At 38.5% G+C, this 72,089-nt stretch overlaps 3 protein-coding genes and 1 pseudogene across 4 annotated transcripts; 3 read left to right on the forward strand and 1 right to left on the reverse strand.

The window, feature by feature from the left end:
- Positions 1–16,317: 16,317 nt before the first annotated feature.
- On the forward strand, positions 16,318–17,642 carry LOC116192220 (annotated as a pseudogene).
- A 2,926-nt stretch (positions 17,643–20,568) lies between these two features.
- On the forward strand, positions 20,569–22,105 carry LOC116196809 (cytosolic sulfotransferase 12-like). Its single transcript, XM_031526716.1, has one exon. The coding sequence runs from the start codon at positions 20,711–20,713 to the stop codon at positions 21,776–21,778; it is 1,068 nt and encodes a 355-aa protein (XP_031382576.1). The 5' UTR covers positions 20,569–20,710; the 3' UTR covers positions 21,779–22,105.
- Positions 22,106–22,968: 863 nt separating this feature from the next.
- Positions 22,969–26,065, forward strand: LOC116195807 (flavonoid 3'-monooxygenase CYP75B137-like). Of its 2 annotated transcripts, XR_004154702.1 has the most exons (3): positions 22,969–24,207; positions 24,308–25,052; positions 25,870–26,065. XR_004154702.1 is itself a non-coding variant. In XM_031525171.1 (2 exons), the coding sequence occupies exons 1-2, from the start codon at positions 23,194–23,196 to the stop codon at positions 24,926–24,928; spliced, it is 1,635 nt and encodes a 544-aa protein (XP_031381031.1). In that variant the 5' UTR covers positions 22,969–23,193; the 3' UTR covers positions 24,929–25,122. The 2 variants fall into 2 exon arrangements, 1 of the variants encoding a protein (XP_031381031.1); XM_031525171.1 differs by lacking the exon at positions 25,870–26,065 and having other exon boundaries at positions 24,308–25,122.
- A 32,379-nt stretch (positions 26,066–58,444) lies between these two features.
- On the reverse strand, positions 58,445–61,389 carry LOC116206895 (cytochrome P450 CYP749A22-like). Its single transcript, XM_031539732.1, has 3 exons — positions 61,172–61,389; positions 60,491–60,809; positions 58,445–58,885 (listed from the first exon to the last, which is right to left on the reverse strand). The coding sequence occupies exons 1-3, from the start codon at positions 61,387–61,389 to the stop codon at positions 58,445–58,447; spliced, it is 978 nt and encodes a 325-aa protein (XP_031395592.1).
- Between the last annotated feature and the right edge of the window lie 10,700 nt (positions 61,390–72,089).

The raw sequence follows: 72,089 nt of genomic DNA on the forward strand, positions 1-72,089 counted from the left end.
TTCCATAGCGAGTTTTTCTAATATTATATTGCATACGTATCTTTCTTCCTTCCCCACCCCCCGAATTGCAGTACATATATGTCGTTATTTCTTAATTAATCTTTGTACATTTATATGAACTGTCCTTAGATCAGTTACTCCATCGTGATGAAATTGTAGTCGGTCGTAGTTAAAGTACATACTAAGTTACACAGACGCCCAACACATTTAACATTTCCTGTATACATAACAAATGGATAATTTCGAGCATATATCTAATGAACTGGGGAAAAAAAAAAGGAGCGTCGTTACATAACATTCATGTATCACATACTATTATATTTTTATTTACGTCTATATATAAGATGAGTTCCACTTACAGAACCCACTTGTATTTATTAAGGGAAAAGATAATAGCATGCATTTTAATGAAGAAAATAATGCTAATAAAAAAAAGTGTAGTGCAGTTGTACATGTTCTCGTCTGGAAATCAAGAGATTCATGGTTTCATACCCGATAAAACTCTTCGTGCCCATTTATTAATTATTATAATTTATATTTCATTGTATTTAACTCGTGAGCTTCTCTTATAATTGAAAAAAAAATATTAGTATCACTCTTCTTTTATTTTCCATGTTGAGTTGGGTCCCGGTAATAAAAAAATCTGGGCTGGCTTGGATAATTATCAGTAGAATACACATGATTGTGTCTGTCCATTAATAATTTTCTGTTACTCACCGAAAAAAAAGAGAGCTCTCTATTCTATTCATTTGAAAAGGAACGACGACAGCTGGCCATTTCAAAATATGGGAAGACATCGAAATTCTAACCACTGCTCCGGGGAAAGATATATGTATATACATTTTCTATACATATATTATATATATATACATTTTCTAATCCCGCACGTTTATTTGAGCGGGCATTGCTATTTCCTGCGAAAAATCCTCCGAAAGCAACATCCAAACAGACACAATGGCAGGTTGTGTAATTCGGGATAGTATGAAACCATGTTCTGATGGTATGAACTTATTCTTGAGATGGCTTTCTCGAGAACTTGTTTATGGCTATACCTCATAGTTACTAGGGTGTGCGAGTCCAAGTATCTTGTTTTTTAACGATACCCGAATCCTATTATGTACGAGACAGTTTCCAAGATTTTGAAATCGGATCTCACTCTGTTCAGTCCTGCAACAGGAATATACCCGGAACCTGTATTATACCACAGGTTTTTGGTATCCTGTAAATTTTTTTGTCTCACTAAATAAAATCGAAAATATCTCATCCATAATCAGTAATCACACAAAACAGAATGTCGACATGAATTTAGATTTTTTTAAAAAATTAGTGATTATTTTTTAAATATAGGAGTTTATGAATATAACTATGTATATATATAATTGGGAAAATTATTATCTGGGTCTGAATATCGGTTCCGATTCTAGTTCTAAGTACCCTATATGTAAGAACCAAAATCGTAATTGATTTTCACCGGTTTTGTATTTCAATACCAGGACCCTACCTTATTTTCAATACGAGCTACTTGGATCCTACCCTAACAGATAGATTCCGACCGATTCCGAGTACACCCGGTATCCGTGCACACGCGGTATCCATGCACACCCCTACTTAAAGCAATATAACTAATTCTACTAGTGAAACTTGAATTATTCTTTTTGTCCCTCTTAATTTACAAGTGCAACTGTGCAAAATTCCTTTATCTGAAGAAAAGTGTAATAAGAGTGCACATTTGGCAAAACTCAAAAAATCCTTTCCGCTTTTTATTTTGTATTTCTTACTAGATTTATGATATTACATCGTATTTAAATAAGAATTTAGGGCAGAAGAAAGACAATGAAGAGGCTGGCATCCATACCTGATGCGGTAAAAGATGTGACAAATCGGTATCTCGAGAAAAACAGGTTTTGACGACCTTGTCTTGAGGGAAACGGCCTACAGAGCGAAACGGCCTCCAGAGCAAAACTCATAGCCTTTGGCTGTGAAAAGACGAGATTTTGATTGAATTCCATCGTTTAGGGTCTCAAATATGCATTTTTATGTTATTTGGACATTTTTGTAATTTTAGGAAAACGTTTATGTCTTTCGTCCAATTTGTGATTTTTTTAATTCCTATTTAAACTTTGTAAAACCCTAGGTTAAAGACAGTTGTCTTTTGATCAATTAATAAAAATTGGAGCTTTCGTGCTCTTTGCCCAATCTTGGATTTGATTCGAGTTGGATGCCTATTTCCAGGTATTCGTAAAATTAACAGGTGATAAAAGATTGTTTTTTGTCATTCGTGCGCGAATTAACAGATTGCAATTGTTCCTTAGTTCCGTTGTGTCAGTTGGTATCAAAGCCGCATTCGCTCTTGGATCAGCGATGCCGCCACGAAGAACGGTTAATCAACGTCGTGTTGTGGAGGAGGACGAACTGGATCAGAGGATCGAGCAGATCATTGATACTCGGTTGTTGGTGGCGCTGGAGCGTAGGCTGGACGTGGTTGTGGATCGCCTAGCCGAGAGGATGGGAGCGCTGATGGAGGCCCGGCAAGAGGTCGACTCGAGGGGCGACCGAGTCCCTAATCCAGCTGCGTACTTGGAGGATGTCGAGTATGATTCTTATTCGGAAGGGGATGCGACTATGTTTTCCGAAGAGGATCCGTCCTATGACGCATTTGTTTTAGCGGGAGGCGATGGAGAGCTCGAGTTCGATGAGCAGGAGGAGGATGGTGAGGGAGATGACAAGGGTTATGACGAGAACCGAAAATTCGATGAATTTAAGGGGAATAATGTGGATCTCTTTGCTTTTGCTGAGTATGATGAGGTATGACTTGAAGACGATTGGGTCCCTTTAAATGAACAATTAGGACCAGCTGAACTTGAGGAGGTTATCCGTACCAAGGAAGCACACTCCACTGCAGTTGTTCTCGGGAGTATCGGGGACATTCCCGATGCTGAGATAAAGCCTCCGGATAATGTGCTGTTTGTTTGTAAACTGAATCCTGTTACTGAAGATGAGGATTTGCACACCGTATTTTCCAGATTTGGGACAGTATTGTCGGCTGAAATCATTCGTGACTGCAAGACTAGAGGTAGTTTATGCTATGCATTCATCGAATTTGAGACCAAAGAGTCCTGTGAGCAGGCATATTTTAAGATGGACAATGCCTTGATTGATGATCGGAGGATCCATGTGGACTTCAGTCGGAGCGTTGCAAAACTTTGGTCCCAATTTCGACGAAAAGATAATAAGAATAGTAAAGGAAGAGGTTGCTTCAAGTGTGGCGCTCTTGATCACATGGCGAGGGATTGCATTAGAGTTCCCGGGAACCACCAACAACCAGTGAAGTACGTTATTTATCAAAAAAACCAGTGAAGTACGTTCTAAAAGACGATAACATTCAGCATGGTGGAGATGATTTCAGGTATGATATGGTCTTTGATGAGGACGCACCGGAAAGTCCGAGTCAAAGAAAGAGGCACAAAGGGCATGATGGTAGAGAAGACAGACGAAAGACATATAGGAGAAGTCCAGATACTGTTAAAAGACCGAAATGCAGAGAAAGATTCGCGCAGTAAGTACCAACACAGCCAAAGGAGCAGACACAAAGGGGATGAAGATAGAGGCACAACGATAGTAGACAGAGAGATGATGAATTAAATAGAAAGAAGGGTAGGGATTATCGAGACTATGAGCCAGATAGAGAAAGACGGAGGCAGGGGCGAAGCCAGTGTGTTAGCGGGGGGGCAATTGCCCCCCCTGAACTTTTATTTTTTTTCAATTTTACCTCAAAAGTATGAATTTTTCTATATAAAATTTGTATTTTGCCCCCCTAAACTTTAAATTTTTGAAATTTTACCCCAAAAGTATAAGTTTGCCCCCCCTGAATAAAAATTATGGCTTCGCCCCTGGACGGAGGGACAGTAGGAGAGACATGGATGATGGTCGAAGAGTTGATGAGGACTACAGAAGAAGCCGTGCTGATGATGGTGATGATAATTGGCATGCAGGTAGAAAGCATCGCTCTAGAGATAGGAGTGAGCGGGATGAAGAAGGTAATGGTCAGCACAAGAAGTATAGTAGTGGCAACGACATCAGAGATAACTCGGACGATGACGATTCGAGGGCAAATCCTCTCTCCATCCAGGGAAGAATGATGCGGCAGAAGACGTAACAAATTGGTAATTTGAGAAAAATAGGTTTTGACGACTTTGTTTCGAGGGAAATGACCTCTAGAACAAAACTCACAGCCTTTGGCTGTGAAAAGACAAGATTTTGGCTGAATTCCATCGTTTAGGGTCTCAAACAGGCATTTTTATGTTATTTGGACATTTTTACAATTTTAGGAAAAAGTTTATGTCTTTCGTGCGATTTAGGTTTTTTTTTAATTCCTATTTAAACTTTGTAAAACCCTAGGGTTAAAAACAGTTGTCTTTTGATCAATTAATAAAATTTGGAGCTTTTGTGTTCTTTGCCCATTCTTGGATTTGATTCGAGTTGGATGCCAATTTCCTAGGAATTCGAAGAATCAATAGGAATTGAAGGTCGTAGTTCCGGTATTCTGCGGAATCAACGGGTCTGTGACATGTTCTTTGCGTGTACGCTGCGTCAATACCCCTTACGCCCTTGTAGTGCATTTGATTGATCGGGTTTGTAGGATGATTGGATTATTCGAGAAAACTAATCCTATGTATGCTAGCGGAGATAGGGATGTCCACGGGTACAGTTTAGGTCGGCTAGATCCTTCCCAAATCCAAATCCTTCAAGAAAAAGTTCATCTCCAAACCCTTTCCAGACCCGTTAAGAATCTAAATTTTTTTTATCAAATCCTTCTTATTAAGTTATCGAGTTTCCACTGAGAACCTCTCTTTTACCCATTAATGCATTCTTAGTCATTATAAAGAAATTTCAACAGCAGCAACAATAAAACAAACATTTAATTACACTAATTTTAGAAATAAAAACATCGATTAAAATAGCATCATTCTCGAAAGAATTTCATCATATCGAGTTTCTCCAAACACAATCCATAATAAGTTAGAACAATTTAACTTAATCAAAAGAACTAAACTGATTCAAACACACAAAACCCCTTAATTCTCCACAAATTCTGTATCTTCATCGACATCTTCTTCTGACGCATCGAAGACACCATATATTTCACTACAAATGAAAGGATTACTTTAGTAATTTCCACCTTAATTAAAGGTTAATTTATAAAATTAACCTATAAATGGGGGTGTTATAGTAATTTCAACCTTAACGGGTTTGGGACGGGTTTTGATGCAAAATACCGAACCCTTTCCCAACCCTAACAAGGTTTTAATGAAAAATTCCTAAATCTTTCCCGCGACCCATGGGTAAACGGTTGGAATGAAATAACGTATTTTTGGTTGGTGTTCACGGATGACTATAGTGATTTTAAATTACGATGATATACTTAGTGACTTAAGGATGGGAGGGAATTACGATGATGTTAATATTAAAATCAATTATTTTAAATACAGCTACATTGGGGCCTTGGTGACAGAACAATTAAGGGGGAATACCCTTAAAAAATGTAAATAAAAACAACCTTTACATACAAAATGACGCAGCGTACAACGCGAGTAACCGTTACAGACCCATTGATTCGCGCACGAATACCGGAACTATGACCTTCTATACCTGTTGATTCTACGAATACTAGGAAATAGGCATCAAACTCGAATCGATCCGAGATTAGACAAAGCACGAAAGTTCTGAATTTTATTGATAATCTGAAAAGACGACTCTCTCTGCCCTAGGGCTTACAGAAAGCTTAAATAGGGTATTAAAAAACCTAAATTGCATAAAAAGAACTAAACTTTCCAAAAATTACAAAAACACCCTAATTAACATAAATTGCCTGTTTGAGGCCTTAAACGATGGAATTTGCCTTAAATATTAAAAAATCACGAAAGCCGTGAGTTTTGCTCCGGATGCCATTTCCTTCAAAATAGGGCCGTCATAACCTATTTCTTTTTTCAAGTACCGACTTATCAGGTCTTCTGCCGCATCACAAAAGCTATTAATCATTCCCAATAATATTCTAATGTATTTTAGCATTTTGCTTTTATCAAATAAATTTCTCCTGGTGATGTCAATTTTATGCTCAATATTGTCCCCCTTAACTTTCTCACGATCTAATTTTCTCACTTAAGTTTATCCCGATTGGGCAGGTTACTACTATTTGAATATTCATGTCTAAGTTCCATCAGACATCAAAGAATAAGAAAATCAGTCTAACCCAGATCCTAATTAATAAAATGGAATCTTCTTGTTCATCGAGTCTAAGTTAATGACAGATGATTTGATTCTCTCCAAATTAATAAGATCATGCATTCAATATTTTTCATATATATATATATATATTAACTAGAAACCGATATCTACTTGGAATAACGATGCAAATCCGTCTGTCCAGTCGCAAGCAAGACTTGTTTAACTTATAACCAATTGCTCATAACATGCAATGATATCAGCTGAATGGAAATATAATTAAGTTGAATTGATCCTAGACATAACATAATTGATCACATTGTATTATATTACTTTATTGATCTTGATCATCAATCTGTAATATATACTTTAGTTAAACATAGTGATCAATACTAATTCGGTATCACAGCGGTTAGGAACTTGGCCTCAACGGTTCGAGCCAACACTTGTTCGTGGCAGCAAGATCTTCATCCTCAACGACTCAAGCAATTGACCCCGTGGTGGTAAGTTCGTCTTCAACAACTCGGGCTATCATACACCGGTGGCAGCCAAGCTCATCTTCAACGACATCAGTCCATCTGAGTTCAAATCATCCAGATCGTAAGTCCCTCGCATACCAAGTGACTATAGTGATCAAATAAACTTGTTAATATGCAGCTGAATCCATTAACGAATTCGGATTCTGCATATTTCATTAAAAAAAAAACTCAGTAGTTAACATTTTTTATTTTAAATTTTAAATTTTAAAAACAAATACGCATATATTTGTGGAACTAATCGTTATTTTCTTGATTTTTTTAATTTTTTAGAAAACTGAATTTTAGATTTATTTTTAAAACATATAGATATAGATATTTGGGACCGGTTGTTATTTTCTCGCATGCACGTAGTTTAATTTTAAGTACATCCACAGTTAGATTTTTGGATGTGAGTTCTTCAACTTTTATTTTTTTCTCGCGCTTAAACTTTTTTTAGAATTTTTCAATTTTTCAATTTTGTGTTTGTAGATTAGGCGTTGAATTTTGACAATGCAGATATGATGAATTTTTATCTTCATCATTTTGATTATATCTGCATTATCAAAATTTAATAACAATTGGTCCCATAAATCTATATCTACATGAACCATGCCAAAATAAGTAGAACCATGTTAAAGTAATTGGCCCCATTGTCCAACAAGTTTAACCATACTAAATAAGAATGCTAAGATTTTATAGATGTTGGTGTGCACAAATTCTATTTGAATGGTTATTTTGGCATGTTTATTGTCTTTGTAGTATAACATGTTTAAGTTCCTATATTATTTAATACGATAACAAATGTGAATATTCTTTTGATTTGCCAATGATAAACTTTTAACTGTTCTACACTTCTTTTCTTTTAAAAATTCTTTTAAAATTCAAATCAAAATACATATATACAAGTCTCTAAGTCAAACGTATAATCATTTAAAGAAGTCATATTTTGGTAGATGTGATTATTGAAAGAAACCATATTTTGGTAGATGAGAGAATGTAAGCAAACTATGTGGTTTTTTTGAAGTTATTGATATTTTGGTAAATGAGGGAAAAGTTATTGATATTTTGGTAGATGAGGGGAAAAAAAAGTAAACTACGTGAATTTTTAGGGTCAATTTTTTTCCTGAGGTAACTTAACGTTACTATTTTGATTTCAAATCTATCCCCCGGGGGATAAATGGTGACATCAAACTAGTAACGTTACGATGCCTCAAAAAAAAATTTCAAGTTAGGATAAAACTAAGAAAATGAGAGAACATTAGGATACATAGGAGTATTTTCCCAAGTCTCTCTCTCTGTTTTTTTTGCCTCATAAAATAATTAAACAGATGAAAAAGCAAATGTAGTCAACTGAAAGAAATAAAGATGTAAAAGAGTAGAATTTGATGTCAGATTAAAGAAGAAAAGTAAGTTCAAGAATAAGTGCAGTATGGATACATAGTCATAAAATTACTAACCAAGAATAGCATACAGCGACTTAAAAAGGAAGAGACATTGTGAACTCCTTCCTAATCGTATAGATCATATATGACAAAAAATTGAATTTGTATAAGGCTTTCATAAACATAAGATTATGGGTTGCATAATGGGAGGTGTCAACCCTTGCAGAATAGACATTCTAAGACTCGGGGTTCTAAAGTCAATAAGAAGACATATCAGACAACCAAAGCTCAATGTCATCTCCAGGAAATATGAGTCAGGGCCTCCATTTAACAGAAACATGATATCAACAACAAAACGACATAATGTCCTTGTGGCAAAGGAGGATAGTTAAGATATAGACAAGTCGAGACTAAAACTCGATGTGTAAGACATCGAGCTCATGCGAAATCACATAGGGAAAGATATGAAGCTATAAGTGTAATATGTGTAGAACGTCTCAAGGCAATATCATTAGATAATTGGTATAGTTGAAACAAATGATGCATTCAATAAATTAATCAAGTCAAGCTTACAAATGGCACACTCAAAAACAGTTCAATGTGGTGGATTTTGATGCGAAATTATGAGGAAGCACCTGGAAGGTGGCCCGCACTTTGGAAGTGCATCTTTAAGAAGATGTTCGAACAGGTCTTATAGTAAGAGCAACAAATACGGAAATGGATTGGTTACTGTGCAGACAATAGCAAAAGCATAACAGTCACTACCATTCCAATTCTAGGAGAGAGCAAGGCAAAAGCACAGCAGAGATTAAAAAAAAAAAAGATCGATTGGGAATTAAGAATACTTGTTATACAAACTGACCAATGACAGAGATAAAAAGAGAGTATATATCAATATATATATATATATATATGTAATAAAGTACTATTGAGCAAGTACAATGTAAACGCAAATATAAAATATAAAGAAAAAGCATAACAGAATGTACCATCTCTAGTTTTTAGGGCAGAATGATGAACTTATAAGGAGCTGGAAATCATGGAATGCGCTGGTGGCAACGACTACTCTGATGTATTTATTGTAGTCTACAATACATTGGTCATTCACTTATGTGTTTATCAATCATGCAAGTAACTTGTTTGTATTATAAAAAGTAAATTATCTAACCTCAAGTAATTTACTTATTTTTTTAGATAATTTACTTTGGTTGCAAGTAAATTACTTTATAAATTACTTTGTTAAAAGACAATTTCCCAAAGTTATTTGCATTTTGAAGTGCCTTTGGCAATTGAATTTTTTCATCTACTAGATATCACATGTCTTAATCACAAGGATTGGTGCAATCACATGAAGACGACACCTTGGTGAAGTATCCCTGCATATTAATTTTTTTAAAGAAAGTAGACCGGTGCTTTATCTGTAATAAAAAAAGATTTAGGTTTAATTCTCATCAATAATATGTCTCATTTCTTTTTGCATTTAACTAGGTATGTTATCAACAGAAAAAAAAAAAATGAAGCCACAATGCTATCTCAAAACATTTCCAGCTATATTTTGCATTATATGATCTGATCGTTATTAAGGATGAAAAGGATGTATCACTATTTAAGATCTTCTCATTTCCAAGGATACATTAAGAGAAAGCATAATCGTAGACCGCGGCCGATCCAGGACCTAAGAGTCAATGGGTGCAAACGTACAATCTTTTATTTGACTTTTATAATGCATTATTACATAATATTTAATTTCATACTAGCATATAAAATAACAAAAATCAAGACAATGAATTAATATTTTGAAGTATTATTGAAATTAAAAACTAAGCTAATCAAAGCATCTTCAAATCTTTAATATTAAGATTTCGAGATCTTTACGTACACTCTATCATCAATATTGTTAATATACTTTTTTGAGTAATTACCTAATTAATCATCATTTTCTCATTTGAATCCGTAATTATTTTAGTAGAAGAAGGAAGGCTCAAAGCCTTGAATAGAGTGAATAAAAGAAAATTAAGAACGAATATGTAATATATATATATATATATATATATTAAAACAAAACACGAATCGAATTCTCACACTGTCACATCATCATAAATAAAAAAACGTAACTCTCTTGTTTTGCCACGTTGTCACTTATGAATTAAGGAAACTTTTATATTATTTTATCATAAATTATGCAATAAAATATATAGATTATATGAATATAACTCAATAGAATTACATGTATATATTTGCATTGCAAGATTATATATATAATCTTTATATGTGACGTTTTCATATATATATATATATATATATACCGTTTATAGACTTTATATGCCATCTTTACATGTGATGTTTGCACATATATATATAGTATATAAGTTATATATGCCGTTGGCATATATATAATTATTATATATATGTAGTTTGCATATATATGCATACATAGATGCTATTTAAATTGTATGAAAATATATGTAGATTATATATGTTATCAATATATATATATAAGCAAACGATTCGTTCGTATTTCGTGTAACCACCTCCTAAATTTGAAACGTGAGAAGCCGCGTCATCAAATTACAGTCTCTTGCGAAGGCACGTTGATCAATCTCGCTAAGTCACATCGTTGTTTTAATTACGTAAATATTATATATAGTGAAATATTTGATATTCAATGAAATATATAGTGGAATCCATGTATTGATAGCTTATGATAACATACAAAATTACATTGTAGAAATAATATATACTTTTGATATAATGGAACAACAAAACTCAACCAAATTATTTTATTAACATTCTTTTGATAGTATATATAACTGGCCAAATTACCACCTTTCTTATTAAAAGAAAAGAATATTTCATTATTAGCCTTATCAGAAAGGCAATGAAAGTAATTTTTTAAATTTATAGAAATGGAACAACAAAACAACAACCACAAACATATTAATAACATCCTTTTGATGGTATACATAACTGGCCAGCCGCCTTTCTTATATATATTTGATATATATGAAATATATAATAGAATCTAAAGATAATACACAATCTTACATTATAGGAATACATATATATTTTGATATGATGAAATGTGTATTGTAGTTTTCATTTTGGCAGCTATATATAATATTTATAGTTGTTTGATATATTATAGGAACGTATACATATATAGTTGAAGATATATATTGTACAAAGTTACATTATATATTGGAGCTATCTATATATATATATAGACGCCTTACTAGAAATTTTTATCATTATATTTTCGTTTGCAAAGACGTATTGGTGTCCTTACAGACTTTATATGTATATTGTGTTGCATGCTCATCTACTACCAATACCGACCAGTCTATGTCGATTTGATTGTTTCAAAAAGGATTCATCAGGTTTTCGCTTCGCTTACTTTATTAAGATTTTTTTTTGTTGGAGAAATTATTATTTTCTATGGTTGACATATTTGTCAGCATCTCATTTTGGTTCACCGGCTCCAGAGGAGGGCAAAATTGTCATTTCTGTTATCCATCAGAGGGAAGTATTTTTGACTAATTGCTTGGGCATTCACAGCCTTTGAAATCGGGGCATTTCCTTAAGTTAATTTCAAAATTTACATTTTTTAGAAAATACTCTGCGGGACGTTCTCAGGTTTTACATGCATCAATTTTCGTCTTTTAGAATTCAGAATTATATCGGGGACTAAAAAACATTTCTCTGCATAAAATTGATCCCTGAATTTTTCTGAATGCAATGGTAGTCCTGGATCATTTTTTGGACGTCTGATTGAAAAGATGAGAATTTTAGGCTTTACGCGCGTTAACTTCGACTTTCAAATTTGGAATGACATTCAGGACCGAAAAATATTTCTCTGTATAATGTCGATTCTCGAATTTTTCTGAACGCAACGGCACTCTTGAAATATTTTTCTGATATCCGATTGAAATGATTGAATTTCGACAATAACCATGCAAATTAAAATCGAAGCGCATTAGAGGGTTGATATCGATTTTCATCGATATTCGATCTCCGTCGTTGCGAATTGGAATTCTCATGGAGCTGATTATTTTTGAATTTCTCAATTGCAAAGTTCTCATTTCGAAATTGTAGACGGATTTTGAGAAATTGAATTTCGCACGAAGGACGCCAGTATGAAAATTTGAATTTTAAATTAAAGAATAAATAAATAAATAAATAAATAAAAGTACAAATGGCGGAGGGGTCGGCCACCCCATTGCCCTGTTAGTTGACCAAGTCTTCATTTCATGTTTTCTTTTTTTTCTTTTTCTTTTTCATTTGCTTTCCTTTCTTCTTCTTCTTCCTTGACGACAGAAGGCAGCTGACAACATCCATCCTCTGCTTCCCTGTTGCAAGCCCATGTCCTGCGACCAGCCCCACTGCAATCCCGATCTTGACGTTTCAATCACCATCAACCTTTTTTTCCTTCATTTTCCCCCGGACTCCTTCTGTTCTTCCTCTCCCTTTTCCTTTCTTTTTCTTTTTTTTCCTTCCCGCTTCTCCAGCTTCCCTGCAATCTGCAGGTTCCTGAGCACGAAAAAAACCCATTCCCTGCAACCTGCTGCTTCACCATCATCGACCAGTCCATCATTCCAGCTGGCTCCCCTTATCTTTTTTGTTCTTCTCGGCAGCTCCCCAAGTTTGCTCAGCCCATTCCCTGCAACTGCTGAGTTCTACAATTTCCCTGCAACCGTGAAGATGAGGACCAGTTTCTCTTCACGCCAAAAAATAATAATAATAATAATTTCCCCTCAGCTCACGTTTTTCCCACTCAGCTCATGTTTGCCCCCCAGCTCACGGACACACTCAGCTACAGTCCAACCACTGAACTTTTCAGGCGATTCAAATCAGTCCAGAAAACTTTTCTAACTGTTTCAGTTCAGTCCCTGCAGCTGTTTTCATTTTTTTCTATCAGCCCTAAACTTTTAAATTTGTTTCAATCAAGTCCTGGGCCATTTTCAGCATTTCCAGTTCGACTACTGAACTTTTCTAACTGTTTCAGTTCAGTCCCTGCCGCTGTTTTCATTTTTTTATCAGCCCTAAACTTTCAAATTTGTTTCAACCAAGTCTTGGGCCATTTTCAGCATTTCCAGTTCAACCACTAAACTTTTCAGGCGATTCAAATCAGTCTAGAGAACTTTTCTATCTATTTCAGTTCAGTCCCTGCGACTCTTTTCACCTTTTGGGATCAGTCCAGAGAGCTTTTCACCATTTTCAGTTCAGTCTTTGATGTTCTTAACAAATCCAGAATGGTCCCCGATCGAATTTGACATTTTCAAAGCAATCCCTGACTTTTTGAGATGTTCCAAATCAATACCCAAAGTTTAGCCGAATTTTCAAATCGGTTTCAGTTCTTTTAAAATTATTCAATTCAGTCCTTGGACAATTTTGTTTAGAAAAAAAATCAAATAATAAGGACTTCCAACCCGTCCTATTTGGGTTCTCGATTGACAATACGCATGTTCTCGTTTAATAAGTTCTTGTCTCGTTTATTACACGTACATAAAGTGGAAATACGTGTTTGTATGTTTCTCCACTTCCATGAGTCGGCGTCGTTTTATCGATTCCGTCAATATTATGTCTGTGTATGCTTGAATGCATGTCTCATGATCATGGCGGCACCGACTATGTAAAATATGTATGTTTATCGTGTTTGATGTGATCGTATGCTCTTGATCCGTGTATGGACGCGTTCTTTGTCGTTTTAATTGAAATCTCACACGAATCGGTTTGGTTATGTAAACTCGGCCTAAAAATCAATTTTTTTTAAAAAATTTCAAGACGGTTGGGAATTAGGGCTCGTATCGAACGGTCCATCAATGGTCAGCTCGACGGCATAAAACCCGCAGATCTAAAGCATTTGGCAAATTTTAATTAATGTAATTCCACCAATGGGTAATTGGGACGTTCATGCGATTAGTTAACTCATTTGGCCCTAATAACTTTGCACGAATTGGTAATTAACCGGTAACATATGTCGATAGGTTACAAACATGCGTTGGTGCATTTCTTAAAACTCACAAATTTTACAAAAAACCGAGACACGCGGTCGATGTGGAATGGACGTCTAGGAAGGACTTGCGCGTCCTGACTCGAGGTCTCACATGATTTCAAGTAACTCAAGTCGAGGTGTGGAAGTTCTTCTTAGATCACTTTCGGATAGATTGATTGCTTCTTTGGCTCTTTCAGGGTTTTTGCATAACCCTGGAAGACCCAGGGAATTGGTTGGCGCCAGTTATAGGCCGAGGTGGCCTGCATCGCTTAGTCTCTCTTTTCTGAAAACAATTTTCACTACAAGGACAAAAACGTCTATTTGCAGATTAGCGACACTCCAAGGGTTAGAATAAGAGAAACATTACGGTACTAGGGTAAGAACGGGCTACTTGTCCAGGTGCAAGTTTATCTGCATAGCCCTCCCTATTCGACCAATGAGTTTCTATTATCCTAGCATAGTCTTGAGTAGTTAGATTGGATATTCTGGCTCAAAATACAAACACCGGATTAATTGTGCACTTGGCTTAAGACAAGAATGGACAATAGTGGGTTAGACATTAGGTTCTTGGATCTTCGGGCAAAATTCATGTTCTGTAATAACCTGCAAGAGCTGTATTGTCATATTACAAAACAAGTTAAAAATAACCCACATATTTGAAACTTGACTATAGACATCATGTCTGTCGAGTCCGCTAAAACACTGCCGAGTGCTACATACCATCTCCATCATCCCGCTTGTCTCTTTAGGGTAGGCATTTGCTTGCCAAACAACTCCGGTACATAACTTGATAAATCAAGTAAACACGGCATTTAAAACATAATTTGTCTGTATTCATATGTTTTTGTCTGTTTTTCTCTATTTCCTTGCTGGTTGAGCCCGATCCTTTAGGATACGATTCATACGAGATCCAACGCCCCCTAACCATTGATCATGGGGTCCAATGCCCCCATACACCGAGCATGCATCTTAATTTAATTTTCAGTCTTTTCCAAACTACATGGTGAGCACGAGTGAAATAATGACCAAGCGCGAACCGATCGGGATTCAGTCATTGTAATTTGTATTTTTATTTATTTGAGAGAATAGTGTAAGGATTTATTATGTACATTTATTCGTGTAAGAATCCCGATCGGAAAGTGAATAGTTCGAGTACTAAATCGATCGAGTCAATTTACCTACCTAGGGATGAGTAAACCCAATACTTTGCGGTTTCAGTTCGCGAGGGACGTCGACCATCACGGTCCAATGAACCATTGCGTGAGGATAGTGAATTGGTTCCTCGATGTACGGGCCTACTCCTCTCTCGGGTTCTTAGTTCGAATCGACTGTTTTCTTCGAATTTACGGTGTCAAAACGGATAAGATGAGTGAAACCTAATTAAGCGGTAATTAAACTAAAAATATCAAGCCTAGACAAGGTAGAGTACCGATAGGGCGCGCGGGATATAGGCCCACACCTAATAGAACCCCCGAATTCGAAACCTCAGGTTTCGTAGACCATATGCCTTAGTAATTAGGTGTACCCTGTACCCCTAGACCCGGGTAACTTACCGACCCTTGATCTTCGGGTCGCAAAATGGTAGGTGGCGACTCCTTCTCACGCGTGTCCGTCACGCGTCCTCGGGAAGGTGGACACTCCCAAGCCGTACGATCGGTCGCGCGCATGCAAACCCTGACGAGATTAAATTCGGGTCCGCACAATATTTGCTCACATATTTTCATTCAATTCATATTTTCACAATTTGTACGATAATTTTTTATTTTTTTATTGATATATTTGCTCAAATATTTTGATTCAATTCTATTCTTTTCACATATATCTTAATTTTTTTAATGATATTTTAATCTGTGTATATATTTATAACATTTTTTCTGACAAAAATAATTAAGAGATTATTTGTACGGTTCCGTGCAATGCACATGTATTCAACTAGTTATTGTCAATACCTTATTTGTAAAGTGGGGTCAATTATAGAATTCCCACTGCGCCCAATAACACATGGCTTCACATGATTGAAGTTATTTATTAGAGTCAACTTGTTAGTTTGCACCGAAAAAAAAAGAAGAGTCAACTTGTTAGAATCGTAGTTATACCTAATTTGATTTATTATTGAATAAATCACATTACTTCAGACTCTGTCTACCTTTACTACCTACTTGTATATCCCTCTAATTAACTTCCAACTTCTAATAACCTCTATCTCCTCCTGATTGCACCATACAATGTCAACAACTGAGGGCTCTCCTCTCCCCAAAAATCTTCAGCCTGACGACCTGATGCTAACAGATGAATGCAGAGAACTCATGGGGTCCCTCCCATCCGAGAAGGGATGGGTCTTGAGATCGAGCAGCCCTCTACTACCTCTACCAGGGCTTCTGGTCCGGGGCCCTCCAAATGAACGGCACCCTCTTGACTCAACGCCACTTTAGGTCCCTGGACTCTGATATCCTCCTTTTGACCACCCCCAAGTCCGGTACCACATGGCTTAAGGCCATTGTCTTTGCCCTCCTAAACCGATCCTGCTATTCTGAACCGGTCAACAGAAAACTAGATACCCCTCGCTCCACAAAAATCCTCACAAACTCGTACCCTTTTTGGAAATCGACATCTACACGTCCAAGGACCCTTATCCGGACCTCTCCTCTTTCAACTCCCCAAGGCTGTTTGCCACCCACATACTGCTCGGGTCACTTCCGGAGTCCGTGAAGGACTCCAAGTGCAAGCTTGTGTATCTGTGTAGGAACCCAAGGGATACGTTTGTCTCTCTATGGCACTTCTTAAATAAGTTGACGCACAATGAAACTGAAATGGGCATACGGGCAATTGAGGGGGCCTTTGACATGTTTTGAAAAGGTGTGAGCATTTACGGACCATACTGGGACCATGTCCTGGATTACTATAAGGCTAGCTTGGAGATGCCCCATAGGGTCTTGTTTCTAAAGTACGAGGAAATGAAGGACAAACCCAGTGAGCATTTGAAGAGATTGGCTGGTTTCTAGGGCTGTCCTTTATCCGAGGACGAGGAGGCCAATGGCAGGGTGGATGAGATCTTAAGGCTCTGCAGCTTCGATAATCTGAGCAAGCTGGAGGTGAATCAGACTGGGAAGCTCGAGCTAGGGTTTGAGAACAAGTTTTTCTTCAGAAAGGGCGAAGTGGGAGACTGGGTGAACTATTTAACTCCAGAGATGATCTAGCGGCTCAACCGCATCACTGAAGAGAAGATAGGCTGGTCGGGCTTAAAGCTCTGGAAGTGAGTTGATAGCCGGTTATTCCCAAAACAAATGAATTTTCCCGAAATTTTTAATCTGTTCTGTACTAGTTTCTTTGGTTATAAGGTCTCTCTCGCCCCTGGAATGGATCAGCGTTTTGTTTATGTATCCAGTTGGTCAATGGCTCCTTCGGCTTTTGTAATCTGTGATATTTTTGAACCAAATTGTAAATTGTGGTATTGATCTCCATCATCACGCCTTTTCAGTTGTCGAAAGCTTGTAACAAAACCTTAAATAGAAGTTAAATTTTTTTTCAACTTCTCGATATCATATATTTTTATTCTTGTAGGTAAAAACTTTCATTTCGCATGCCAAATTCTATCAGTTCCATGAATTTGTACAAGTTTCCAATCAAAATTAGAAATTGATCCAGTGAAAAAGCATGAGAATTCCATTGATCCTGCTGTATAGCATGTTATATTCACGGATTCTGCAGAACATTATACAAATTGAATAAAAATGTTAATATCCATACACAGAGGCCAATACGCTTGAAAATGTAGATTGACACGGAAGCAGAATTCCATTTTGTTTCTACTTTGATCTCGAGTCTCTATATTGCTGCTGGTATGCGTTTCAAAACGTGCTATATAGATGGGATGTGTTCAGTTCATGATCATCCATTGCATGTGAAGATTGCTTTGAGCGAGAGGTCTGCCTCCTCTGCTGCACTGCCAGCAGTACATGATATAGTCCTACAGATTTCCAGAAACAAAGGGCCTTCTTAAGTTGAATATCAAGTTTGATGCAAACAAAGTGGTGAAAAACCTAAGAGCCAGAGCTGGACTGGTACTTAATGAAGTCACTTTCTGGAACATCCGCTTTGTCTGTCATCAAGCCAACGCAATTAGTCACTCTTTGGCTTGCTCTGCTTCCCAATGTCTCGATTCATCGTCACATCCCACCGTAGGGCCTGGCGTCGGTAATCGGAGGTTGTGATTAGGTAGAGCTTTTGATGGGGTTTCCTGTACCTCGCCAATCCGTGCTTTGCATGATTGAAGTTATTAAAGTCAACTTGCTAGATTTATAGTTATACCTCACTAATAATTATGCTTCACAATAATAATTTTTGAATCAGACGGGGAAGCTCTGGACGGGGATGGAGAACCAGTTTTTCTTCAGAAAGGGCGAAGTAGGAGGCTGGGTGAACTATCTGACTCCTGAGATGATCAAACGGCTCGACCACATCACTGAAGAGAAACTAGGCAGCTCAGGCTTAAAGCTCTAGAAGTGAGTGAAGCCAGTTATTCCTAAAACAAATAGACCGAGCAATACTCCGGACTAGTCATCTGTTCTGCAGTTTCTTTGGTTATAAGATCTCTCTTGCCCCTGGAATGGATCTGCGCTTTGTTTATGTATCCGGTTGGTCAATGGCTCTTTCGGCTTTTGTAATCTGTGATGTTATTGAATCAAATTGTAATTAGTGGTATTGATCTCTTTCATTTTGCAACGTTCGTATTTAAACCTTTCGGGTTGTCAAAAACCCATAGCAAAAACCTTAAATCGAAGATAAAAAATGCAACCTTATGATATCATATATTTTATCTTGTAGGTAAAACCTTTCAATTCGCATGCCAAATTTAATAAGTTCGATGAATTTGTACAACTGTTCAATCAGAATTAGGAAATGATCAAGTGAAAAAGCCTGAAAATTCCATCCCGTCATAGAGCATTTTATATTCGTGGATTCTGCAGAACATTATACACAGATTGAAGAGAACTGTTAATGTTCATACAGAGAGGCCAATACGCTTGAAAATGAAGACTGCCATGGAAGCACAATTCACTTTAATTTGCTTTTTAATTTGATCAAGGGTCTCTATCACTCTATGTTTTTTCGGTCCGTAAGCGCTGCTCTTTATTAACACTCAAAAAACCAAATGACAACTTCAACAGGAAAAAAAAAAAACCGAATAGCACTCAGCTTGGGCCACTAAAGCAAAGAGAGAGGCATGCAGGCCAAATCAAAATGGGCTCGTAGGCCATGGAGTCTCTATATTGCTGCTGGGATGTGTTTTCAAACATGCTTTAAATGAAATGTGCTCAGTTCATGATCATCCATTGCATGTGAAGTTGAGAGAGGTCTGCCAGCTCTGCTGCACCACCAGCAGTACATGAAACAGTCCTAAAGATTACCCCAAAAAAAGGGCCTTCTGAAATTGAGAGCCAAGTTTGATGAGAAACAAATTGGTGAAAAATCTAAAAGCCAGAGCTGGACTGGCACATAATGAATTCACTTTCCGGAACATCCACAACACGCAACTCGCAGGATTCAAATGATGGATTTCTGTTTTGTCTTTCATCAAGCCAATGCTGTCACTCTCTCTTGGGCTTGCTCTGCTTCCCAAGATCTCAAGCCACCATCACGTCCCACCATAGGGCCTAGGGTCGGTAATTGGAGGTTGTGATTAGTTGGAGCTGTTGACGGGTTAACTGTACCTCGGCAATCTTTTTCATATTTATTTTTGACGGGGCTTCCTTGAACACCTGAGCCCATGAGCTCGTGCTCCAATAACTCCTAGTTTTGATATATCTAGTGCTCGGTGTAATTTGCTTATTCCAATATTTGAACTGTCAAATATTTGTATTGCAAGAAACGAAGTTACAATCCCATTCCCTATGGAAGTGATGAACGGGAAGAACAAGGACAGAGACCGGCCCAGCACATTTTGGAAAGCTAAACCATTCCGCAAGTTTATGGGCCACGAGTTGTCATGTCCGATACACAACAGCCCAAAGATTAAACATAGGAGGATTGAACTGTAGCAGATGTTAAAATGAGTAATCTGGGATATACCCAAAAAAAAAAAAAAAGAGTAATCTGAGGAGCAGCTGATAATCATTCACATCCATGGAGTCACTAGAGAGAAGCAAGGATCTCAGCCTAAATTCAGAGGGAGCCCCTATGGTCTCGGACATGTACCGTTGCCCATTAGCAAATCTATTGGATGGCGGCCCCGTATAGCAGGGGGCTCTCAGGTCCTATGGCCTCGGCTGACGTCCCTCCCTGGCCCGTAAAATATTCATAAATAGCAACAGAGCAGCTTCTTGAGGTCCATAAACGCAGAATGAAACCACAGGAAACTGTTCTACGTATAGTAGAAGCATAAACTAATTAAGATTCGGATGTTAGCATGCTTGATCACATGGTACTTTCAAATTCACCAATAAAAAAAAAGCCACGGTACTATCAATTCACTTATTAAAAAAATTCACATGGACCGTACTAAACTCCACAAGATGCACCACTAGTCACTAATATACATCTTCACCAATCGTTCACTTTAGATGAGTCATATTCATTAAATATTTTCTCCTATTTATATGATATCCTCTCCTCCCTATCCTTTCGTTCTTCATGCTTCAACTTCTTCTCTCTCCTTCTTCCTCACCATGGCAGCCCCCAGTGAGCCTCCCCTCCCCAAATATCTCCAAGATGAGAACCTAACCGATGAATGTAGGGAACTCCTTCGCTCTCTCCCATCCGAGAAGGGATGGCTCTCGACCTTTCTCCACCTGTTTCAGGGCTTCTGGTACGGCACCCGCCACATGAACGGTGTCCTCTATACTCAACTCCAATTTAAGGCCCAGGACTCCGACGTCCTTTTAGTGACCACCCCCAAGTCCGGAACCACATGGCTTAAAGCCATCCTCTTTGCCCTCTTGAACCGATCTCGCTATTTAGAACCTCATAAGAAACTAGACCATCCCTTGCTCCAGAAAAATCCGCATGACCTCGTGCCTTCCTTGGAACTCGGGCTCTACGTCGAGGACCCGAATCCGGACCTCTCCTCATTCACCTCCCCAAGGCTGTTTGCCACCCACCTGTCCCACGTCTCACTTCCGGATTCCGTGAAGGACTCCAAGTGCAAGCTTGTCTATCTGTGTAGGAACCCGAAGGACACGTTTGTCTCTCTGTGGCATTTCACAAATAAGTTGAGGCTCAAGGAAATGGGCACAAACACACTGGAGGAGACCTTTGACAAGTTTTGTAGAGGGGTGAGCTCGAATGGGCCATACTGGGACCATGTCCTGGGCTACTACAAGGCAAGCTTGGAGATGCCCCATAAGGTCTTGTTCCTAAAGTACGAGGAAATGACGGAGAAACCTAGTGAGCAGTTGAAGAGATTGGCTGGTTTCTTGGGCTGCCCTTTCTCAGAAGACGAGGAGGCCAATGGCGGGGTTGACGAGATCTTGAGGCTCTGCAGCTTCGATAATCTAAGCAAGCTGGAGGTGAACCGGAGCGGGAAGCTCCCGACAGGGGAGGAGAACAGGTTGTTCTTCAGAAAGGGTGAAGTGGGAGACTGGGTGAACTATCTAACTCCCGAGATGATTGAGAGGCTGGACCGCATCACCAAAGAGAAGTTCCGTGGGTCGGGTTTGAAGCTCTAGAAGCCAGTACAGCCGCTCATTGCCTAGCTAACTGGATGAACCAAAACAAGTGGTCCCGTATTTCCTATCCAGCTATATCGTGTACTACACTAGTTGTTGTCAGATTAATTATCATTTATCTCGTTACTACTAGTCGATTCCATTGATCTTTACCTGCAAAAACGTATATGTGTGGGTGTGTGTGTTGAATGCCCTACTGTCGACACCTAGTTATACCTCTTTTCTAAGTTCTTTTTGTGCAAGTATTGTGATCTCTCTCTGAATCTCTTCAGAGGCCACCAATAAAATTGATGTACTTGAAGGTTCTTATAATTATATTCTGGACTATATATATTATATGCAACTCCTTCCCCTCTCTCTTCCCCACCTCCCCTCTCACAGCAAAACCTAAGACCCGCCGCCTTCACCGGCACGTCCGGCAACACCGTTGCCGGGATCGGGAAGCTGGCGTCTCCCTCTATCAGCCAGCTTTCTTTGGTCCTGGTGGCTCCTTCTCCTTTTCCCTTCTCCCTACTCCTTCTACTCTTCGGATAGGTGGGGTGCTGAGTATCGCCATCGACTTCATCATCAATCTCAAGGTGATGGTCTCTTCATGGCGGTCATCCTCCGATCCGGTCGTAGGTTTTGATGCTCCTTCTCTCGGTGCAGTCCGGGTCATAATGTCTCGTCGCTCGATGGCCTCTTCAGTCAACTGTTGGTGTGGGCAAAGAATTTTAAATAATCCTTAATCATGATAACATTATAAGAAAGAACCGAGATAAGGTTTTACAATCAAACAAAATCGGGGCCCATAACCCAATGCATAAGGGGCTGTGTTTGTCGTCTCCTAACCATGTTATCAATAAGCTTTTGCAATTAAATAAAATTTTGCCCCTCAACCCAATGCTTAAACTTTGGGATGGCAATATTTATATTTACACCCCCACCCCTTCCCTGGTAAATAACATAAAGAAAGGTAACCAACGTTTATTGGAAAAAGCAACCCCAACCAAGGGCTTACCGGGATTAGGTTCAGCTCTAGGTGAATCTCGGACTAGGCTGAGCAAACCCGGTGCTCTTGAGCCCTAGGCTAGAGAGCGGTTGCGGGCATCATCATTGGATTTGGCTAGAGCTCGATCTTGATACTTCTGATCAAATATATAATACAATGCAAATAATGTATTTCATTTTTGGTCCCAAATATAGTTTTTCTTTTTTCACCGATAAGATTATGACGTATACATATACCCAACATACTACTAGAGAATCATCCCTATTTAATCACCGGATAGCTCGAGCTACATATGAAGTACTTCTAGTGGATCTCGAACTTTTGTTTTTTTTCACTTCATCTAATCTCTATATAATGATCCCATAATCATCTCCCGACTGATCCATATACTCTCTTGAGTTGACTCTATCTCTTCCAACAGAAAATGTCCCTCATCACCTCCCAATCAAACTCCTCCATTTTCAATGCTCTCTCAGCATTGTTTGGACGAGGAAGGTGCATCAGCCCTCCAAAAGATGATGAACCATTCTCACCCCTCTTCCTTACGCTGTCGGCACTCTTCGCTCTGGTTTGCTATTCATGCTTCCATTACCTCAAACCCCAGAGGGGAAGTCCGCCCGGTCCACTCGGCCTCCCGTTTGTCGGGTACCTCCCGTTCCTGGATCAGGAGCTGCACACCTCCTTCGCACACCTGGCCCGAGCCTATGGCCCAATCCTGAAGCTCACGCTCGGGAGAAAGGTATGGATCATAATCTCGTCCCCGTCCACCGCCCGTGAAGTGCTCAAGGACCATGACCTAACATTTGCAAACCGGAATGTCCCCGTTGCTGCCCGGGAAATTACCTACGGGGGGTCGGAGATCGTGACGGCCTCCTATGGGCCAAAGTGGAGGATGCTGAGGAAGATCTGCGTCCTCAAGATGCTCAGCCGGACGACTCTCGACTCCGTGTACGGGCTCCGCAGGAGGGAGGTCCGTGAGAGCATCAAGTACTTGTACAAGCGCAGTGGATTGCCGGTGAACGTGGGTGAGGAGATGTTTCTCGCTGCGTACAACGTGATCACAGGCATGCTGTGGGCCGGAACCATGAAGGGGGACGAGCGGGATACGCTGGGTGCAGAATTCAAGAATGCGGTAGGAGAGCTTATGGAGCTGCTGGGGATGCCCAATATATCGGACTTCTTTCCAGGTTTGGCATGGTTCGACCTACAGGGGATCCAGAAGCGTGTTAAGGTTTTGGCGGGGCAGTTCGATCGAATTTTTGAAGCGGTATTAAGTCAGCGGCTGGGGAATGAGAAGGAGGGCGGACAGACCACGGTGGAGGAAAGCAAGCAAAGCCTGGAAAAGGAAAAGGACTTCTTGGAGTTCTTGCTGGAGCTGAAAGATGGGGAAGATGGCAAGACTCCTCTGACTCTGATCGAAATCAAAGCTTTGCTCATGGTACTTATCATCCCTCCTTAAATTTGATGTTTTCATCATGAACCAAATTATAAAATCTATACTAAGAATAGTATATATAATTTGACTTGTCCTGTCACAGGACATGGTTCTCAATGGAACTGAGACATCTTCCAACACGATAGAATTTATCATGGCCGAGATGTTGAACAAGCCACACACTCTGCAGAAAGCCCAGCAGGAACTCGACAAAGTGGTCGGGAAGGACAACGTAGTGGAAGAGTCTCACATCATGAAGCTCCCCTACCTCCATGCTGTCATGAAAGAGTCCCTCCGCCTTCACCCGCCCGCCCCAGTGCTGGTCCCACACTGCCCGAGCGAGGACACTCTCATCAGTGGTTTCAGGATCCAGAAGGACTCGATGGTCTACATCAATGTGTGGGCAATCCATCGCGACCCAACCATTTGGGAGAACCCGGATGAGTTCGACCCTGAGAGGTTTATGAATAGCAATGTGGACTACAGCGGGAATCATTTCAATTACCTCCCATTTGGGTCCGGGAGAAGAATCTGCGCGGGAATCGCGATGGCCGAGAGGATGGTGATGTACTCGCTGGCCACCATCCTGCACTCCTTCGATTGGGAGCTGCCCAAGGGGGAGAAGTTGGATCTGTCGGAGCAATTCGGGATAGTAATGAAGAAGAAGGTGGCTCTCATCGCAATCCTGACTCCGAGGTTGTCTGACCCGGCCCTCTATAAGTAGGCAAAGCGAGAAGGAGTTTACGGCCTCTGTGTTTTTGGCCTTTTTTTGGAATAACAGCGTTCTGATTCCGTCTAGGATTTGAATCAGAATATTGTCTTCCCGTGGAAAGTGAAAGATGAACTCGGTAATGGTCTTGGCCCCAATCTCCATTTCAATATTTGACTTTACGTAATCTATTTGAATTACATTTTTTTTTTCGGTGGAAAGAATTACAAGTAATTTAATTGAAGTTTTTTCACAACGATGAATATCTGTTTTAAATAGATGTTCACTGATATTATAAGAACTAGTAGAAAAGCCACGTGTGTTGCACGTGGTGTGCATTTTCATAAGTATAATTTTCTAGAACGAAGAATGTAACAGTATGATATATCCTAATGGTAGGCATATAAAGTGCAATGTTCCAAGTTATGGAGATCCTAAATCTAATATATAAGATGCAAAACACCAAAATAGAGAACTCAAGCATTTGAGTTATGAGTACACAAATTCATACAAAATCTCTAAGCTACAGAATCAACTGGAACTGCAGGAATTCAAAATATAACATCAAACTTTATTATGGAAGTAACTCTCCTAGAAAATCCTTTGATAATCATACGCGTGATTGTTGCAGCTTTTAAGGACCTTTTTTTCTTAGAAACCCTTGCATATTTGGCGAAATAGCGATGCAATATGTTCTCCTTGGCTTGTTAGAACAGATAGGGAACATCACTTTATTTAGCCTTCTTTAACATGAGTTTTGAATAGCATATGAACTCGAAAAACAAGGGGTAAACAATTTCCCCTCTCTCATTTTCCTGTTCTGGAATTCTTCTCCTTCACGTTTCTCTTCCCTCTATTAACCATTGCATAACTTGGCCAAAGTGTGATATTTAGCCTCAACTTTACCTTCAGTCACAGTTGCATACTTCACACTAAATTATCCACTTCCGCTGCAGGGCATGGCCTTTGTCACCAACAAACTTTTCACCGGAAGGAGATTTATAGCATAGAAAGCAGCCATGACCCTCATCAACTACCTCAAATACTTTAATGTCAGCTTCAAAGCATCTAAGCGCACAATCAATTGCCATTTGTCAGCAACATTGTTTTCAACATAACATTCAAGGTTTAAAGAAACTTTATCATCTCTAAGTGCACCTTTTCAATATAGAATTTTCGAGCGTGCGTTATAAAGAAAGTGTAATATAATGGCCTTAAAAAAAACTAAAATAAGTTTTTATGGTCAGGAAGAATTAGAAAAAAAAAAGGTAGAATGTGCAGTTCACTTGGATAATAAATGACTATGCCACCAGGTATATAAGTTCTAAAAGTATTGAGTAAACTTTCTAGAATTGTGACTGCTAAGTATTCTTAGCAGACTCAACAAACATGCAAATCAAAAGTATCACAAGATACTTTAACAAGATATAGGGAATCGAATAACTAATATATGTTTTACAAGCTGAAATTTTCAAGGGACCAATAAGCACAAAAAGATGGGGAAAAAGAACAAAACAAAAGAAAGAGAGAGATGAGAGAGATTCAGAAAATAGAGACATAATGGTGTGAGCAATAGAAAGAAAGGCATGATGGAAAAGCAGGTTGAAAGACAAGTATTCAGACAGATATGTATATAACATATTCAAACCAAGTCTTCAATTAAGTCCCTGTGTGCTTCACTTGTATATGCTTGATGTCACGTCGAAAATTTTGCCTTGAAACTTCATGAGATGTCATATAAAAGATATAAGGCATTTAGGACAAATGGTAAGAACACTTGCCAAAATTCTCTCTCTGTTTTTTTTTTTTTTAAAGAGTGTTGAGTGTGATTACCTGATCAGAGAAAAGATGGAAGAAAGAGTGGGAGCTACCTTCTTGGAGATGGATCGCAGTGCTCTAATCAGAGAAATCGGTTAGATCTTCCTCTCTTCTTCTCTTTCTCTCCCTCATGCAGTATCATTCCCCTCTTTTTCTCCAGTTATCCATCTGTGCCCATAATAAATATTTCTAACAGGTTCATCCCAAAAAAAAAAAGTAAAATACCCCGTGTAACTTGCCACGGAATCTTGAATGAGAGATAGGAGGCTACTAAAATTTTTATCAAACCCTGTGGTAGGAGCTTCTTGAATTTGAGCATTCTGTAGTGAAGTGAAAAGGAAATAGTCAATCATTTAATTATTCTTGGTATGACAAACAACTCTACAAAATGTTTGCACAAAACTCTACTTCATTGGCACCCGTGCTCAGGGATAAAAGTTTTAACGTTGTATATACAAATTTTAACGTTTCATATACAATCACATTCATTATGCTTATGTACATGTCTAAAAGTGTTGCTCAAGTAACAACATTAAATCAAAAGGTGTACGATATAACTTATACAATGAACCTAGCATCTATTATTTTCATATATATATATATATAACGAAATTAACCTTTGAGCACTTCTTTGACTGTAAAAAAGTATTGCTCGAAATGTCTTTTCATCAAATAATGCTAAGTCATATGCTTTCTAAATCAAAAGGAAAAATCATTCTGCAACGGCATGTCAGCTAGTGGGCAGGAAAAATTTCTTACAATGTTTATTTTTTATCATTCCCATGACGTTCTTAGCTCCTCTCATGATTATAATGGTTCAATGACTCAAAAGTTGGTGAAGGTAAATGACTGGGTGTTGAATCTCTGGTAAAAGATTCCAAGAACAACTCTTATCCATAGCCATAGTAAGAAGAAGAAAATAAGTCGAATCTAATTTTTTTTTCCCCTTATGGACAAAGGCGTATCTAACTTGTTTGATGGTCTATACAATTACGAGAGAATAGCTAGTACACAAACCTGACTCGTTAGACTAACAAAAGATTTCTTGGGTTGGCATTTTCCCGAAATCATAGCATAAGAATTCTTTTAATCTAATGATCAGCTAACTGAGGCATTGTCATCGGTATTACTAGAGAAGAAGCGGGATGATATTTGATAAATTCAAGCATAGATCTGGAAAGCTTAGAGACAAGTCGTAAGTTGGATGGAAGAAGTTACCGGCTCTTGGCCTAGCCATCTCACTAAATTAGAGTGCAAGAGCAAGCGAGCACGGCACAAGAAAACATAAAAACGGAATAAGTAATTGCATGATTTGGGATGAGATAAATAACTGGTAATTCTGATTAATTAGGAACATCAAATGGAAATCTAAACCAATATATCGATAAACTAATGGTCTTAGAGCTCTTCCCAAAAGCAGTTGGAAATTACCGAAAATAGTGACGCCATTAGGGAACGATATGAACAAAATACACGCCATCAGACAAATAGGCACTATCGATCAAACAAACGTAATCAAAAGCTAAGATTTAATTAAAAAAAAACCATTTCTCCTCTTGAATAGATCTTCATCCATTTGTAACTTTTACTTATGTTAAACATGATTGAACAAACAGACAACATAAACTGATCAAATAGTGACCTCTCCAATGTGGGTTCTCTTCTTTTCTAGTCTGTTTTGGTGAACTTCTTGTCCTCATGATATTGGCCCTTTCTTGCTCATCTGCTAATTGCCACACAAGTGGTCATCATAATGTCATTCGTAATGAGGCGGCCGATAAATCAAGTAATACGTGCAGTCATATATATGCGGGCAACATTATACACTCAAAAATATAACATTAAAATGCTAGTTTGGACAGACAACTAACTTAAGAATTTTGTTGAACAGGTGATGGTCACAGATAACTGATCAATGGACATAAAATAATTTGAAGAGCCGATGTCAGGGCAGCGCATAAGGAAGATTAAAACGGGCATCGTGTGTACACAAAGGAGGAAAGGCCGCCAAGAAAGTGTACCTCTAAATGAAAGATGGGGTCGAGCGTCTGGGTTTGTGATGCGGCAAAAGAAGCAGCAAATCGATACCTTGAAAAAAAACAGGTTTTTGACAACCCTGTTTCAAGGGAAATGGCCTCTGGAGTATGAAAAAGCGAGATTTAGGCCGAATTCCATCGTTTAGGGCATCAAACAGGCAATATTATGTTATTTAGGGCGTTTTTTTATTATTTTTCGATATATCTTTGTTTTCTCTATTTAAACGATGTAAGCCCTAGGGCTAAAACAGTTTTTGGGGATTATCAATAAAGCTTTGGAGCTACCGTGCTCTTTCACCCAATCTCGGATTTGATTCGAGTTTGATGCCTATTTCTTGGCATTCGTAGAATCAACGGTTGTAGAACGTTGTTGTCTGGTATTCGTGCGCGAATTAAGAGATCGCAATTAGTTTCGTTGCGTCAGTTTGTGAAGCAGCGGATCCATGATGGAAATAGTCTGCCGGCTTCAGGCAGAGCATTCCCAGAGAGGCGGTTGCGTCTCTGTGTTCCGCAATCCAGAAACGGACGTCTCTACAAATGTTTGCGTCAACTGAGGGCAAGACGCTATCTAAGCATGCAGACCAGGGCTGACTGTCTCCGCAAAGGCTCGCCACGGGAGAGGAATTCAAAGGAAGCTTTTATAGAGGATAACCGAATAATGGCATGGGAGAGATAGATTGTAGAATTAGTCGCCTTTTTGGTGCAGCCCTGATCAATTTCATGGAAGAGGTGTATCGTACAAAAAGTAGATTTCTGGTGAGGATGTGATCGAAGGCACGGGGAGGTGGAAAGCGTTTGAAAAAATGGCAGTTGTTAGGAAGAAGCGCAAGCATTTTTAATAGATTGGCAGTTTGGGAGAGCGGGAAAAGAGAAATGGGGTGAGTATGATTCAAGCGCGAACATGCGGGAGGAAAGAAAAGCGAAAGGGCACAAATGGTGAACATCCGTCTCTTTTTTTTGATAGTCAGCCTATCATCTCTCTCTTTTCTTGCTTGTTGCCTCGACTCTCCAATAATGCAAACTTCAATCTCATCATTCCTCCATCTGTCCATCTTCCTCTTCATAGCCCTTTTCTTGATGGGTCCTCTTCAAAGTAACAGGAACAATAACAACAATAACAAATAACAAATTACAGAGTTATAGAGATAACAAGAAATTCTAGTAAATGGCGGTTCCAATGACTTTTCCAATTTCAAAGGATTACACTTAAATTCTTGGGTAAATTACAAAAAAAAAACCCAAATTTTGTAAAATGTCTCAATTTTGTCCTAAATTTTGTTTTGTAACAAAAAAAACCATAAGTTTTCTAAAATGTCTCAAAAATGACCTCCGTTATAACTTCCGTCAATTTTTGCTGCTGATGGTGGGTCCCTTTAACAGTCCACGTAGGTCACACGTAGGCTAGTGGGTCCCTTTAACAGTCCACGTAGGTCACACGTAGGCAAAAATTGACGGAAGTTATAACGGAGGTTATTTTTTAGACATTTTAGAAAACTTATGGTTTTTTTTGTTACAAAACAAAATTTAGGACAAAACTGAGACATTTTACAAAACTTGGGTTTTTTTTTGTAATTTGCCCTAAATTCTTACGGTATGTTTGCTTATGTGGAAGTCATTCGGTTGACATACATGTACATCTCCATTAGCCCCACGGATGACTTACATAGCAAACAGACTGGAAATATGGCGGGCGAGGCACGACGGCTATATTTGAGACAAAATTGAGAACTTGGAAATTTCCACGAGACAAATTGAAAATGGGGCTAAATTTTGAGTCAAAAAAGAAATTTTGAATATGGTTGGGTGTAATTTACTCTTAAATAAAAATAAAAAGTTTAACATTTGTAAGTAGAAATACCATAAACCATTGTTTTCAGATAGGCTAGATGAAAATCTGCATATTGCGCGAGAAATTTTTATAAATAATAATGTAACAATTATACAAAAAAGTAATCATTTTGTACAAAATATAAAAAATAATTAACATCTAACCTTTCGTACTATATTTTCTCAATTTAATATAGTATCAATATCATTCACAAAAAAAAATATGATTATTATTAGGGACCAGAAAATCGGCCCAAACCATCCGGCTCGACTTACTACCATGGGCCCACCTTGATACACCAAACCGGTAACAATATCTTGTCAATATTTTTCTTCCACAATTATCTCTCATATATGTCTTAATATCTTTGATATTATCTCTTGAATATTCTATTGATATATATATATGGCAAGTACATATACTTGTTATTTATTATCAAATATTGTACACAGATTACGATATCCTAATACTGATATCTCGGGACTCCTCTAAATACCTCTTTAGGTACCCCTAAATCCGAGGTTCAGTTCTTCTAACTTTCTTCGATACATTCTTATTTAAATATCGGAGAGGGAAATTGGGATTCCCTCCCGTTCTTTCCAATTTTGCAGGTCACTCGAGACTTGTGGTCTGCACGTGATTAATGTTCGAAAATTGAGATCCTAACATTGGCACTGTATGTGGGAAACGACACGAGAAATCATCATATCGAATGTTTTCTATAAAATTGAGAAGAAAGAATGGTTCTGACTAGAGGTGTCGCAAATTCTCAAGTGGGAAACGACATGACTTGAGGGGTTTCTTAATAGGATGCGACAAACCACCCAGCCTGGTCTCGGGGGGCTCCAAACCATCCACGACGGGTTGGAAGAAGTAGCCTAGTGCAATCGGCTTGTCAAGATCCACCGCCGCCGCAACATGGCCCAAACGTGGTCCGACTAGATCAAGTAGCACCTGATGTACGAGCAGCGGTGGAAGCAATCATCATAACCTCTCAAGACCCTTAGGCTAACTTGGAAGGAAATGCAACAACTAACCATAGAGAGGATGTTATCTCCTCCAAGTGTTGGCACAAAGCCCCCCTCGAAGTGGACTCCGAGAAGCTACCCAGTGATATGCTATCGCTGGTCACAATCCCTCTAGGATCGGCTCTGGCTCTCTCTCCAAAAGATATCCAGCGCATGGTAGCAGAGTAAGTAGCCAAAGTCATGCAGCCTAGAGTGACAGTAGCAGGGGTTCTCGCCTCTTAAGGAGGACTCTAATTTGCCCCTCTACAGGGAGATCTTTCGCACTAAAGTGTCCCATAAATTCATTCCTCCTTAGATTGCCTTACACGATGGGAAGAAGGACCTAGTGAACCATGTTTGTCAGTACACGGCTTATCTCTTGGGAAGAGGAGTGTCAGAACATGCACAATGCCTCTTATTCGTTGGAACTCTCACTGGCGATGCAACGTACTGGTTCCATTCTCTACAACCTGGCTCAATAACGAGTTTCAAGCAGTTGAAGGAGCTATTACTAGAGAGGTTCGTGAGCATGCGCCAGGAGAAGAGGAATGTCACTGAGTTGTTTTCCATGGAAAGGGAAAGAGAATCCCTTCGTGATTGGTATGACAGGTTCTTCAAAGCTTTGACTGAGTTGGAAGGCCTAACTTAACACGAGGCAATGGCAGCCTTTCAAAGAGGCTTAAGAAATGAGGACCTTGCGAAGAGTCTAATTATCACACCACCTAATAGTTTCGTTGATATATTTGCTCGTGCAAGAAAATTCATGGTCGTCGAAAAGTCCGTCTCCATATGGAAGAAGAAACAGCACGTAGGTGAGAAAAGGAAAGATCACCTGAAAGAATATGATTGTGCAAGATGAAAGCAGTCATCCTGGATTGTGAAATTTATGCCTCTCCACGCACCAAAAGTGGTTGTTCTTAATGAGATTGAGCGGCTCGGTATTGGGATACCTCCATGGGTGAAAAAGAAGGGAGATATATGTAATGATCCGAATAGTTACTGCAGGTACCATAAAGCTTGGGGCCACGACACTGAGGATTGCAAGACGCTAAAAGTGGACATTGAAAGGCTTATTTAAGTTGGCCACTTAAGGTCATTTACTTGAAAGAGAGGCCATGAAGACGGAGCTCAAAGCCCCCGCCATGGTGGGAGTCCCTCGCGACGTGAGGAACTCGATCAATACCGCTAAGAACGCGGCAAATTTCGTGAGGACTTCACAAGTGGAGTTATTCCTTGAAAGATCCCAAAAATAGGGAAACTTTTTAATGATTATAATTTTGTTCTTCTAGGAAATTTATTTTCAGTACTTAAGATGCTTTCAATTACGTTATGATTATCTAACTCTTAAAGGAAATTTGATCTTTCATTGCATGGCTTATACAAGAGCATGATCTATTTCAACCTTCACTTGCTAAAGCGATGTTTAAATCCCTCTCATAACGAGGTCTTTGCTCATAAAGCGTTGTTTAAAACCCTCTCATAACGAGGTCTTCGCTTATAATGCGATATTTGAAACCCTCTCATAACGAGGCCGTTGCTCATAATGCGATGTTTAAGAGACCTCTCATAACAAGGCCATCGCTCATAGTGCGATGAGAAACCTACTCGAACTAAAGACTTCGCTCATAACGCAAAGGAAGATCTCTTAAGACAAAGACATCGCTTACAATGTGATAGTAACGGCATATTACTGTGATCCACCCCTGCGACTTCTCGAGCTCATAGGAGTTCGAGACTATGTTAGGGACCAGAAAATCAACCCGACCTATTCGGCTCGACTTACCATTACAAGCTCACCTTGATACACCAAACCGATAACAATATCTTGTGGATATATCTCTTCCATAATTATCTTACATATATCTCTTAATATCTTTGATATTATCTTTTGAATATTCTACTGATGTATATATCTTATCTACAAGATATTGTTTCTTATCTCTAACGTTATATATGGCAAGTACATCTACTTGTTATTTGTTATCAAATATTGCACATAGATTACGATATTCCGATACGGATATATCGGGACTCCTATAAACCTCTCCAGGTATCCCTAACCCGAGGTTCAATTCTTCTGTCTTTCTATGATACATTCTCATTTAAGTATCGGAGAGAAAAAACATGATTCCTTCCCATTCTTCCCCTTTTTGCATGTCACTCGAGGCTAGTGGTCTAGAAGTGATTAAGGCCTGAAAATCGAGATCCGAACAATTATCGATATCCTAGTTAAACCCCTAACGAAAATTTAAAGTGTCTCAAAATTTCTAACGGAATATATATAAGAAAAGAATTGGATATGTAATAAGTTATCTAATTTTGCAGTAGCATCTACAGAGCTCGATCAAATCGTTTGCCACTTGAATTGGTGTAGGATTTGGGGGAGCTCAGAAAAAATAGTGAAGAAATAGAAGAAATTATCGTAATTCGAGAATCAATGAATTGTTGCTTATTGAAGAACTCGAATGGTATAAAATACATATTTATAGTCCAATGAAGAGATATCATGAGGCGTTTGGTACGTGAAAATCTATGTGAATTTCCAGGAAAGTCAATTTAAATTCCCTAGTCCCATAGGATTTCCCTATTTGGTCGGACCATGGCAGTACAAATTTCCACTTGAATGGTAATGTAGATTACCATCATTGGTTGATACGTGAGAATGTGGATTCCCAGGCGAGAAGTGCACTACTGCGTTATTGTTAAAAAACCGAGCACGTGCTCAGCATAAAGTTTAAATACGGTAAAAATCAAATTTTTATCGCGTGCTCATTTAATCAAAAACTTCAAGATCACATCTTGACACCAGAATCACCTCTTAAACGAATAAATAACATCACATATCGAATCCACAAGAAAAGTTTAGAGTTTTATACTAACCTTGTCGATTCGAGTCGATCAAACTAACCGTCCAAGTGTCCGACCTCTAGCTCATCCACACGAGTGCGTCACTACCGAGTATAGGCTCCTCTCAACCCGTACACTCCGATCTAGGTCACCAATCTCGAATGGAAACGTCACAGAAGGAAAGGACCACTTCAAGGACGTCAAGGACGCATCGAATTGCCCAACCAAAGTTGAGGATGACTCTGAATTGCCTCAGAAGTATGCGGTTGTACGGCTGAATTTGTTCAGCTGAACTCTCTCCTCTCTCTAATATCGGGTCTTATCGATAAGTGTGCTCTTAGGGTTAACTGGAAGATCATATATATATATATATATATATATATATATCTTTAACCTAAAACCCTAGAGACTCAATCGCAATTATTAATTAATCTGTATTAATTAATAAATCACAAATAAGTCCTCCCACTTTAAATCATCCAATGACTTGCCCTTGTAGAAAGAAAAAAAGATCAAACAAGTCATTGCCACGAATTTCCATCAAGAGACAATCTATTTATAGAAATTCTCCAAATAAGGAAACTGTCGTATTTCCGTAATTAGATTTATCCTTGATATTGAACTCACTTTCAGGATGTGCTAGTACCATTGCAATAACATTGCAAGCCTCGTTCAATAATTAATTCCTAATTAACTTTTTTAATTATAATTAATTCTTTTATCGGTTTAGACACGCTCAATGTGTGTGATTAACAAAGGTTCATCACCAATTGATAATGTGATTACAATATCAACTCATTTGACACTACTAGAAACTCTTTATGTAACCAAAAGCATAATTCCAAAAATGCATTTGGTTCCTAAAGTTCACGAGTGACGCCTAGCAGTATATTGTGACAATTCAAATGGTGACGAATGTATAATTGAAACATTATGATGAACCTCTAATCGTATATGACATGCCTTGAGTCTATTCACTACAAAATCTCGATCCAACCAAAGCTACGGTAAATGCCAAACCCTATAGCTTATCATATGGGCTCTCTGATTTCATTCTTAGATATGTAGAACTTGAGTAGAAAGTCCCTTCTATTCGAGTCTATCTACCCCGGTCGAGGATTTCTCGATTCAGAACAAAACTTACATCCGTAGGACCTTTTCCTTGTTTACTCAGGGTAGTGAATCATATCTTGATCGGACACCTACTTCCAAGTATAACTAACTAGAACCACTATCTGTTGAATACTCATGCTATGCACAAATACATTAGCAGTAATAAATTCTAATTACCTCTACATGAGATAGCGTTTCATTTCAGGTCTAAGGACTATATACACTACTACGATTCAGATAACATTCATTGACATAAGTAAATTACCGTATGAATATTCTCTGCACGTCACGTTCGACTACTTATTATATAAGCATCCACATGTCTGTCTTGATAACGGTTATCAGATAATATGAGATTCATTATTCCATCTTCATTAGTATCTGTATACTAATCATGGATACAGATAGAGGTGACGATCTATCTGGAGAAATAATGTCCAGTTAATTCTTCTACGATCGGGAACAGTTTAAAGATATTATTATCGAATTACTTCGTCACTCATATTCTTAACTCTTAAATAATGAAGCATTCAAAATATCTTAAGAGTTTTATTCTAATAAACATAAACAATATACGAATAATATAATAAATTTTATTGTCATAAAAGTAATTATCCAAATACATAAATTAGCCTCTATGATATATCACTAACAGTTACACCTTCTTTGATTGAACTTAAAATTTTGCTAAGGAAATAAGATGTCCAACCCCTTGAATAGAATACTGTTTGTGTGGGCAAAGAATTTTAATCCTTAATCATGATAACATTATAAGAAAGAACCGAGATAAGGTTTTACAATTAAACAAAATCGGGGCCCATAACCCAATGCATAAAGAGCTGTGTTTGTCGTCTCCTAACCATGTTATCAATAAGCTTTTGCAATTAAATAAAATTTTGCCCACAACCCAATGCTTAAACTTTGGGATGGCAATATTTATATTTACGCAACCCCTTCCCCAGGTACAAATAACATAAAGAAATGTAACCATTGTCTATTGGAAAAAGCAACCCCAACACACCCCAACTCCCCTCCCCCCTGACGTTTTTTTTTTCTTTTTTTTTTTTACAATGGGGACCACGAACTTAACATAATGAAATCGAAATTTCAATATCTAATAAATTGACAGGAATAGTTCCACTGAGTATCAAATCTGCAATCTTTAGGTTACCAAGTGAGAGGCGTATACTACTGCGTTATACCTCCTTTAATTGAATCTAAAATTTTACGAGAGAAATAAAATGTCGAATCACTTGAATTCACCAATGTTAATGTGGGCAAAGAATTTTAAATAATCCTTAATCATATAACATTATAAGAAAGAACCGAGGTAAGGTTTTACAATTAAACAATTCGGGGGCCACAACCCAATGCATAAAGAGCTGTGTTTGTCGTCTCCTCAATAAGCTTTTGCAATTAAATAAAATTTTGCCCCACAACCCAATGCTTAAACTTTGGGATAGCAATATTTATATTTACGCAACCCCCTGCCCCAGGTACAAATAACATAAAGAAATGTAAACCCAACACCCCCCCCCCCCCCCCCCCCCCCCAAACGTTATTTTTTTTTTGTCGTCTCCTACCCATGTTGTCGATAAGCTTTTGCAATTAAAATAAAATTTTGCCCCACAACCCAATGCTTAAACTTTGGGATAGCAATATTTATATTTACGCAACCCCCTTCCCCAGGTACAAATAACATAAAGAAATGTTACAAACCCAACACCCCCCCACCGTTTTTTTTTTCAATGGGACATGAACTTAACGTAATGAAATCGAAATTTTAATATCTAATAAAGAGGTACGGATAGTCCTATTGAATACCAAATTTACGATCTTTAAGTTACTAGGTGAGGCGTGCGCTATTGTGTTACACCTCCTTTGATTGAACCTAAAATTTTACTAGGGAAATAAAGTGTCGAACCGCTTGAATGGATCAATATTGGTGTGGGCAAAGAATTTTAAATAATCCTTAATCATGATAACATTATAAGAGGGAACCGAGATAAGGTTTTATAATTAAACAAAATCGGGGGCCACAACCCAATGCATAAAGAGCTGTGTTTGTCGTCTCCGAACCATGTTATCAATAAGGTTTTGCAATTAAATAAAATTTTGGCCCACAACCCAATGCTTAAACTTTGGGATGGCAATATTTATATTTACACCTCCCACCCCTTCCCTGGTACAAATAACATGAAGAAATGTAACCATGTCAGACCCGACCTGTGCTAAGATGAGGTCAGGTTTAGTTCTGGTGTAAGATCCGCCTGGCTTTGTATATTTTGTATAATATAAATATATATAATATATCTTCATGATAATTTGTGTTTGTAAAATTAATGTTAGTATTGTTCTTACATTTATAAGATCATTGTTATTTTCACTCAGATTTTGCTTTGTGAGTGTGTGCATGTGTTTTTTTTTTAAAGAAGAATTTTTGTTCTGCAAATCGAAAGCCCAAGGCACAGGTCAAGTGGGCATTTAAAGGGATATTCTGTCGTCTCCTACCATGTATGAATATACATACTTAATTATCTATGATTATGCGGACTATAATTATCTTTTGTAAACCATCTGGATTATAATTATCTTTTGTAAACCTATAATGTGGAGTTCTATGCGGTGGTACAAGCAGTCAAACATTGACGGCATTATTTGTTTCATCGGGAGTTCGTACTTTATACTGATCATGAGGCATTAAAACACCTTCACCGCCAAGATAAGGTGTTCCCACGTATTATGGAATGATTTTCTCCCTATTCTATTCTTGTACATATCTATGTATACTATATTTAGGATAGCCTATTTTAGCTATAGACATAATTTTCCTTTTATAAGTCACGCCTGAGTTGTATACATACCTGTGAATTGAATAACAAAGATCAAGCTTTTCTGCTCAATCATATCTCTTTACATGGTATCAGGGCATCGATCTTGAGGAATCGTCAAATTCGTTCATTGCCGGCCAGTTTTTTGGTCGAACTTCCATCCTGCCAGTTCCCTTCAAACTGAGCGTCATACTTTGATTTGTTATCTTGCCAGTTCCCTTCAAACTGAGCGTCATCCTTGATTTGTTATTTTGCTGAATTCACCTTTGATTTGTTGAAATGTCGAAGAATACAGACAATGGTAATTCTGCCACAGGCATGCCTTCAGCATACGTCCTGTCTCCCTCAGATGGCCCTGGGACTCAACTTATCTCCTGCAAGCTCAACGGAAGAAATTACAATACATGGTCTCAGGCTATGCAGACTGCATTACGAGCGAAGAACAAGCTCGTTTTTATCGAAGGCAAAGTGCAAAAACCGGCAGAAGGAGAGGCTTACCACGATCAGTGGATGACATGCAACTCAATGCTTGTCTCTTGGCTCTTCAATCACTTAGACAAAGAACTACAGAACTCTGTGGCTAGAGCGAAGAACGCCAAAATTCTCTAGGACGATCTCAGGGAACGTTTCTCGCAAGGTAATGAAACGAGAATCCATCAGCTCAAAACTGAAATTTGCTTGCTCAAACAGGACAGAAAATCTGTTTCGAAATACTATTCGAAATTAAAGAGTCTTTGGGACGAATTAGACTTGTACCTTGATTTACCGGCATGTATCTGTGACGCCGATGCCCGAATCGCTGCTCAGAAGGAGAAAGAAAAAGTTCACCAGTTCTTGATCGGGCTCAACCCCTAATTTTCGACTATTTGGTCGCAAATCCTAAGCATGGACCCACTGCCAAGCGTTAATCGAGCTCATTCGATGGCCGCCCATGATGAAGCTCAGCGCTTGATTGCTCAAGGAAGGGATTCCGGCTCCGACGTGATGTGCTTTGCAGCCAAAATGGCGACCGATTCAGGGGACGTTAACCCTAATTTCTCCAGGGTTGGTAACCCTAATTTCAACCCCAACCGAGGCGATTTCAAACCTCAAGCCCGACCAATCTGTGATTTCTGTGGACCGAGCCACCTGCTACCAACTTCATGGCTACCCGAACTCCGACCAGGCGAATCAGCGCGGCGCAAGAGGGAACTCATCCGGGCAGTCTCGTCCTGGAGGAAAGGTTGGGTCTTCGTCTCCCTTTGTTTCGCAGATACGCAGTGGGGGCAATTCCGGTTTCGTTTCGGGTCATTCTGTGCTATCGGGCAATCACTATTCGGGCGGCCCATTCCAGACGCGCTCGGCCCAACAGACTCGTGGGCAGTGGAGGCCTAATCATTCAAACTGGCACATTCCGTCCCAAAGTGGAACAGGCCATATGGCGGCCCAGGCCCAGGGCGAACAGGCCCCTGACCTCAGCAAACTAGCACATCTCACTGAGGCCCAATTACAGCAACTAGTTTCGATGGTCTCACGAGATGATGGTGAGATAAATCGTTTAAGCGGTGAGAATTTTGTGCCAATTACTTCAAAAATTGATTGGATCATTGATTCAGGAGCTTCTCGACATATGACTGGTAACTTGGACAATCTTTTTGATATTACTCCAGTTCATGATGGTCCGATTATCCATGTTCCAAATGGAACAACGAAAGCCACTTTTATTGGGAAAATCTCTTTTGGAGCAAATATTGTCCTTCATAATGTTCTCTACGTGCCAGATTTTAATTGCAACTTATTATCCGTGGCTCAATTATATCGGGAATTTAATTGTAGTGTGCATTATATTTCTGGCTTGTGTTTGATTCAGGACCGCACCTCGGGGAGTACGATTGGAGTGGGTGAACTTCACGGGGGGGTCTGGCTTCTGCGACCGGTGTCTTCTTTATTTCAGAGAGCACGAGCAATGAAAGCCGATACTGAAGACATTTGGCACAAGCGGTTGGGTCATTCTTCCTGTCGTATTAAGTTTGAGAGTAATTCCATTTTTATGAATCGATCAGACGGTAATGCACTTTGTGACATCTGTTGTCGAGCGAAACAGACACGCTCCAATTTCCCAACAAGTCCCAATAAAGCTTCTTTTCCATTTCAATTAATACATTGTGACATATGGGGGCCTTACAAGGTTTCATCGATTTCTGGTGCTCGATATTTCTTATCGATTGTGGATGATTTTAGCAGAGCTGTATGGGTTTATCTCCTCCGAGATAAGTCAGAAGCCCAAAGTTTCCTGATCAGTTTCTGCAAGCTGGTTAAGAATCAATTTGATCGAACAGTGAAGACTGTACGCAGTGACAATGGATCAGAATTCACAAGTCGGGTCGTCCAAGGCTATTTTTCTGATAATGGGATTATCCACCAAACTTCATGCATTGACACGCCTCAACAAAATGGGAGGGTCGAACGCAAGCACCGTCACATTCTTAATGTAGCCCGGGCTCTGATGTTTCAAGCCTCGCTTCCTATTGAATTTTAGGGGGAGTGCATTTCCGCTGCGGCGCACCTCATTAACCTTACACCTTCAAGTGTTCTATCGGGTAAGACACCATTTGAACTACGTTTTCATCAGAAGCCGGATTATCAGCATGTTCGTGTCTTTGGATGCCTCTGCTATGCACATCATAATCCACGTTTTAAGGATAAGTTTGGGCCACGTTCAAGAAGATGCATTTTCATTGGATATCCTTTCGGAAAGAAAGGTTGGCGGGTTTATGACTTGGAAAACCGTGAAGTCTTTATTTCTCGAGATGTTCGATTTAATGAGGGTGACTTTCCATTCAGCAAAAGACAGTCTGCTGATTTAATTAGTCCTGGAATCCGTTTCTTAGATGATACCGGACTAGAAATTCAGGGGGAGCTTTTCGGCCCAAGCGGCTCAAGTCCGGCTGAGGAAGCGCCATCCAGTCCCGGCCAGTCCAGTTCAGATGAGGGTACACATGATACTGAGCCCACTCCGTCCAATAGAATAAATACTGAGCCTGTTCCGCTTGACCCGACACGCGATACATCTTCTTCTGACCCGATTGTTTCCTCTTCTTCTGAAGTTCCAGCAGATTGCATTGCTCGTTCCAAGGCCCCTCGAGATACTCGTCAACCTAGTTGGTTCAAAGATTTTGTTTCTCACACAGCTCGTTGCATTGATTACCCCCCCGCCATCAAATCACCTACTCCATCGCGCTCTCCAAGTACGTCTCATCCTCTCGAGCATTACCTTACATACTCTGACATTGATGCCACACAATTATCTTTCCTTGCTGCTATTGATTCCGACATGGAGCCAAGGACTTACTCAGAAGCAGTTAAGGATCCACGATGGCGTCATGCAATGGCCGAAGAAATTCGAGCTCTTGAGGATAACGGCACTTGGGTTGTCCAGTCACTTCCCCCTGGAAAGAAACCCATTGGCTGTAAATGGGTTTTCTGTTGGGAATTGGTGTATGCCCTAGAGACAATTTATAATCAGTTCTGTAATATGATATCTATTTCATTATAAAACGAGGCATTTCTGTTATTGTGTAGATTGCGCTAAATATGATTTTACACAATAATATCCTTGGAATAGTATGTTCAATAGGCATCAAGTGTGACTTGATTGTGAGATCCTATAATTACCGAACATTATTCCTAAATGTCCATAGTCAAAGTATTATCGTTAATTAGGACAACGATAATACGGTTAGACTAGTGTGGGTGTTGATTGATGACCAAGTCTCACAGGTCATGGATATGGAGATATCAAATCACACCACATGTATACATTAAGAGTAATGTGTATTGGACCGACCCGCCATGAGATTGCTACATGGGTTGTTACGTGACTGTCATTAGCACATCTCAAAGTGACTATAGTGTAATGGTCCTTTGACTCGAGGTCACCATGGATTCCTACATGTAATGTCATATATTTTGATACTGTCAAACGCCACCGTAACAGGCTGGTTATAAAGACAGTTATTGGGTATATCACAGAGTATGGAAAGGAATGTGAGTGACCGAGATAGGATTTGTCCCTCCTACGAAACGGGAGCGATATCTCACGGCCACTTGGGGGTTAAGTCTAAAAGTGTATGCATACCCAAATGAGTCGATATAACGATATCGAGCTCATTTGTTCTGATAGACTTACCCGGTAAACCAAGAAAGAGAGATATTGAGCCATACAAGGATGTCATCGACTATGCCTTGGGCTCAATAGAGATATAGAGGACAATGGATTATATTACACGGTAATATAGGTCACGAGGTTCGTCGAGAAATTGAGTTTCCGATTACTTGAGTAACAGTGATGCATTGCTAGATGCCGCTCACTGTTTATAATATTGAAATAGAGATTTCGATATTACTATCAACGTAATTGGGAACCTACAAGGTCACACACTACGACTAAATTGACGAGATATTTTAAAATAATAAAATTGTCTAATAGAGATTAGATGATTTATGGTGCGACCGATTAATTGGATATTTAATGAGATTAAATTTGTCGATTAATTAGACTCGATTTATTAGATTAAATGGACCAAATTGATGCACGATTAATACGGTGACACATGGCAATTTGGGATCCTTAAATCCCTTTGTCCCACATCGGTCAGGAGACTTGAAAGTCTCCCCCTGATGCTTATATATATGTGTGCATGTAGATGTACATGGAGATATATACGTGTGCTACATATATACATATATATGTGATATATATGTATGCATAAGCATATACATACATATGTGTGTACGTGCATTAATGTGGGGAAATTCAAGTTGAATTGTTCAATTTGAATTAATCCCATTAGTCTTAAAATTTCGGGTGTTGCATCGGTGTTTCTTTCTAGTATTGGCCGCTAGCACCGCCGATCTCGAAAACTCGTCGACAAAGTCGGTGTGGATACCAGTAGAGGCGTCACGCGTGGGACGCTCGGTCAACAATTTTAAATATTCCAGGTACGCTTTTATTTACTCTTATTCTTCTAGTAGGTCTTGGAATTAGTTTTCACGGGTATGAAATTTTAAATTTATGTTCCCTTTTCGCTTCCGTTGGCCCCGTGAAACTAGCATTTTCAAGATCAAAAGGCGGGCGAATGGCACTGTGGAACGTTATAAAGCTCGACTGGTGGCAAAAGGATTCACTCAGATTGAAGGTGTTGATTTCCATGAAACTTTTGCTATGGTCGCCAAATTAGTCACGGTACGTTGTTTATTGACTATTGCTTTGCTAAGAACTGGGAGATGCATCAACTTGATGTCAACAATGCTTTTCTCCATGGGGACTTGGATGAAGAAGTTTACATGTCCCTTCCTCCTGGTTTTCGCACCTCTCATACTAGTCAGGTTTGTCAGTTGCGGAAATCGTTATATGGTCTCCGTCAGGCTTCTCGCAATTAGTACTCCAAATTTGCTAATGCCCTCATTCAGTACGGCTTTCAACAATCTGAGGCAGACCACTCTTTATTCACTTTGTCTCGTGATGGTGTATTTCTCGCTGTGCTAGTTTATGTGGATGATATGATCCTTGTGGCCAATGACTCTGCCTCCTGTGTTCATTTCAAGAATTATCTTCATCGGTGCTTCCGAATTAAGGATCTTGGAGCATTAACATATTTTCTGGGGATAGAAATCATACGGAGCAGTTCAGGTCTTTTTCTCAATCAGCGGAAATACACGCTGGATATTCTCACTGAAGCCGATATGTTAGGCTCCCGACCTGCTTACTTTCCTATGGAACAACAGCATCGGTTGTCTCAGGACAATGGTGATTCCATTTCTGATCCGGGTCAATATCATCGTCTTATTGGTCGTCTCCTATATCTCACTATCACCAGACCGAAGCTTAGCTATCCTGTCCATATATTATCACAGTTCTTACAGGACCCTCGCCAAGATCATTGGGACGCTGCCATCCGAGTACTCCGCTATCTCAAGCAATCTCCTGGACAAGGAATTTTTCTTCGTCCAACTTCTCTGTCCTTAACAGCTTACTGTGATGCGGATTGGGCCAATTGTCCTATGACTAGGCGGTCATTGATTGGTTTCTTTATCACCCTCGGTGGTAGTCCCATCTCTTGGAAGACCAAGAAGATAACAACGGTTTCCAAGTCCTCTGCAGAAGCAGAATACCGGGCTATGGCAGCAACAATTAGCGAACTCTTATGGCTTCGCTCTCTCCTTAGCTCCCTTGGTGTTTATTATGCCGGTCCCATGCATTTGTTTTGTGATAATCAAGCGACTCTTCACATTGCTTCTAATCCAGTTTTCCATGAGCGCACCAAACACATTGAAATAGATTGCCACTTCATTAGGCAACATTTACGCTCTGGAGCTGTCACTACCTCTCACGTGCCTTCGCGCTTTCAGTTGGTTGACATATTCACTAAGGCACTTGGTCGCAATCAATTCCATTTTCTCCTCGGCAAGTTGGGAATTCGGAATCCTCATTCTCCGACTTAAGGGAGAGTATTATGGAATGATTTTCTCCCTATTCTATTCTTGTACATATCTATGTATACTATATTTAGGATAGCCTATTTTAGCTATAGACATAATTTTCCTTTTATAAGTCATGCCTGAGTTGTATACATACTTGTGAATTGAATAACAAAGATCAAGCTTTTCTGCTCAATCACATCTCTTTACACCACGACATGCCTCGTGGATTGCTTATTTGCAGCATTTTACCTTCGTGGTGAAACATAAGTCAGGGGTGACGAATCGGGTGGCTGATGCGTTGAGTCGCAGGAACAATCTATTGGTTAATTTGCGTATTGAGGTACCTGGCTTTGACTGTCTTTGTGATTTGCTTGAGACTGATCCATATTTCTCTAATGTTTTGGGGAAAGTTCATGCTGGGGAGAAGTCAGAATTTTTGCTGCATGATGGGTTTCTGTTCAAGGGCAACCAGTTGTGTATTCCAGATTGAAGCCTCCGTTTGCAAATTACGAAGGAGTTGCATGGAGAAGGGCATGTTGGGCGAGATCGGACGTTACAGCTAGTGCAAGGCTCGTATTTTTGGCCGACCATTCGCAAGGAGGTGGAAAAGTACGTGCAGAGGTGTCGCGTCTGCAACGTGTCCAAAGGGACAGCTACCAATGCCGGGTTATATATGCCATTACCGGTTCCATCGCGACCTTGGGAGGATGTCAGCATGGATTTTGTGATGGGTCTACCGCGAACACAGCGTGGTAATGATTCCATCTATGTTGTTGTTGATTAATTTTCTAAGATGGTGCATTTTATTCCTTGTAAGAAGACGACATATGCTATTTGAGTGGCTCAGCTGTACTTTCGTGAGGTGTATCGTCTTCATGGATTACCAAAGTCCATTGTTTCTTATCAGGATACCCGGTTCCTTAGCCACTTTTGGCGTAGTTTATGGAAGATGCTGGATACACAGCTGCAATTCAGCAGCGCTTATCATCCTCAAACCGATGGGCAAACTGAGGTCATGAATCGGTCGTTGGGTAACTTGCTGCGAAGTCTGGTGGGGGAGCATGTGAAGAGTTGGGATCTCAAGTTGTGCCAAGCTGAGTTTACCCATAATCATGCAGTCAATCGTAGCACGGGTTTTAGCCCTTTCCAGGTTGTGTATGCTGCTATTCTCGAGGGTCCTCTGGGTTTAATTCCTTTACCTAACAGATCTAAAGTTCATGGTAAGGTAGTAGATTTTGTGGATAGCTTGCGAGAGATTCATCAAGCAGTGTTTGCACATTTGACAGCAGCTAATGCCAAGTATAAGCAAGCTGCGGATAAGAAGCGTCGTTCGGTGGAATTTGAAGTGGGTGATTACGTGTGGGCAATTCTTACTAAGGATCGATATCCAGCTGGGGAGTACAACAAGCTTTCAGCAAGGAAGATTGGGCCGGTAGAGGTTATAGAGAAGATCAATTCGAATGCATATCGGCTTAAGCTTCCTATCCACATTCGTACTACTGATGTGTTTAATGTGAAGCACCTGATTCCTTACACGGGTGACATCTCGGACGAGGACAATTCGAGGGCGAATTCTCTCCACCCAGGGGAGAATGATGTGGTAGAAGAGGCGGCAAGTCGGTACCTAAAGAAAAATAGGTTCTGACGACCTTATTTCGAAGGAAACGGCCTCCGGAGCAAAACTCACAGCCTGTGATTTTTCGATATTTAAGGCAAATTCCATCGTTTAGGGCCTCAAACATGCAATTTATGTTATTTAGGACGTTTTTACAATTTTAGGAAATTTTATGTTTTTTGTGCAATTTAAGCGTTTTTAAGACCTATTTAAGCTTTGTACAACCCTAGGGTTGAGGGAGTTGAATTTCGGATTTATTAATAAAGTTGTGGAGCTACCGTGCTCTTTCTTCCAATCTCGGATTTGTTTTCAAGTTTGATGCCTATTCTTGGTATTCGTAGAATCAACAGGTGATAGAAGGTTGTTGTCTGGTATTCGTGCGCGAATCAACAGATCGCAATTTAGGTTCCGCTGCGTCAGAATGTCTGCCTGTCTCTTTTCAAAGACACCTCACAATGAATTTCTCTTCTGCATAATCTTCCTCGATACATTGTTTTACTTTCGAAGTGTCTCAGTCCGTTCAAGATCCTCTCCCCCCCGTTGAGATATATGCACCAAAATGTTGATGTATGTTGCCTGAGAGACACATTCTCGTGACCAGGGATGGACTTAGAATTTGGATTTAGGGGGTGAGATTCTTGAAACAAATAGTAAGATAATTTTTCCGAATTAGAGGGGTAGATATAAGAAATTTTGTCAAAATTCAAAGAATTATATGTAAATTTCCTTAAGGTGTAAAAATTCTATAGATTGACAACTACCACCCCATCAACAACCCCTCGGTCCATCCCTGCTCAAGATCAAAAAACCCAATAATCCCTGCCATATGCTGCCTCAATTTGCCAATCTTGATTTGGTGCTCAATCTATCCAGTATAGCAGGCCAAGAAATGTAGGAGAAGCGTGGTACATGACCTGCGAATCAGAGGAGTTTGTGCCAAAATAACTTCGGCTTTTTGAGCCTGAGGCTCTGCCACACTTGAAAAGTGACAAAGCTATCCAAGGCTTAGATTTCCATAGGATAGTATCGACATTTGCCCTTTTCACCAAACTGGGAGCTTTTTCAATGAGTTCACGGGCTTGGGTATCACAAACTCGTGGCCAGCACCAAGAACCAAAGAACAGGCCTTTTCCCTTTTTGGTCCTAGTCTCTTTTTGTTAAACTGGGATTCCAATGAACTAATGTACAGTTTTATGTAAATGGTGGGATGATAGATACACACTTTCTCCAAAAAAAAAAACAATAACACGGATGTGTCGTATGTGTTTCATAATCAGTCATTTGCTCCCAAGTCCTGATTGGAACTAAATTGGTCATTCTGCATCCTTGTACGATTTTCTTCGTAAGTACTCCCTAGTTTTGCAGGTAAATAGAACAAGAATCACGGGATACTTCTCTAGATTGTGCAAGTCATTGCAGACCTTAATCTAATTGCCAAGAAAGCGTACATTGCCTCTGATGGTGGATGGTTTATGGACGGTTTGGTTTTCTTCCTTCACAAGTCCACTCTCTTGTTTCTTTGCTCTTCAAGATCTTTCTTGCCTGTATAGCCCGAGTGACCCATTCTGATTTGGTCTTCTTCCACTGTTCAATGTTACGGATCAAGATGGAACCAAGATTACAGATGAAGATGTCCTCGATTATGCCAGAAATGTGAGTTTTGAATTTGTGCCCAATTTCAGCTGTTGTCCAAGAACAACGATAATTAGGAGAACATCACATGAAAATCGAAACCAACCTATGCTTCCCGATATCAGGACCTTTGGAGAAAACAAGCAATAGGTCCCACGTAAATTCCCAGCTTTTATTGTCGGTAGACTACGAGCGAAGAACAATTTTTCATTCTGCCAGTTTCGCCTACTTGAAGCTTGTCGTCTCAATTCTTCTTCTATGGATTTATGGTGCTTGTCCCGGAATTAAGCATCCTAGTCTCCAATATATCAATAGGCCTCAAGCCATCCATTGAATACACGACAATCGAACCGCTAGGAAGTGACAGGCCTGGCTAATTTCGCCAAATACAATACTTGTTTCTTTGAGCTTCACTCAAATTGTTTCATTATGAAGGATCGTCATACGCACCAAGAGCTTATGCGTGGCCCAGTTAAAGATGGACTCTACTGTTTCTACTCGAGAGGCAGGCGCATTGACCGTCCTCAAGCTCATCTCTGTTTCCGGGTCCAGTGTCTTACGGCATCAATGCCTTGGTCACTCATCTTTTCCTATTGTTCGTCGTGCATTACGTACTTCATGTTCTCTTAATAATGATCATGTTGGTCATATATGTTCTGCTTGTCAAGAAGAGAAGATAATAAATAACTCCTTTCTACCTACTCTTCATAAAAGCACCTCTTTATTTGACCTTGTTCATATCGACATTTGGGATCATGCACCAATCACTTCTTATACCTATCATCATTACTATATCTACTTTCTTGATGATTATAGTAAATACTCTTGGTTTTATGTTCTCAAATATTGATATGATGTACATAGTGTTTTTCGAGCATTTCGTCTTCAAATTGAGAATCTCCATGGACACCAAATCAAGTATTTTCAATCAGAGGGTGCAAAAGAGTTTCTCTTTGTAGATTTCCAATCTGAATTGCAGAACGATGGTATCTTCCATTGTATCTCATGTCCTCATGATCCTCAACATAATGGTTCTGCTAAACGCAAACGCCATCGTATCATTAACATGGGCCTCACATTACTTTCCCATTCTTCCATTCCACCGAAATTTTGGGATGTTGCCTTTGAAATAACAGTGTACCTTATTAACAAGTTACCTACAAAATCCCTTGGTTTCAAATCTCCTTATGAGGTACTTCATGGCAATCAACCTGATTACTCTAACTTACGGGTGTTTGGATGTATCTGCTATCCATATTTATGACCTTCACACGCCATAAGTTAGAACCTAGGTCTCAATCTTGTGTCTTCCTTTGATTCCATTACCACTATCAGGGATATCAATGTTTGAATCCTACTACTGGTCATATCTTTTTATCCACTCAGGTTGTTTTCGATGAGCGTTCTTTTCCTTTTAGGACAGGTGTGCCTATGCTAGTCGGTCCTCTTCTAGCCCCGCGTTTGCTACTAGTATGTCTATTCCCTCTTCTTCAAGTATCACTTCCACTTATATTCCTATTCCCTCGTCCATTTCTATGTCATTTCATGAGGCCACCTTACCTATTGAGTTGCTTGTTTCTGCTATGGAGGATCATGACCAGTCTATAGTTTCGGCTGAGGATGTTGTGGGTAATGATGTTGCACCTGCTACTCAGAAAACTCACAGGATAACGATGCGGCCTAAGGATGGTACTCTACCTCCTCCCCAGTTTATTATATCTCGCCATCCTTTGGCTTTCTCTGTTTTTGCTGCTCCGCAGGAACCTCAGATCTTTACTCGGGCTCGTAAACACTCCACTTGGCGAGCAACGATGGAGGAGGGGTATTTGGCATTACTCCAGAATCATTCCTGGGATCTTGTCCCACTATCATCTGCGTAGAATATTGTTGGCTGCCTACCTCATTAAACAGAAGGCCGATGACACCATCGATCGCTATAAGGCTCGATTAGTGGCAAAGGGCTTTAATCAGAGGGAAGTGGTTGATTATTCAGAGACATTCAGTCTACTCATCAAGCCGGTTACTATTCAGACGGTTCTCTCTATTGTTGTTTCCTCTCAATGGCCAATTCGATCTCAATGGTCGATTCGACAAATAGACGTAAAGAATGCATTCCTTTATGGGAATATCACTGAGGAGGTTTATATGGCTCAATCTCCTAACTTCATTGATACCTCTCATTCTAGTTATGTATGTCGACTCCGCCGATCTCTCTACAGGCTCAAGCAGGCCCCCCAGGTCTTGTTCCAACATCTCAATTCCTATCTTCAATGACTTGGTTTGTCATATTTCAAGGCTGACCCCTCGTTGTTTATTCTTCAGGGGCCTAATTATCTTGTCTATCTTCTCATCTATGTTGATGATGTCATCTTGACCAGGAACCTAGGTGCATCTTTTCATCCCATCATTAATACCTTACAACAGGAATTTCCCATGAAGGACCTCGATCCTCTTCACTTCTTATTTGGGATGGAGGCGCACACTGACGGTACTGGACTCTATTTCACATTGTCCAAGTACATTCATGATATCCTAGCTCGCACTTCTATGCTATAGTGTGAGCCTATTAGCTCCCTAGTCACATCAGGATCCCGGCTTTCTCTTCATGATAGGGATCTGTTTGATGATCCTTCTCTCTATAGGAGTGTGGTGGGTAGTCTTCAATATCTCTTGCTGACCAAACCTGACATAGCCTATGCGGTCAATTAGGTTAGTCAGTTCATGCATTGTCCAACTGCTATTCACTGGATGGCTGTGAAATATATCCTGAGATATGTCAAGGGTACAATTACCTATGGGCTTCATATTCGTCCAAGCTCTACATCATCTATTCATGGCTTCTCTGATGCTGATTGGGCTGGTAATCCTGATGATCGTCACTCTATTAGTGGCTTCGTTGTTTTTCTTGGCTCCAATCCCGTCTCTTGGAGCTCCAAAAAGTAGAGGACAGTTGCCTGATCGAGTACTGAGTCTGAGTACAAGAGTCTTGCCAATGCTACTGTTGAGTTCTTATGGCTACAGTCTCTACTTCAAGAACTTGGGATTTCGTAGCGTAACCCTCTGACTCTTTGTTGTGACAATATCTCTGCGATTTATCTTACGGCGAATCCTATCTTTCATGCTCGGACCAAGCACATTGAGATTGATTATCACTTTGTGCGGGAGCATTTCATGCGTAAGCAACTATCCATTCACTTCATTAGCTTTGATGATCAGTTAGATGATGCACTCACCAAAGGCTTATCTTCTTCCCGCTTTGCTGACATTCGGTCCCAACTTCACCTGGCGAACTCCCCGTTTGGCTTGCGGGGAGTAATAGAGAAGATTATACAAAATCTTAGCATATCTTGTATTTTAGGAATGTTCGTCATTATAGTTTGTCTTGTACAGATCATGTGTTTTAGTCATATATAGATAGTTTTCATACATAGAACATTGTATATGACTATATATTATAATGAAGTCACCTCACACTGTAAGTGATGATTCAGTCATTTTACTGTCGCAATCTTTACAAGGGATTAACACAAGGATTTACTTGATTCGTTCAGCTTAATTTTTCATGGCAGTCCCTTCCCGTTTTGGGCTTGATATTCCGAAATAATTCTTCCGACGTTTACTGCTATATTAATCCCCTCCCTCATCATCTAATTTCCAGAGTATGATACCAGAATATTGTTGCGACGTCAGTCGAGAGATGGCGATTTGCGTGGTGGCCATAAAGTTTCTCGCTCCAACGTTTGGTCCTAGCTGAAGGGGAGCTACACTGCGCAAGCTCATACCAGATTACATGGCCCTACAGATTCCGGGTGTGGTTTTGGGTGAAAACTCATAGATGGGTCATCTTATTAAAATATGATGACGGGCCTAATAAATGGACATGAGGGCAAACAAATAAAAGTACACAAGAAATTCCTTTGGCTAAATCGAACCCATAAACTTTAACTTCTAGGCGAAAATGTATGCCGCTATACTCACCCCTTCTTTGCCTAAAGTAGAAGAGTTGGACCCAACACAATAACACCAAATGCCTTATCACACCATTTATTTTCCAAGAGATACTATTTAACGGATATAAACAACTGATCTCATGAACTTATAGTCACATAAATAAAAATATAGTCATATAAATAATAAAAAAGTAACATTTAAAAGCAAGAAAACCACAAAATACTATTTTCAGGAAAATGTGCAAAATCATGTTTACATGTCTGACCTGGACATCTTCACTAAATATGTGTAATCAATGCATTGACAATAAAAAAAAATACGGTTTTATTAAATGAGACAATTCAATTTTTTTTATAAGTAATGAGACAATCAGTTGCAACATTGTTACTCGTCCATTTAAGATTAGTCTGATCGCATTCGAGATTATTACTTGAACCTAATCATCAAAATTTTGGTTGTTCCCGAGAAGCGAATTTATTTTAAAAACGTGTCAGAATAATTATTATTAAAATAATCGTCATAAATGTATGTGAAATGAACATGTGAAATTAACGCATGCCGAAAACGTATAAATTTTAGTAGTATTTACTTAGCTATTGTAAGATCATTTGAAATCTTCCGGGGACAGGAAGTCAACATCTCAGAGAATATATTACTTTATGGAGAAAACTATTATTTTTGGTACATGAACTTGTCTCTAGCTATCAATTTAGTACATCAAAAAATTTTGCCATCAATTTCCTACACAACATTCAATTCTATCTATCAAAATACCCAACCATAAAGCTATTGTCATGGAAATCCTACGTTGCGTTAGTGGTGTCTAACGTGGCTTAACGACATCAGAAAAATTAATAAAGAAATCATCGAGGACCAAAATGGCGTACTATTGGGCATATTTAATTTTTTTTAATTGTTAAAAAAAAAAGAAGTGAGCGAAAGGGATAGTGAGGAAGCTCGGGTGGGGCTCCCCCACCAGCGACCTCCCGCCCAGGCAAGGTAGTCAGACTAGTCTTTCTCTTTGAGAACGGGACGTGCGACCTAAGAGCTAGGTCGTTGAATAGAACTTTTGTCAAATTTTTGGGTTCTTTTCATCTAATTTTTAATGAATTACAAATTGTGGGACCGGTCATTCATTTTCCAAGTTAATATACACCATTCATTTTTTGAATTGATATAATTCATATTTGTATTTAATATGAATCATATTTGCTTTTCAAAAAACTAATATGATATTTTTTATTGATATTCTATATGATACATTATAAATAGAAAGTACAGCACATAAACCATGATTGATTCGGCTTTAAAAAATATAGCCTTCACTAAATGTGAGCTCTCAAAAAGTACGTTTATCATTGGATGTGAGGTGAGTTGTTCAATTTTTGCTCTTTTTTTTTTAACTTCTAATTCTTGATCTAAAATATGAAAATTAAGACCTGTCCATCTTCATTTTTTTCATCTTTTTTGCGTTGATTTTGTGAGTTTTCTGTGGAAATAATTAGTCTTTATCATCTCCTTGTGTTCTGCTCGCCATTGGAAGTGGGTAAGTTATTGATCATTGATGGTTTTAAATTTCTTATTTAATTTGATTAATTTTTAATAAGTTTGTAATTTATTTCTAGATAACTTTCCAATTAACATTGAATATAAAATATTTATTAAATATAACGCAGTGAATTAACTTTATTAAAATACTTATATATCTACGCTTATATATATTTTAATAAAATTAATAAATTTACTTTAATTAAAATTAAGGTAAATAATTAAATTTTTAGTTTCTAAATAAAACTATTTAATTTTTAAGATCAAAATTTTCAAAGTCTCTTTGATTTCTAGATCTCACAACTTCTAAATAATAATAAATCAATCAGAAAATTTAAAAATTTGTACTCAAAATTTTACTTAGCAATAAAATTATTTCATTTCTTTTTAAAAAATAAGACAAATCAATTTCAAAATGTATTTACTTTTTACATTAAAATTGAAAATCTTATTAATATTCTAAATATCTCTTTACATTTTCAAGCAAGTAATTAGTTGTGAAATATCTATTTTTAGTTTTAACTTAAACTCGTAAATTATTTCACTAATAGACTAAGTTAAAATTCAATTTAATTTTACATAAGATAGTAAAGTATATAATTTTAATAATTTCAAAATTCACGATATGAAATAATTATCTTCTTCCTAATTATGATAGGAAAATTGATGTTTATTTTGAGGTTTAACTTATATTTATAATTATTTCACTCTAATATAATAATTTAAAATTTGATTTGATATACTTTTGCATACATAAGGTAATACTAAAGTGTATAATTTTATATTATTTCAAAACTCACTGGTTTTGAATGATTGGTTTCTTTTTAATTATAATCTTGATATTGAATATTCATGTTTATTTTGAGTTTTGAATTAAATTTATCATTTTACTCTAATATACTAAGTTCAAATTGGAAATATTTGTACACACATAAGATAATGAAGTATATTACGTTAAATTATTTTGAAATCATGATTTTGGAATAATTAGTTTCTTTTTTTAATTACAATATCATATTGATTTTTTTTCTTATTTTGAGTTTTAACTTAAATTTGTTAATTATTTCACTCTAATATACAAAATTAAAATTTGATATATCTTTTATGAAATTAAAGTATATCAGTTTAGATTATTTCAAAGTTTCACAATTTTTGAATATTTAGTTTCTTTTTAATTATAATATCGAGTATTTATGTTTATTTTGTGTTTTAAATTATCTTTTTAATTATTTTACTCTGATATACTAAGTTAAAATTGTATATATATTTACATGTATAAGATAGTAAAGTATATAAAGTTAAATTATTTTGCAATCACGATTTTTGAATAATTAGTTTCTTTTTAATTATAAAATAATTTTTTTATTTCTTTTGATTTTTAACTTAAAATTTTAAATTATTTCAATCTAATATACCAAACTAAAATTCAAGATATCTTTTAAATACATAAGATAGTAAAGTCCAGTATTTTAAATTATTTTAAAATTCATAATTTTTTTAATAACCAATTTCTTTTTAGTTATAATATTGAATATTTATACCATTAAAATTATGTTAATCACAATAGGCATTAAGTGCATATCACTAATTAACATGGACTGTTATTAATGCATAAGAATGTTCCGTTTTGCTAAATGTGCATAGGTGATGGATTACGACGATTGCCTTAGGCTTTATATATATTATATATATAGATTTTAATTCAAGATATTTTTTACATACATAAGATAGTAAAGTACATTATTCTAAATTATTTCAAAATTCATAATTTTTTAACAATTAGGTTCTTTTTAGTTATAATATTGAATATTTATGCCATTAAAATTGTGTTAATCGCAATCGGCATTAAGTGCACATCACTAATTAACATGGACGGTTATAAATGCATGAGAATGTTCTATTTTGTCAAGGTAGATGACGGCCTCTGGCGATTGCCCCGTGCTTTATATATTATATATAGATGAGTTGTAAATTCTTTCGCAACTGTTAATAAGTAGTTCCTCAATTTTTTTTTTCACTTTCATCTTGCCATGGTTCGAATTTTTCTTTTACGTTCTATCTCGAGCAACACGTGAGTTCCACTAATGGTACATAATAAAGTGGGTTCATGGTGGGTTTAACCATCATTGAATGAAAGTTTCTCTATTTTTTGTATTTATCAATTTTTACAATAATTTTTTATAAATATATTTTTATTAAAATTTTAAAAGATATTTTATGATAAGATCCGATTAAAACACAATTTTTTTATTGAGATACTGTTAATAATGTAATATTCAATAAATCACGAAATTTTTAGCTTTTATAAATAAATTAATATTTTCATAAAATATCTATATAATAGAATATTTTATCTCTACATAATATTTAGTAAACGCAAATTTTGTATTTAAGATGTAAAATTTAATATCTAATCACATCAATATCAATATTAAAACAAATATATAATAATATATACCTTTATATAATACTAGGCGGGTACTGCACCACAACTATAATGATTCCTTCCAATACGCTCATGGATGAATTAATTTGGAAGAGAAAGAAAAAATTAAGGGTGAGAAAAATAAAAAGTTAGAGAAGGAGATAAATTTGAATAAAAAACAAACATAATGTGTTATATCGTGGGATTGGAAGTTTGAGAGAGGAAAGAGCAAATTAATTGGAGATTGAAACGTGAGAGGAGAGATAGGAAAATAACGTTAAATGGACAATATTGTACTTCAATTTCGTTTTATTTTAAATTGCAAGATATAAGATAAATATATTTAACTATATATATTTCTCATGATAATATATGGTTACACGTGTGATTTTTAATATAGTTTTTTTCATTTACTTTATTAGTGACATTCAATTACCATCATGCATATCTATATATAATTATAAAAGCCAGAACGATACGCGTGACAATGCCACGTAGAACGTAAGTGGCTCATGGTTGAGTGACTCTTGAATTTCCCACCAATTACGATACAAAAAATGACGTAGTATTATTGAATCACATCATCATCATGGAATTCTAAAAGTTTTTTAGTTATTGAAAATGAAAAGTCATCTAATATAATCTTAAAAATAAAATTTTAAAAAATAATTATTTATTTATATGCGTTCTTAGCATATTCACATTAACAAAGTACAAATTTTCATACTATATGAACTACGGAAATCTAATTTTTTAAGCATAAAAATATTCAGTTAACTATTTTGTAGCACATCATTAACCTATTTGAGAACCAAAATTAAGAATTTTAATTGAAATAGGATTAATGAAAAATAAATCATAGTTAAATATCAACTTTCTTATAGTCAAATCTGTTAATGTAATCATGGATGAATCTTTATTATTTGTGAACATTTTATATCATCCATAAGCTTATACACCATAAATGGTCAGCCATCTTTTCAATAATGTGCAAGCCCTACATCTAGTATATCTAATTATAATATTCTTTAATTGCTAATTATGATTTAGAACAATTTAAAATACACATATAATAGTGCACACCAAAAAACTACGCAAATAATATATAGTAAAATTTTTAGAAAGAAAAAATGGATCACGTGTAACGCACGAGTTTTACAACTAGTATATATATATATATAAGTGGGGCTCTATTTTTGGCGCCTATAATGTGATCTTTTCTTATTTAAGAAGTGATCATATCGCACATACGTGCATGCGTTGTGTAGGCCTTCCCCGGCTTGGTTGCAAGTGAGTTTCAGAGCTTGGTTGCAAGGGAGTTTTGGTTTTAGCTGTCCATCTGAAAACTTGTATTCGATCAAACATGTCGTGCAAAGAACTGTGAAACTCAGAAATGTGCCTGGAGCCGCCTTTCTTGCAGTTCCAGGCTTGAAGTTATAAGAACTTTTTTTGGATGTGACCCAGATTTTATTCCTAGAGAATGGCCTCACGCTCATGAGAGCAAACAAATGGAGGGAGGGTGGTGAAAACATTCTAGGTTTGGAATGCATTTGGAAGCCCCGCTCAGGACCATAGATTCCGTTAGGGAATCGATCGGGAAGTCCGTCCTCCAAGTGAAGGGCGAAGCCTGTCGCTCAGGATTCCCCACAGGCTCCTCTTCAGTGGCCTCTTCAAGTCGACCCCCATTCGTGATTAGGAATCGGAAATCTAACAAAAATTCTCAATGACAAATTCTTGTCGGAAATTATGGTTGATAAATATAATATTTCTTTTAGTGAACGTCATGGAATGGAATTAATAAAATGCTTAATTAATATCTATGATATATATTCTGAATTTATTATGTTCCGTTCTTGTCCCACCATGTACCTCAATCTCTTCGAGAACTAGAGTGCTCAAACTTCAAAACAAATGCCCACGTTGAACTAGGAAGATCGGTTTTGCGAGTAGAACCTTTAATCGCTTTGTGGCACAATATATCCTGACAATACTTTGCATAGCCCGGATAGATGTATAGAAGGCAATTTCATCATATGATCGAACCCTTTGAAGTGAAGCAGGTGGTGGGATGGGTTACACAAACACAGAACAGCAAGAGTAGAGAGGTGAGATAGAGGAGACGAAAGAAGTTCGGGATGAAGGCACATAGAGATCAGCGAATGAAGTCTGTACTCTCTGATTTTGAGGATTCCTAACTTTGAAAAACTAGACGAATCAACCAATATGCAAGATTATCTGAGTTATTGGTAATCACTTCACCATCTTCTACATTATAGAATAAGTTCGATAAACCATCACCTCCCTCTCATAAACTAAAAGCCAGACCCTAGACTTATTTACGTACTTATTTCCAAGATTTCATGGCTTCAAGCCGCTGCAAACAAAGAAGAGAGTGGTACTGTCAAACTCGCTAATAATTTAATCTTCTTTCTGAAGTGGGTGAAGAATCACGTGAAGTCCATACTGTGGGCGAATTGTGATGAGCTCAGAGGGTGAGTGAGTGTACGTAGGGGACAGCATGAAGCTGTATCGCTGGAGGATCATTGAAAGGGCAATCTTCGCTTCAGTGGTTGCAAAGTTCATCCCCACACAGTTCCGAGGACCCATCCCAAACAGCAAGAAGACGGCTGGATTGTTGTCGGTGGCTTTGGCGACGCCTACCGAGAACCTCTCAGGGTTGAAGAGATGGACATCTTCTCCCCATATTTTAGGGTCGTGATGGACCTTGAGGCTCGCTACGCAAAACTCCATGTTGGCAGGAACAATGAGTTTCCCAACCCTTACTTGCCTGTTAACTTTGCGGTTCAATGAAATCCCTGGAGTGTACAATCGTAGTGACTCATTGATGATCATAGTCATCTGCATAAAATAGATAGGATTACAACAATTGGAAGATGTTATCAATCTCCAATAGAAAGGAGTTCAATATGAATGTGATGCGCTAGAAAACAGACAATTTTATGTTATTTGGGTATTTTTACATATTTTAGGAAAAGTTTATTTCTTTCGTTGCAATTTCCTAAAATAGTTTATTTCCTTTATCCTAAAATAGTTTATTTCATTTGTTGCAATTTCGTTTCTTCTTATTTAAGCGATGTAAACCCTAAGGCTAAAAATAGTTTAGTTTTTGATGAATAAATTTTCAAGAGAGTATTTTCTCTATTATCCCAAATTCGGCATTGATTGAATCAATGAATTTGATGCCTATTCCCTGATATTCGTAGAATCAACAAGTTATAGAAGATTGTTTTCTAGTATTCGTGCGCGAATCAACATATTACAATTGTTCTTTAGTTTCGCTGCGTCAATTGGTATCAGAGCCACGTTCGCTCTTGGATTAGCGATGCCGCCCAGAAGAACGGCTAATCAACGTCGTGCTGAGGAGGAGGACAAATTGGATCGGAGGATTGAAGACATATCATATGATGAAGCTAATCCAGTTTTTGATATATACCCAGATGAAGAGCAAGAAGAAGTTACAGAATTTGTATTTGATGATCAAGGAAAACCAACATTCATTATCAACAAATCCATATTAAAGGATATTGGAGGTGATAAACTTTTTCATTGTTGTGTTCAGATTGAAGATATTCTAGATGAAGAAATTTCCAATGCAAAGAAAGATGCATAGATGCTTACGGTGCCGATTTCGGAGGTTATTCAGTTGCCAAAGTTGGTTGAAGTGCACTTGACTCGATCAAGAAAGCAAAGATTTGGTGAAAGTGTTTATTGGCTAAGAGGTGTACGGAATTTTATGTACGAAGAATTAAGAGAAAGAGTTCGCAAAGAGAAGAAGATATTCAAGTGGCAAGTGAAAAAGCAGCAGAAGCATATTAATCTCTCTATTTGTGAAGATCAAGGTGATAGTTCGGACGATGACGATTCGAGGGCGAATTCTCTCCATCTAGGAAAGAATGACGCGGCAGAAAACAGGCAATTTTACGTTATTTGGGCGTTTTTGCATATTTTAAGAAAAGTTTATTTCTTTCGTTGCAATTTCCTAAAATAGTTTATTTCCTTTGTCCTAAAATAGTTTATTTCATTTGTTGCAATTTCGTTTCTTCCTATTTAAGCAATGTAAACCCTAGGGCTAAAAATAGTTTAGTTTTTGATGAATAAAATTTCAAGAGAGTATTTTCTCTATTATTCCAAATTTGGCATTGATTGAATCAACGAATTTGATGCCTATTCCCTAGTATTCGTAGAATCAACGGTTATAGAAGATTGTTTTCTGACATTCGTGCGCAAATCAATAGATTACAATTGTTTCTTTAGTTTCGCTACGTCAGAATGTAGTAACTTTCCATAACAAAGGAGTCCGATTTTCCGTATACGACTATCACTAAGGTCTAAGAATTCATGTCCCAACTTACTATTAAGAGGAATTTCTATCGAAACTTCTTCCTTCTTCAATTTTGCGATGCCGTCATAATACGGGTCTCGTCGGCCAAACACATTGAGAACCTCCTTTCTTGCCTCTTCTTGCCATTCAGAATGAACTGCAAGGAAGAACACCATCCATGTAAGCGTAGCGTTTGTAGTTTCTTGTCCAGCTACATAGAACGCCTTGCATTCAACCACCAATTCATCGACTGTGATTTTCTTGCTCCTGTCCTCTTCAAGAAAAGCCTGTACGGGTAATCCTAGGAAGTCGTTGCCGAACCCATCTGACTCCCCTGAAGCAATTTTCTCCTCCCTCTTCTTGATTATCCGTATGATATCATTGCAAATTCCTTTCTCAAGCTTCTCGCCCGCGATCTTATCCGCCATTTTCCATATCTTACTGCACAGACAAACGCAAAGTTACAGCAACAATGATAGTTTTGTTGTGAAAAGCTCAATTATTCGTCTCTTTTCACATCCCAAAAGGAATGGGAAACAAGACAATAATGCCTGGGCTCGAGTCATATTGGACTTCTAAATCTGCATTCTATGACAACAAGAAGAGATCACAGATTTTTTTTTTTCAATATCTGCAAGAAATAAATAATCATACCGTAAGGTTTCGAACACATGGATTAGAAATATGATAAACATAACAATTAGCAATGGATCGGAATTATGTGAAATCAATCCTCTTGCTATTTAATCGGTGGAACACTTGAGATGCTGGTGCAAAATCAATTTTAGTGAACTTAAGATTACCTTATGCCAGGAAGCCTCACTTTGAAAGCATATCTGGATGTTAATACAGCCATCTCCTTCAACATCTCGAAAATGTTCCTCCCCTCGACAGAGCTGCTTCCAAAAGCTGTTCTTGAGATCACTTCTGATGTCAACAGTGTGAACTCTTCGAAGACCTCTATTTCTTTGCCTTCATGATCTTTCCATTTCTCCAGCATCATATGCACATTGTCCACCATTGCTGGAAACGAATTCTGCAGACCAGGCCCTCCATCTCGTAATAGCAGATCCTCAAAGATTTGAGCCGATGACAGAGTTGTTCAAGGAGACAAACAATAATCCACTGTTATCTTAATACTATTAAACTTACTTTCAAGCTTTCTCGATGGAAGGCATAATTGGCCAGCTTTCGGTGTCTCGCCTATTTTTCTCCTTCCGATGTCAAAAGGCCATCAAAGAGCAACTTCTTTGCAAAGCCTTGGATTTTGGTTTTTGAGTAATTCTTATCTTTGTCGTTTTAGAATATCTTTGATCATCTCCGGTTCGGTAACAACTAGCTGACGTTCAGCACCAAACCAGCTCAGGTAATTCGGTCCTGCATAATCAGAAAACATATGTCTTATCTATTCACAATTGCAGAAAGTTCAACTGCTTTTTCTGTCGTTGTGCTCTGGAGTCAGAAAACTGTCTCAATGAAAAAGACGACAGGCAAGATCGTTTTATGTCATGTCTGTTTCCGATGAAAAAGCAAAAAATTCATGTTTGTTTCATTATGAACAGGGTATCAACATCTAAATCAGTTTTTATTTCATCGAATACCATATGTGTTGACCCAAGCATGAACATGAGGCTGAATCCTCGGAAATATATCATGAGAAAGGTGGTGGTCCATGGGCCTCTGCATGGCTTCCTTAATCATCCCAAGGATCTCCTTGGTGCTCCCATGGAAGAATCTGTACGGAAGACCTTTTATCCCCTGAGCTACCATCATCCTCTGTATCTGGATAGGCTTCCACCATAGCTCATACACGACCCTCACAAGAGCCAAACAGAGGAGCAGCAATAACACGCCCGACACCGAGCTCCAGCAGAATAACTCACCAGTCGACCCCATACGGAAGTAAAGGAAATGAACTCTAGAGAAGGAACACCATGTGTTCCAGGTTCCCGACTAATGCAAATTCCATATGGTAGAGTTTCGGGAAGTAGTTAGTGCTGTTATATAAAATGGGGATTGGATTATGCGCCGGCAGGGGAAGAAGAAGACAAGCCAGATGGAGCAGGCCAGGTTGTTGGGAAATATCTCGTGCAATTTGATTAGCATTGGGGACAAAATAAGAAATCATCGGGTGAGGTCAATTATCTAAACCAATGTTTATCTGACTCATATGTATCATCTATTTGCTATATTTATCTGGTTAAGTACTTATATAGCTAGTTTTCAGTTTCTATCGACAGGAATGATCAACTTGTATAGTGTATATGTGACATGAAATCAATGACCACCCGATAATTCCCCGGGAAGAGGAAGAGATTCTTTACTATTTTAGCAATGCAAAATGGAGAGAATTGCTATAGCTATTGTGAGGTAGTAGAGTTGGTGCAAGACACAAAAACACCAAATTAAATGCCTTCCTCTGTATGATGGGTACAGTATTCTCGACCCCAATCAAGGGATCCTCTCAGATCTTGATTTCGTAGAGGTGCAGCTCCATCCGTTTGTTAACATCATGCCTTGCTCTACCTCTCGTACATACATACTCTGTTTACCAATCATGGAAGCTCCCTTCATCATACATGCACCGTGTACATTCTTCAGACCCACTTTGCGATCCTAATCTACGCTGCTGTTCCAAACAGCTTTCTTATGTGTCCCGAACGAGAACAGAACATTAAGTTGGAATGCAGTTTACCATTAGGATGCTCACCAGAGGATGACCAGGAAACAAATCTCGACCTTCCCAGGAAAGTTATTCGAGCGCCTTCTGGAAATCTCAGCACCTAATGTACAGAGCCTGTACTTGTGTCTTCCATGCACAATTTATTCACCAATTTCTCGTTATTCTCACCCCGAGATTTAACCTGCTCTATTTTAACCACACCTCCTACCAAGGTTTAAGCATAACCAAAGCAATGCATCAGCGGCGGACAACATACTCTGTTATGTACTAGTCACAGAACGGTGCAAAAATTGCCAAAATATCAATGAGCACTTGGAATTTTAACCTTTGAGATTCAAGCTTTTCTGGATTTGGTAAATTTCGACGACATCCCCTATATTTCGTAAAATGACTAGCGACATCCCTTCCTTTCAAAATTAGCCACATATCACCCCTCCTTTCGCTGATTTCTACTTTTTTTTCCTTAAATCGGGTCAAATTTGGTTCGGGTAAAGAAATTAGGTAACGGGTCGATTTGTGCAATTTCGTACACGGGATCCACATCGCAAAGTGAATGTTCTCTTGGTGCCACGTCAATGAAAGGAGGGGTGGTGTGTGACTAATTTTTGAAAAGAGAGGTGTCGTTGGCCATTTCACAAATTATAAGGGGTGTCGTCGAAATTTATCCATCCGAATTTGATGAAGACCCCATCAGATGCCAATTAAGAGCCAGCACTCTGGAGTTGCAAACTCTTCTTTTAGGATTTGTATAATTTCAAACCGCTTTGCACAAAGAAGGGGGCGCAACACCAAGACTTGCCAATCTTCCTTATGAAGTGGGTGAAGAATCACGTGATATCCATGCTGTGGGTGAACTGCGAGGAGCTGAGTCGGCCAGTGAACATAGCTGGGGACAGCGTGAAGCTGTAAAGCTGGAGAATCATTGAAAGAGCAATCTTTGCTTCAGTGATTGCTAAGTTCATTCTCACACAGTTCCGAGGCCCCATCCCATACGGCAAGAAGACGGCTGGATTATTGTTGGTGGCTTTGGCAACGCCCTCCGAGAACCTCTCGGGCTCGAAGAGATAAACATCTTCTCTCCATATTTGAAGATTGTGATTTTTATTTGCTATGAAAATATGCATGTTGGCAGGAACAATGAGCTTCCCGAGCCTAGCTTGCCTCCTAACTTTTCAGGTCAATGTAATTGCTGGAGAATATAGTCGTAGTGACTCATTGGTGATCATAGTCATCTGCATAAAAATAGACAGGGTTACGATAACAGGGAAATGTTTTCAATCTCGGAAGGAAGAACTTGAATATGATAGCACAGACAGCCAGAGCAAACTAAGACTCTGGTTCCGGAAAATCATTTCCAGTTTTCCGTTCCTTTTTTTTTTTTTTCCTTCTCTAAAATCAGAGCAAAGAAAGAAAATATTTTTGAATGATACTTCAAAAGGAACCTTTGCATCCATCTCGTGATCTAAAGTCCTATCTGGCATTTCTCTCATCAGAAACTTTCCCGAAAGAAAGAATGAGTCCATTTTTCCACGAACAAATGACTGAAACCTACAGATTCAATTCCACAAGGAATATCACTACGATTGATATAAAATATCTTACCGTCTTCAATTTTGTAAAGCCATCACAGTGAGGATCTTGCCGACCGAATACACTGAACACCTCCTTCTTCACTTCTTCTTGCCAGTCAGTATGAATTGCAAGGAGGAAGAGTGTCCACGTGAGCATAGAACTTGTAGTTTCTTGTCCGGCTAAGTAGAACTTCTTGCACTCATCCACCAAGTCATCAATGGTGATTCTTTTGCTCCTGTTCTCTTCAAGATAAGCCGGCGCGAGTAATCCTAAGAAGTCGTTCCCGAAACCATCTGAAACCATTTGTAGAGTAAAGTCTTAAAAATAAATCACACACATAGTTGACTTAAGAATTGCATTCTAGCACATTCATCTGTTTGCCTAGGGTAGGGAGATTATTTGCCAAGTAATTCCGGCTAATAACTGATTAAGTCATGTAAATTCGGTCTAATACACAACTTGTCTGCACTTGTCTGTTTATTCGTTATTTATTTGTTTTTATCTGCTTATATAAGTTTTTATCAATTTTCTTATGTTTTCCACTTTTATTTGTTGATTTGTTGCGGTTCGGGTCCGAACCCTTAGGATACGATTTACACGGGTCCAACGCCCCTAACCGTCGATCACGGGGTCCAATGCCCCCCATACACTGAGTGCGCATCTTAATTTAATTTTCAGTCTTTTCCAAACCATACGGTGAGCACGAGTGGAATAATGACCGAACGCGAACCGATCGGGATTCAATCTCTGTAATTTTTATTTTTATTTATTTGAGAGAACAATATAAGGGTTTATGTTGTACATTTATTTATGTAAGAATCTCGGTCGGAAAGTGGACGGTCTAAGTGTTTCTTCGAATTTACGGTGTCAAAACGGGCAAGTCAAGTGCAACCCTAAATCATGCGGTAAATAAATAAAATGGCAAGCCTAGCAAGTTAGAGTACCGAAAGGGCGTGTGGGATATAGGCCCACACGTAATAGAACCCCCGAATTCAGAATTTTTGGTTCCGTACAAACCATTGCCTTAGCATACTAGGTGTATTCCATACCCCTAGACTCGGGCAATTCACCGGCCGTTGACCTTCGGGTCGTAAACAGGTAGTAGCGACTCCTTCTCACGTGCGTCTGTCGCGCGTCCCCGGGAAGGTGGACACTCTCAAGCTGCGTTACATAGGTGCACGCACGTGTGCCCCGACGAGATGAAATTCGGGTGCGCACAACAGGGAAATGTTTTCAATCTCGGAAGGAAGAACTTGAATATGATAGCACAGACAGCCAGAGCAATCTAAGACTCTGGTTCCGGAAAATCATTTCCAGTTTTCCGTTCCTTTTTTTTTTCCTTCTCTAAAATCAGAGCAAAGAAAGAAAATATTTTTGAATGATACTTCAAAAGGAACCTTTGCATCCATCTCGTGATCTAAAGTCCTATCTGGCATTTCTCTCATTAGAAACTTTCCCGAAAGAAAGAATGAGTCCATTTTTCCACGAACAAATGACTGAAACCTATGGATTCACGTCCTCAAGGATTATCACTACGATTGATAAAATATCTTACCGTCTTCAATTTTGTAAAGCCATCACAGTGAGGATCTTGCCGACCGAATACACTGAACACCTCCTTCTTCACTTCTTCTTGCCAGTCAGTATGAATTGCAAGGAGGAAGAGTGTCCACGTCAGCATATAACTTGTAGTTTCTTGTCCGGCTAAGTAGAACGTCTTGCACTCATCCACCAAGTCATCAATGGTGATTCTTTTGCTCCTGTTCTCTTCAAGATAAGCCTGCGCGAGTAATCCTAAGAAGTTGTTCCCGAAACCATCTGACTCCCTGGAAGCGATCTTCTCCTCCCTCTTCTTTATTATCCTAAGGATAGCATCAAGAAATCCTTTCTCAACCTTCTCGCCCTTGATTTCATCTGCTGTTTTCCAAATCTTACTGAGCAGACAGACACAAAAGTTAACATTGAGAATTATGGCCAAAAAATAAAAAATAAAAACAATGAGAGTTCAGTTGTGGAAAAACCAAATTATTTGTCAATTTTGACAGCCCAAAAGGAATGAGGACAAACAAGAAAATGCCTAGTCTAGGGTCGAGTCGCACTTATAAATATGCATTATATGACGAGAAGAGGAGGATGCATTAGGCAATGGATCTGAATGAATGTGAAATCAATCAATCCTCTTGCTAAATGCTATTTACAGGATTTCAGGTGCCCTCAAGTTACTCGATGGTGGAACATCAAGATCGTAAGGTTATTCAGTGGTGGAACGCCGTGATGTTAGTAAGAAATGATTTTTTGGTGAATTAAGTTATGCATGAAGCCTAACTTTGAAAGCATTCCTTGCTGCTTCCAAATGCCATTCACGAGATCACCTCCAAAGTCAACAATATGAACTCTTCGAAGACCTCGATTTCTTTGCTTTCATGATCTTCCCATTTCTCCAGCATCATATGAACACTGTCCACAACAGCTGGAAGTGAACTCTGCAGAACATGCCCTCCATATCATTAGCAGATCCCCAAATATTTAAGCCCAAAGGGGTGAATGACCACTTAACATAGTGACATAATACACCGGTTTACACCATGTAGATTTACTTTCAGGATTTCACCATGGAAGGCATGATTGGCCAGCTTTCGAAGTTTCACCCATTTTTCTCCATCCAACACCACGAGGCCATCACCCACAAGTTTCTTAGCAAAGCCTCGGGGTTTGATTTTCACAAAATTCTTATCTTTGTTGTTTAGAATCTCTTTGATAATCTCAGGCTCAGTACAACTAGTTGAGGCTGAGGACCAGGCCAGCGAAGGTATTTCAGCCCCGCATAACCAACAAACAGTTAGAAAGTTTACACTATCTGATATCAAGGTGTCAAGTCAAGCAATATAGTGTTTCGGTCATGGAATTCCATGGGTACGTTTTCTTCCGTTTATCCATATATGTACCGTACCCAGCCATAATGAAAATAACTCTGGTCTCATTTTCATCGCCAAGCCAACAATAAGAAAAAATATCGACTTCAACGTATCAATGAGTTTGTCTTTGATTTGATTAATACCACAGGTGTTGACCCATGTATGAATTTCGGGCTGAATGATAGGCAGTATGTCGTGAGATAGATGGCGGCTCGTGGGCCTCCCCATGGCTTCCTTCCTCATCCGAAGGATCTCCTTTGTGTTACCATGTGGGAACCTGTATGGTGGACCCTTTAATCCCTGAGCTGCCATCATCCTCTGGGTTCCACCATAGCTTGTACATAATGTAAGAAAACCGAGCACGTACGCAGCGGAAAGTTTAATTACGGTAAAAATCAAATTTTTATCGCGTGCTCGTTTAATCAAAAACTTCAAGATCACATCTTGACATAAGAATTGCCTTCTAAACGAATAGATAACATCACACAATGAATCCATAAGAAAAGTTACGAACTTTTCACTAACCTTATTGATTCGAGTCGATCAAATTAGCCGTCCAAGTGTCCGGCCTCTAGCTCGTCCACACGAGCACGTCTCCACCGAGATTAGACTCCTCTCGACCCGTACACTCCGATCTAGGTCACCGATCTCGAACGGAATCGTCACGGAATGAAAAGATCTCTTCAAAGACGCCAAGGACAACACCGAAACGCCGAATCGGATCCGAGAAGAACTCCGATCAGCCTTGGGAGTTCACGGCAACAATTGTTCAGCCGTCTCTCCTCTTCCTCTCTTTCTAATATTAGGGTTTTCGATCAATTAACCTCTCTTGTTAACCGTAAGAACATATCTATATATATTCTTACCCTAGGGACTAAAATGCAATTATTAATTAATCCGAATTAATTAATAAATTACAAATGAGTCCTCACAATTTAAGTCATCCAATGACTTACCCTTATAGTTAGAAAGAAAGATTAAATAAGTCCTCGACACGAGTTTCCATAAATAGACGATCTATTTACAGAAACTCTCCAAATAAGGAAACTATCGTATTTCCTTAATTAGATTTATCCTTGATATTGAACTCGGCTTCAGGATGTGCTAGTACCCTCACAACCACATTACAAGCCTCGTTCGATAATTAATTTCTAATTAACTTCCTTAATTAGAATTAATTCTTTTCTCGGTTTAGACACGTTCAATGTGTGTGACTAACTAGGTTCATCATCAAATGGCAATGGGATTATAGTATCAACTCATTTGATACTACCAAAAACTCTTTCTGTAACCGAAAGCATAATTCCCAAAATGCCCTTGGTTCCCAAAGTTCACGAGTGACGCCTAGCAGCATATCGTGACAATCCAAAAGATGACGAATGTATAATTGGAACATTCTGATGAACCTCTGATCGTATATACCATGCACTGAATCCTTTCACTACAAGATCCCGATCTAGCTAGAGTTACGGTAAATGCAAAACTCTATAGCCGATCATATGGACTCTCTAATTTCATTCTTAGATCCGTAACACTTGAACAGAAACTCCTTTCTATTCAAGTCTATTTACCTCAGCCGAGGATTTCTCGATCCAGAATAAAACTCATATCCATAGGACATTTTCCCTGTTTACTCAGGTTAGTGAATCCCGTCTTGATCAGACACCTAACTCCAAGTATAACTAACTAGGACCACTATCTGCCGAATACTCACGCTAAGCACAAATACATTAGCAGTAGCAAATCCTAATTACCTATACTTGAGATAGCGTTCCATCTCAGGTCTAAGGACTATATGCACTAATACGATCCAGATAACATTCATTGACATTAGTAAATTACCGTATGAATGTTATCTGCACGTCACGTTCGACTACTTATCATATAAGTATCCACATATCTGTCATGATAACAGTTATCAAATAGCATGAGACTCACTACTCCATCTTCATTAGCATCTGTATACTAATCATGGAAACAGACTGAGGTAACGATCTATCTAGAGAAATAATGTCCAGTTAAGTCTCCTACGATCGTGAACAGTTTAAAGATATTCTTACCGAATTATTTCGTCACTCATATTCTTAACTCTTAAGAATGAAGCATTCAAAATATCTTAAGGACTTTATTCCAATAAATATAGACAATATACGAATAATAGAATAAACATTATTGGCATAAAAGAAATTATCCAAATACATAAATCAAGCTCTAGGGCATATCACTAACACATAAGCCTCAGAAGAGCCAAACCTAGGGACAGCAGTAACAGACCCGACAGTAACACGGGGCTGGAGAGGAACACCATGACCTCATTGGTCGACCCCATGAGGAAGTAAAGTAAATGACAGTTTCTGTCCAATTGGGATGATATGCTTGGGGAAAGAAGAAGACGATGCCAAGCACAGAGGACTCCCAAATTTTGGAGTTATGTCCAAACGTTCACTTGTCTGTATTCCTTGACCTTGAGAGAGGTTGTGGAGTTGAGTTGAGTTGGTTTTTCAGTCTTGAGCACATCTGTCCCATAGCCATCGAACTCGTTCGAATTGCTACCTACGGTTCAACTCCGTTATAACGTCCCTCGCTTTGAAATCGAGTATTACACAGCAGTGGTTCTTTCGTTCCCTAGGGATTAAAACAAGGATTCAGTTGATTCTTTCAAGTTTAGTCTCAACTCTCTCCCGGTCCGGAATCCGAGCAGCTTTATTTTTCCTGGCAGCCCCAGAGAAGTTAAATATATCTTCTGAAACAACTTTACATGTCAAGCTTGACGTTCTAGAATTATTTTCAGATTTTTATTGCTCTTGTTTAGATGATCAAACTGCAATGAATCCCTCCGACGTTTATTCCTATGGATAGTTAATTTTTACCCCTTTTTCAGGTAATTGTGTTGAACTTCCTTTAACACATGGTGAGGAACGGTCCTCATAAGGCGGTGTGCCTGGCGAGGCACGATGGAGTTATGAGAACTGGACAAAATTCTGGCAAGGGGTGATCTGTGTGAGGGAGGGCAGAACGTGTCTCATGTTTGTGCATGTGGAGGGAAAGGTTGAGCCGAATCTGATTACAAGTTCAATTCTCATAGCGAAATTACTTGTACCCTTATTTATTTAAATGTTTAATTGCCTTATGTTAAATTCATATGTCTCTCTTGTGATAGAAAACTGAATCTGGGCGTACAAGGTATTTATAGCTCTAGCTTACGTGCTGAGGTAAGATATAAGTTGACTGTAACAATAGACACAAAGAGTCGGATATCTCAGTGCTGAAAGTGTACGAGCAGATCGCTAGTAAGCAAAGTCGGGGGAGAGTGGCGTAGGGTATCTCGGTGTTTTCCGTATCAAAAATTCAGAACATAAGATTGCCAGGAAAATAATTTTCTACTAAAAGTATTTCTTTTGGGGAAAATCAATTTCGAGAAATAAATAAATTGACAACTACGATGTTCTTGGAAAATACCCCACTACGTCATAGCTGCACGTGTTTGCCTTGCGCAATCGTACTTCCCAAGAACATAGAAGGTGCAAAAACCCTCCTAGCTAGTTTGTGAACGATCAAATTATTTAATCATCCTAATTTAATCGAAAAACTTGGTTTAATTTATTATTATTATTATTATCATCGTCGTGGCCGTACTCTGCATTAGCCATTACTTTGTAGTCCGCAACCTATATGAGCAGATTACGAAAATAAAAGTGCCGCAAAAGTCAAGTGACCTAGTCATAAAAGCCTGAGACAGTGGATCAGCTAGCGATCCTATCGTGATTGGAGTTCTTATTAGCCTCTTTCTACTTCAACCTTACCCTTCAACCTAGCCCGATAGTGACTAATTTTTTTTTAAGTATTAACTACACTTTTTTAATCGATCCCGGTAAATTAGAACCAACACGAGCAGGAAGTGATCAACATATTCATGAATATCTTTCAATCCCAATTTTAGAAAGAACTAATGGAGGGGCAAGAAATTTTCTAAAATTTTCATAAATAAAAATTGTTACCAAAATATTGTTCTTTGCAAAATCAAGAAACATCTATTTAATCCTAGTTGTTACTTCCCTGGACCCTCGTCGTCCTACTAAATAAAAAAAAAATTATGAAGGTGAGAGATATCAATCTCCCTTCATATATCCAGCCAAATTTAGTTGAAAAATAAAAACGGAATTGAAAAAGAAACAGAATAATAAAATATGATGTATAAATCTAGCAAGTTTTTACTCTAATACATGAGGTCATCAACGACGAGATCTTGTGATTGATTCCAGATTCCAGTATCATATTCGTTTTCCACGTCAGAAAAATATTGCGATGGCCGCTCATAATTATATGAGCAGTCATGGAATCAATTTCTCATTTTCTACGTGCCTCGCTCTATTTCTCTTTTTCCGTGTCGCTATTATCAGGATTCATGCCCTCTTCCTTAAATTGCTATGTCCAAGCTGGTTAAGGAACATGCCAACGATGTTTAAGGAAGAAGGCCCAATTTGTAAAAGTTATGGGCTAAAAGTTAGTTTTATGTTCGGACTTGGTGAATTATTGGACTGTGACTTTCTT

The sequence above is a fragment of the Punica granatum genome, chromosome 1 (assembly GCF_007655135.1).
Source record: "Punica granatum isolate Tunisia-2019 chromosome 1, ASM765513v2, whole genome shotgun sequence".
Lineage (NCBI taxonomy): Eukaryota > Viridiplantae > Streptophyta > Magnoliopsida > Myrtales > Lythraceae > Punica > Punica granatum.

Coding starts and splice junctions, on each gene's coding strand:
- LOC116206895 (XM_031539732.1), bottom strand. CDS start 61,389: ATGGTGGACAATGTGCATATGATGCTGGAGAAATGGAAAGATCATGAA. Junction 60,810..61,171: donor GTGAGGCTTCCTGGCATAAG/GTAATCTTAAGT, acceptor TTGTCTGTGCAG/TAAGATATGGAAAATGGCGG. Junction 58,886..60,490: donor AAGAAGAGGCAAGAAAGGAG/GTTCTCAATGTG, acceptor TATTTTATGCAG/ATGACTATGATCATCAATGA.
- LOC116196809 (XM_031526716.1), top strand. CDS start 20,711: ATGATATCCTCTCCTCCCTATCCTTTCGTTCTTCATGCTTCAACTTCT.
- LOC116195807 (XM_031525171.1), top strand. CDS start 23,194: ATGTCCCTCATCACCTCCCAATCAAACTCCTCCATTTTCAATGCTCTC. Junction 24,208..24,307: donor AAATCAAAGCTTTGCTCATG/GTACTTATCATC, acceptor GTCCTGTCACAG/GACATGGTTCTCAATGGAAC.